Source organism: Erigeron canadensis, chromosome 1, assembly GCF_010389155.1.
Source record: "Erigeron canadensis isolate Cc75 chromosome 1, C_canadensis_v1, whole genome shotgun sequence".
Classification (NCBI taxonomy): domain Eukaryota; kingdom Viridiplantae; phylum Streptophyta; class Magnoliopsida; order Asterales; family Asteraceae; genus Erigeron; species Erigeron canadensis.
Window position 1 is genome coordinate 20,536,936 of NC_057761.1, and position 72,089 is coordinate 20,609,024.

A 72,089-nucleotide genomic window follows, 5' to 3' on the forward strand; every position below is an offset into this window, starting at 1 on the left:
CAAGAAAAGAGGTGAATGAAGGTGATGGGATTCAGGGGGAGTTTGATGATGTTATGAAAGTTGTTGGAGAGATAAGGAAGGAATTTGATGAAGGAGATGAAGCAGAGAAAGGAAAGTCTTCGCAATCTGTCCCTGCACAAGCTGTCCCAGCTTCCAAAGAAGTGGTAGTTGCTGATTCATCTTCCAGTGAAGACACCACCACTTTGAATCAATTTATGATGAAGAAAAGAGAATCTGGTGAAGGCTTAAGTGGTGTGAAGGTCCTAACTGAGGAAGAAAAAGATTAGGAGCTTGCTGCAGAGAAAGCCTTAGAAATGAATGTGACTGTTAAAGCAGCCTACAAGATGATTGTGGAAGACAGATTAGAAAGAATGAAGTTGGCAACTCTTGAGTCTGATCCTGAACTGGCCAAAGCACTTCAAGAACAATTAGATAATGAAGCCGAGGAAAGATTGCCAGTTGTGGGATCAAAGAGAAATGCAGCCGGAAAAGGAAAGAAGAAGGTGGTGGTGCACTCCAAACCATCACAAAAGGTTAAGGATGTGCAATAAAGCTCAAAAACTCAGGCTGGATGGGAAGCTGTGGATATAAAGAATACTAAAGAAAGATTAAATTATAGAAAATATCCACAGACCATCCTTCAAGTTCAACTTAAAAGAAGAAGAAATCAATCCATCCCTAGCATCAGATGTACAATACAAGGTTATGAAAACACTTAGGAAACTTATGATCTAAACAAATTGTTTGATCTAGGTTACACATAGTGGGTTGAGTTGCATGACATTGTTTATAAACAGCCCAACATTCATAGGGAGACTGTCTTGGAAGCACTTGAGAAGAAACTGGCTATAATTGTGAAAAACAAGATTGATGTCTCAAGTCTTCCAAAACCAAGATACTTTGACATGGAAGAAGAAGAGTTTGAAGAGCCACTGAAAAGAAGAAGAAAACATGTCAAGCTTGATGGTCCTGAAAGTGATCATACATATTTCATCAAACAATTAAACCCTTCAGAACTTCTTGAGCAACTGGCACCAGAAGCTCTTGACAAACTTCTTGGTCATTTGAATCTGTCTCTACCTGCTGATGTACAAGATGCAAGGTGTGGATTGCATATAACTGAACCTGAGCATGGGATGTATTTTGCAAATGCAAGAGGGCATCTAGTCTTTCAAAGAACTGCTGAGCTTAAAAAGGTACCAACAATGCACCTATTTAAATTGTACAAATACTGTGTTAATTTTGGTGAACAAGGTAATGGGTATGAGCAGTTTCTTATTGAGGAAGGATTGGATAGGAAAGTTGATGTTACTATTGCCCCTTCATTTAAAGTTAAACAAGAAACTATAGATATCTTAGGAGGATAAGTTACTTGAATGTAGAAAATGTTTAAATTCTCCTTTGTAATGCTCATTGTATATATGCAATCAATGTTTCTTGTTGCAACTTCTAGTTTGATTAAAAAGAACCCAAAAGATTCAAAGGGTCAAAATCTGTTAGTCATATTTTACTTTGATTCTTTGTAAGCTGATAGTTAGAAAAGTGTGTAAGGTTTTGTCATCGTCAAATAGGGGGAGATTGTTGAGTCTCAATGATTGTTGTAAATTTAATGATGACAAATCTGTATATAAACACTTGTAATTCTTTTTGGTTCTTGTATAGTAATCTGGGTCAGCCTAAGCTGACACAGCTCGCAACCCAGATTACGCTTCATATTTTGTAATTGTTATATCTTATGGAAGCAAGTGTTGTTCAAGCTGCATCAAATGATTATAGCATTTAGTCCAAGTCGAAGATAAGGATTGAAGATAGAAGATCAAGCTGCTAGTGGAAGACAGCTTGGGATTAGCAACTTGCAACACTTAGACAGATTTGCTCTTGACAAACAAGCAATCTGTATCCAACAATCAAGTGAAGATTATAACCTGGATTTGTTGATAAAGACGTATGACGTGACTAGAAAGGTTCCTAGAATCTAGGTTGGTGGTTAGATATACATATGCGTGTCCTCACTCTTATTGGAAGATCAAAATGACGTGTTGCAGGTTTTCGAGACCACAAGTACGAGGAAGGCACGTTCTAATATTCCTTTGATCGTCTAACAGAAGAACAATACGTGGCTTATTTGGATGCCAAGAGAAGAATGGCTTTCGCCTATAAAAGCCAGATTCCTTGTTTGCATATGCGTGACATTCCTTTGAATCATTCTTCACATAAGCTTCTCTTTGCTCTTATACACAGCTTAGCCTGTGAGAAGTTAGCTTGGGCTGCTTCTCTTGAGCGAGAACTTATTGATTGTTGTTTGTCATTTCATAGGGTTGTTTAGATATTGTAGGTTATCTTGTTTCCGCAACAACCCTGTAATTCTTTGTATAGATTATTTCTTAATAAAAGATTACATTTGAAAAACGCAATCTGTGTCTAAGAATGTTTATTTTCTGCTTTACTGTTTTATTGGTTCTTATTACATACATTGTTTAATTTACACTTTGAATCAATCAAAACTATATTCTAAAAGATAGTTAAGGAAAAACGAAGAGTTGTATTCACCCCCCTCTACAACTCTTTGGTGTTCTTTATACTTGGGTATAAAGATATACCTTGGGACATCACAACTATAAACCGTTATGACACTAGAGTGGTGTCGCCGCTGCATCGCGCTGACACCACTCTAGTGTGTATATATATATATGAATACTACAGTGATTTTATTAAAAATAATAAAAGGTTAAGTTTTATTTTTTGGAGATTTGCAGGTGGGAGTTTGAAAAAGATGACTGGACTTTACGTAGGTGGGAGTTTAATATTTGTTTTCAATTTAGCCCTATATTTAATATTTGTTTTCAATTTAGCCCCTGGACTTTTATATATATATACAAAATAAAAATTCAAGTTTTGAAAACTTTTATTATAAATGCTACTTTCTTTATTTTTTTACTTTTAATATTTATTTAAAAAAAGTTTTAAGTTTATTATATATAATCTAAATAATATAAATTAAAAATAAACAAAAAAATATACAAAAATAAATAAAAAAAAATTGGGGTAATATGTTAACACCAACGACGATGAATAATTTTTTCACGTATTATGTATGTTTTTTAGTGTGATGTGTTTTTTATTCAAAAAAAGAGTAGTATGTTTTATTTAGTTTATTTATAAATCATAATTTTATATATATATATATATATATATATATATAAAAAAGGAATGTCCGACATTCCTCCACCCCAAGGGAATGAGGGAAATGCCCCTTTTGATTAGGCTATGACACATGTCAAGCAAGGAGTGAGGGAGGGCATTCTCTTAACTCTCCAATCCTCATAGTCTCAGCAACCAAGTATGGAATGATGGTATATATAGAGCAAGTACATGTAGATATGTTAGAACACTGGAACAAGTATGGATGAGGATAAATTATAGAAATGGATGTCGTTAGCTACATCTTAAAGACATTTTTGCTCGTTGAAAATCTATCATTCGGGACAATACAATCGACATATATCCGTTATATAATTAGATTTAGCATGAACCTATCTTTACTTAATAATAATTCATTTTGGTTTTTATATCATCATTAGTAGTGGATAAAAAGATTGCCTTAGTTATTTTAGTTGCTTTAGTTAGTCAGGTATAACTTGCATGCTAACTAATTCTTGAAAGGTTAGATATATGTCTAGTAGAATTATGTAGTTTACCACATGAACCTTTTATAATATACCTGAAGACAAATCATACGAATACAAACAATGTTTTAACGAACTTTTCTTAAAATGTCATAATACGCAACCTATTATCTACTACCAAACACATAATTATAGTACATTAGTACATATAATACTGAAAAATCATAGTAGACCAAATTATAAATACTAAAACTTACTTTTCATTATAAAACACGAAACTTTGCATTTTTGAAGCATAATCTTGTAGAATCTTCACATCAACATAAGGTACCAATATAACCTTGTCGAAGAATAATTTCTGAACCCAAAAATAATACCCCCATTCATTTGATAAACAAACCACAACATGAAACATTAAATTAGAAAAAAAAAATGTTTTTTGTGAATCCAAAAGTATTATACCTCATTAGAAAGACTTCCTTTTAATTCGAGCGAGAGTCACTTAGCCAACTGCAAACATTCTCTATCATTTCAAAGTAAGTTATCCTCCAAATCCTAATAAAGTGCAAGCTACCAATAAGTCCCATAAATCCAATAACGAAACCGAGACCAAACCGGTATAAAACCATGACAAACCATGTAGACTATCTTTACTTTCACCATCACCAACATGAGTGTATAATAAATTGCTTTCTTTGCAATTTCTTGGCAATGGTTTTCCACATAGTCCGTTGTTCCCTTCATACATTGTAGGATCATTAAAAGTATTAAACTGATTTCCAACTGGTATTGGACCAAATAGTTTATTGAATGATAGGTTCAAGTAGCTTAGAAATATCAAGTTTCCCATACTTGGAGGAATTTGACCTGACAACTTGTTGTTCGACAAATCTAAAGATTCCATTGACTTTATATTTCCAATACTTTTTGGAATGTGTCCACTTAACAGGTTTCTTGAAAGATTTAAACATTTCAGTGATATAAGATTCATCAATACATCAGGAATTTCTCCATCAATTTTGTTGTTCGAGAGGTCTAAGGATACAAGAAACCTAGTTGTCTTGGTATACTTTAATTGAAGGCCCTTTATGTATGCCTCGACATTTTCTTCATATCCAAAGCCATTATATGTGAAGTTGAAGTCACTCGTGATCATACCCGTTAAATTACCAAAGCAATGAGGAATATTTCCTGTTATGCTATTATTTGCCAGGTTTAAATGCTGAAGATGATTGATTTGACAAAGTTCGGTTGGAATCTTACCCGTTAACTTATTTGATTGGAGATTCAAAATTCTAAGCTTCGATAGGCTTTTTCCAATCCAAGGAGGGATATTACATGTCAACAAATTGCTCCCTAAATCAAGGGTTTCTAAGTCTATCAAGTTATGTAAAGCCACTGTGATATTGCCCTGAAATTTGTTGTTGTGCAAATGCAAAGACCGGAGTTGTGATAAAGAACCTAATGAGCTTGGAATATCTCCCGTTATAGTGTTATTTGTAAGATCGATCGCCCGTAATTGAATCAACCTTCCTAAGCACATGGGAAGAAATCCAGAGAAGTTATTATTGGACAAATCCAGTATTATTATACTAAGCTTCTCGCATAAGTGTGCTGGAATGCTTCCATTAAAACGGTTGTTTCCAAGATTGACAAGTTGGAGACCTGATTGGATAATCATTAGTCTATTTAAATTTATGGAAAAGAGAAATAGACTTAGGTTGAAATACAATTAAAATTTATATATTAATAGACAAATATTGTCATAGAAACACATTAGTTTTTTTTTTGTTTATGTTTAAAAACATAAACAAAACTTTTTTTTCACACTGCAAAGAAGTAATTTGAACTTGATTTGTGTATTGATGAAGGATTAGCGTTAGTCTGTGTTAGAATGAAGGTGTGTGGGAGGAAAGACAAAGAATAGTATATAAATTTAATATGTGTGATTGCGAGAGGGGGGAGGGGGGGCTTATTACAACATGTAGTCATAAGTAGGGGTGAACATTGGTCGGATTTTTATTTTTTTTTGCCTAAAACCAAAATTCAAACCGAACAGTTTGGTTTTTAGAAAACCAAAACTATTGGATTCGGTTCGGTTTGGACTGGTTTCGGTTTTCTTATAAATTTTTTTTTTTTTTACGTTTTTTGTCTTTTATGTTATAAGTTTAATTTTCAATTCTTAAGAAAAAATATTATATTGAAACTATAATTTGCAAGATGTTTTTTATTAACGAATTATATTTTTTAGGTGTTAAAATCGATTTAATTTTTTATATAACGAATAACGTTGTAATACGTTTTCATCAAAAACATACAATTTATTAATTTCTATACTAAAAAGACAGAAGAGTTTAAAATATATTAACATATTTACTAACTATAGGTAATAAATATAAATGTAATATGATATATTTATAAAATAAATTAAAATATATATGGTTCGGTTCGATTTTTGATCCTTTTTTTACATATGAAACCGAAACCGAACCCGAACCGATCCGTTTGGTTTTTAGAATACGAAAACCAAACCGACCGGTTTTGTTAGATTTTCAGTATTTGCGGTTCGATTTTCTCAGGTTTTTTGGGTTTTTGGTTTATTGGTTCAGTTTTTGCTCACTCCTAGCTATAAGTGGAATCTTCTTATATATACTCCCTCCGTCCCAAATTATATATACTCCCTCCTTCCCAATTTATATATACTCCCTCCGTCCCAATTTAAATCTTCTTTAAATGTCACGTCCCAATTTCGGTTTTTTTATTTTTTATTTCAATTTTGACTTTTACTATTATAAAAAAAATGGGCCCACAAAAACTTTAATTTAAATTACTGAAATCGTACTTGTGGTTTTATCGAAATTATTGCATACCTAAAAGATCGAAATTACACCAATGGTAGCTTTTCTTGTTTATCAATAATTATATTATTAAAAATATATCTCCATAAAAAATTTATAAAACTTATCTACGTTTCAATTGATTACTGTAATCAATATTCACAACCTAAAATACACAAACTGTGTTACTCGGCATATGATAAAAATTTGTTAACATCTACATTAAAACAAGATTCCATGTATATTTATGAATTAATTAAAGTATAATATCCAGCAACTGTATAAAAATTTTATTTGTTACATAAAAAACTAATAAACTATTTATTTACAGTTGAAATATAATTTAAAAACCTTTCTATCATATTTCCTATATTGATTGTAATGAAATCTTACATAAGAGTATAATATATTATTTGAACAAGTTTGCTTTTTGGTAAATATCAAATTAACGGTTTGTGTTTTTTTTTTTTTTATGAATTTGAATTTTTAAGGTTTTTTTTTTTTTTATTTATTTAACAATAAATTTAGTTTTAAAAAATGTTGTTTAACTTTCTGAGTATTTGATACTAGACTAAATCTAACTTATATTAATTAAATAATTTTCTTTTCCTTTTTTCGAACGGCAAATTAAGTTTCATTTAATCTCATTTTTTATATCTCTAACACACCATTTTTAATCTAGATTTTGAAGGTATGAATGGACTAAAAGAAAGTAAAAAAAAATTGTTCGGTGCCATAGGTTTTTTCTCAACGGTGCATGAAAATATTTAAAATGTAGATAGAAAAGTAACTTCGATCTTTAAATTAGATGGAGATCGAACATTTAACCAGTATCTCCAGTTGTCAAAATATTTACTATTGATCTAAACAACACTTTATTTATAAACCCTTATAGTGGAATAAAGAAATTAATCAATTTTTTTTTTACAAAAGTACCCCTGCTCCCAAATAAAATACACAATCCTTATTTCCCTCTATTTGTCTGCCAAACCGAAAGATACACACAAATTCTCACTATCTCACACTATTCAGCCACCGCCTTTCATCACCAGTACCGCCGCCCGCCACCATATACCCACCTCACATATTCTTCATCTCTTTCTGATTTAGTGCATTTATTTATTTCAAATGTCGATCCAATGAAAGTGATTAAACTTTCACCACTCGATTCTTTCGTTTTGAATCCACACAATGGATACGGTATGTATATATTATTATTGTATCTTATCATTATTCCCGTAGTATAAATCTATTATATATTAGTTTAAAATATTATTTACAGATCAATAGCTACAAATTACAATCAAACTGATGCCAATATAAATCTATTATAATTTTATTTATATATTTTTTTTAAATTTTAGATTTTACTATAAATTTATGATTTGTTTTGAATTTGTTCGGCGTTGAATGTGAAAGATTTTACTATAAAGTACAAACTGCTTATAAAAATAATGTTTGGTCATGCACGCAATGTGTTTGATAAAATGACTCAAAGAATCGGGGTTTTGATTGTTTTGGTGCTTTTTATATGGGTCTTGTGAGTTGCCACCACTCCCTATAGTTTCTTGATTGATACTCAATTGTTGCCGGGTTGGGAAGCCAGTTGACATCTTTTTTTGAATGTCCAGGGTTGGGTTGGGAATCCACAGTCACAATGCGCGTTAATGAAAATGTAAAGCTGTTTGATTGATTTAAAGAAGATTGATATTCTAACACATGTGTATTAGGTATTTGGTAGTGATGATAGTTTTAAGGATTTACTTTTGAATCTATTAGGCAAGTCTAGGATTTGAGTTCCATAAAGATATTATTGGAAAAATGTTTGTTTCTAATGTAGTTACCTGTAATAAGATCATGACAATAAAAAGTGTATGTATATATATTTATGTAAGGAGGTGTTATACAATAAAATCTGCATTGGTTCCTTACATAACAAGTTAAAAATTCGGGTTTCATTTTTATGGTTTGGAATCTTTTTCATTTGGAAGGAGAAATTTGAGAAAGGAGACGAGGTGAGTATTGTTCTGTCAAATAAGCTAGCAACAGTAAGTTCTTCATTCTTGAACTACAAGTATCTACAAACCTATTGTACATGCTACATCATTCATTATTAAATGTTTCAATTTGTGCAGGCAAAAATTGATACAGCACGGGTGGTAATAATCATACCTGTTATTGTGTAGTTAGAGCTGTCATAGTAATTGCTTCACTTTGTATTTTAAGCAGAAGCCAACTTTTCGGCCTCTGCGTAAGAAAGTATTCATAGTATGTTCCAAGATTCTAGATGGGTTTGAGTCAAAATAATTTAATTTGCTTTTTTTTATCCATAACTTTTTGTGTAGTGATAATTTTACTTTTGTATGGATATATCTTTAACAATGTTGGTAACCAACGACAATATGTATTACTTTTCCCAAAACCAAACATATACCAAAAGGCTTCCTGTTTAACCTGTGTTTAACAAGTGTGATTATGTATTTTATGAGAAAAAAAGTATGAGAGTGCTGCTGACTCGACAGCCACAAGATGTTTTGTTTAATTGTGTGAGGATCTACTGGTCCACCTACAGTTTACTGTTTTGTTTTGCAATTTATTCAGTTTCCAGCATTATTACTGGTCCATCTAACGCGGTATGCTCATTTTATTCAGATTAGTTTACTGTATTATTATTTATTACTTTAATACTGTATGCTAGGTTCCTTTTAGATTGGACCTAGCCGAAATATTAATAACAATGCTTTATTTTCAGCTTATGATTTTAGTGCTGACCTGCTTGATTTCAGGTCACTCAAACGGCTGGCCTTGGGTTTGTATGAATATTTGAACGTCAGACCTTTGTCGTCGAAGATACCATGTGCTTGAGGTGCTATGTTGTCTTTTCTTTGCACGTATTTATAAGTCGTTGATGAGGCTAGCTTTTTGTTTGTTGCATTAGTGAATTTAGCCTTTTTCTTAGACAATATACTTTGGTCAGTTGGGAAATATGTTATAAAAGCCTGTTTTTTTTTCTATGTTGTTTTAGAATGTCTTTTGTTTCAAATATCTTTTAAACAACTAAATTGTTGGAAATTTTTACTGTTTTTAATAATGAAAGTTTGTTACTATTATAATCTTTAGGTAATAAAAGCGATTCATTTACTCGAACAAAATGATTACAGATCCTCTTTGTGTTTCACCAGCTGATAACTTTAACTAATTTTCCCTTTTTTTTTTGCCACTTTTAATCTGATTATTTTAGATCACCACACCTCAATTTGACCCATTTATAAGGAGTGTGGAAATTACTACCTATTATCATGGTAATTTTTAAAAGATTCACACAAGTGTTTCTTTTGCAATTATCGCCATGGCCTCACCTGGCATGTTTTATATTGTCCTTACCGTTCATTCGCTGCAACGTGCAGGTACCAGACTAATCATTATAATATAAATATTCATTTATCCTTCCTTAAACATTAAGAATACTTCATATACACAACTATATTATTAATTTATACAATTACCAACTTAGTATTTATAAATTCAAGTTTATAATATTTAAATGATGACAATCACATATAAAAACTATGTAATGTAAACAAATTTTTTCATATGGAGAAAGTCGGAGTATTAATTAATTATTAACTTTGTTCAAACAAACAAAGTTATTATCCAGTTTATAAACTCAGATATATAAATGAATGAAAAGATTATTCATGGCAGATTTTGGGAAATAGATCTGATCACAAATCAAGTATCAAAAATAAAAATAAAAAGTTAATTATCCAGTAATTGTATACCTACCTGTGTTGTTGGTATTTATCCGTGGCAGATTTCCTGCGATCTTGTTGTCGGCCAGATCCAATGCCACAAGATGAGAGGAGATGTTGTGAAACCACTGTGGTATTGTTGTATCTCTTATTCCCGAATTTGAAAGATCTAATATTAGTAGATGTGTTTGTGTCTGAAGCCAATTTGGGAATTGGGGTCCCATGTTGCAGCAGGAGCTTGCCTCAAAAATCCTCAATTGGAAGGGAGGAATCCAATGACGGCTCGCATTGAACGTTATCAATGAATTACGAGACAACCCCAACCAGGTTAGATTGTAGAGTTTGGTGAAGTGATCTTAGAAACAACCTCTCTCAATTGGTTATCATAAAGAAAAAGCAATCCGAGGTTTGAAAGCTGACCAAGACTAGTGGGAATGTTCCCACTCAATTGATTATCGGAAAGATCGAGCCATGTTAGAGCTGAAAGGCCACCAACTGAGGGAGGTATTGGACCAGACAATTGATTAATTGAAAGGTCCATGTAAGAAAGAGAGCTCAAGTTTCCAATAGAATCTGGTATTCCCCCATGGAAGCTGTTATTTCCAAGGTTTAGATGTACGAGACCAGTAAGGTTTGATAACCAAACAGGAATGGTGGAGGACAATTGGTTACTAGAAAGATCGAGCTCTGTTAACGATGAAATGCCACCAATTGAGGCAGGTATTCGACCCAACAATTGATTCCATGAAAGGTCCATGTTAGAAAGAGAGCTCAATTTTCCTATAGAATCTGGTATTCTACCATGGAAGCTGTTATTTTCAAGGTTTAGATGTACGAGACCAGTAAGGTTTGATAAACAGGCAGGAATGGTGGAGTTGATACCATTCGAAGAGAGATCAAGTTCGACAATATGACCAGTTCTATTGTCACAAACAACTCCCTGCCACACACAACATTCTAATCCGATCCATCTTGAAAGCCAATTTGATTGGTTTGTGAAGCCTTGTCTGAATAAAAGCAATGTTTGCCGCTCTCTTTGGATACATGTAACGTTTGAGGAAGCTGTGTTGTTGCTACTTGCGCCATATGTTTGAAAGAACAAGAATAATATTGTAAGATTGACAATAAAATTAGTGGTTTCCATTTTGGAGTAATTAAGATAGAGTGGATGTTGTATAATCTTTTAAGGATGTATACTCAGGTTGATGTCGAGTCAAGTACACTAGATAATTAATATTAGACTTGGAGTCAGTCAAGAGATGGTAGCCACATACAAAAAAAAGCTTGTGGGTCACAATGGTCATAATCAAGAATTTAACAGTAGACTTGGAGTTATGAATGGTACAACGTCATGAATGGTACAACGTCTTTCTAGAGCCAGTGGCCACATACATATCAACTTGTTTGGTTATAATAACATGTCAAACATGTAAAATTTTTATCAATAGCAAAAATTGTGATTTCTCTAACCCTTAAAAGTAGGGTGTGTCTTCTTTGATGATTTTCAGCTTCTTTGGAGGTTATAAAGTATTTGGTGTCTTAGCTTTTATTTTGTTTTGGAAGTTATAAGGAGGATGGCAGATCTAATTGAGTCGCAAGTCTAATATATTAAATCAGCCTAATATATTTCATTCCTTTTGCAACTGCTTTTATTAGATAATTATTTTTCACGAGAGTTACAATTTGATCAACCTAATATGTAGCATGTATTCATGCCCATTAGGTTTGTTTATCTAGGTGGTGACAATAGGCCAAAGACCACGGAGAGCCTCGGACCCTGAACTTTAGCATTGTACGACTTTAGTTTTAGTGGGTTTGAAAGCGCACAACATGTAACGTTTGAGGAAGCTATGATCATGGTGTTGCTGTTGCTTGCGCCATATGTTTGAACAAACAGGAACAATAATATACAACTGAAATGAATAGTGGTTTCCATTTTGGTTTGGTTAAGATAGAATACACCTTGTATAATTCAGGAGGAGGGGGAACGGTATCCAAGACCACTATCACAACCGGTGCCCAAACCTCATTGGCCAACAAGTTCAAGTGATCGTGCATCCTAATCAACTCCAAATTGCCGGCCCAAATCAAAACCGGGGAAATCAAGCCCAACAACATTAAGCTCCACAACAACAACAACTCGCTCCTCGTGGAAGAGCTTTTGCCGTGAATGCGGCCGAGGCTCGTGTTGATCCAAACGTCGTGGCAAGTACCTTTCCTCTCAACAATCAATATGCCACCATATTATTTGACTCGGGTTCCGATTTTAGTCTTGTCTCCAATGATTTTATACCGTTGATTGATGCTAGCCTTAGTCCATTGTCTTATTATTTTGAACTTGAAATGGTAAATGGCGGGTTAACTAAAATTGATCAAGTTGTTCGTGATTGTACCATAGAATTGTGTGACCACCCGTTCTTGATAGACTTGATTCCTTTCGACATCGGTAGTTTTGATGTAATTGTGGGAATGGATTGGATGTCGACGATGAATGCGGTTATAGATTGTGGTAGCCGGGTAGTGAGAATTCCATTAGAAGACGGGGAAGAGTTAGTAGTTCAAGGCAAGACAACCGAACCATGGGAAGGAAAGATCTATAATGTTAACGTCACAAGAGTTGAGTTGAAAGCCGTACCCGTGGTAAATAGATTCATGGATGTATTCCCAGATGACCTACCGGGCTTGCCTCCATATCGTGAACTTGATTTCCGTATTGATCTCATTCCAAATGCTTCTCCCATAGCCAAAGCACCTTACCGCTTAGCCCTCACCGAAATGCAAGAGTTGGCCGCCCAACTCAAAGAACTTCAAGAAAAGGGTTTTATCCGCCCTAGCCATTCACCGTGGGGTGCACCGGTCTTATTTGTCAAAAAGAAAGACGGTTCTTTCCGTATGTGCATTGATTATGGTGAACTAAACAAACTCACGGTGAAGAATCGTTATCCTCTCCCAAGAATTGATGATTTATTTGACCGGCTCCAAGGTGCTCGATTCTTTTCTAAGATTGATTTGCGGCCGGGTTACCACCAACTACGCATTCATTAAGATGATATTCCCAAAACGGCTTTTCGTACCCGTTATGGGCACTTTGAATTCACGGTTATGCCTTTTTGGTTGAGAAATACACCGGCAGTGTTCATGGACTTGATGAACCGGGTGTGTCCGCCCTACTTGGATCAATTTGTCATTGTTTTCATTGATGATATCTTTATCTACTCCAAAACCAAAGAAGAGCACGCCGAACATTTGAAACAAGTCTTGGAACTACTACGAAAGAAGAAATTGTATGCCAAGTTCTCCAAGTGTGAATTTTGGCTCGAAGAGGTCCATTTTCTTGGTCACGTGGTGAGCAAGGAAGGAATCCATGTGGACCCAAGTAAAGTTGAAGCGGTGAGAAATTGGAGACGATCCGAGACTCCAACCGAGATTCGCCAATTTCTTGGGTTGGCTGGTTATTATAGATGATTCATTGAAAATTTTTCTAAGATTGCTCAACCCTTAACCTTATTGACTCAACGTGAAAGAAGATTTGATTGGGGCGAAAAACAAGAACAAACATTCCAATTGTTGAAGAACAAGTTGTGTGATGCACCCATTTTAAGCTTGCCCGATGGAGCCGACGATTTTGTGGCGTACTGTGATGCATCCGGGTAAGGGTTGGGTTGTGTCTTAATGCAACGGGGCAAGGTAATTGCGTATGCATCTAGGCAATTGAAGGTTCATGAGAAAAATTACCCGACACATGACTTAGAATTGGGAGCGGTCGTATTTGCTTTGAAATGTTGGAGGCATTACTTGTACGGCACTAAAAGTGTGATCTAGACTGATCACAAAAGCCTTCAACACATTTTCGATCAAAACGAGTTGAATATGAGGCAAAGAAGATGGCTTGAACTTTTTAGTGACTATGATTGTGTTATCCGGTATCACCCGGGTAAGGCAAATGTTGTAGCCGATACCTTGAGCCGGAAAGAACAGATAAAACCAAGACGAGCTAGAGCCATGAGCCTCACCGTGATAAGGAGTGTCCGTGACTCCATCATTAAAGCACAAGGATTGGCAACTAGGCTGGAAAACTTCATCAATGAAGCATTACACGGCTTAGAGGAACAATTTGATAGGAAAGATGATGGCAGGTTGTACTTTGTTGAACGATTATGGATACCCGTTCTTGGCGGGTGGCGGATAAAATTGATGAATGAAGCGCATAAGTCGGCCTACTCGGTTCATCCGAGTTCCGACAAGATGTATTTTGGGTTGAGAGACTTGTATTGGTGGCCGGGGATGAAGAAAGACATTGCTAGGTATGTTAGCGAATGCCTCACTTGCTTGCAAGTAAAAGCCGACCACAGGAAACTGCCCGGGTTGCTTGTTCAACCGGCGATGCCGAAGTGGAAATGGGAAGATATCGTTATGGACTTCATCACGAAGTTACCTAGAACGAGAAATGGTCGGGACACCGTTTGGGTTATAGTTGACCGGTTGACTAAGTCGGCTCACTTCTTAGCCATCCGAGAGAAAGATAAATTTGACACCTTGGCACGCTTGTACGTCAAAAAGATAGTATCCAAACATTAAGTGCCAATCTCCATCTTATCTGATCGGGATGCCCGATATACTTCACAGTTTTGGAAGGCGTTCCAAGAAGCAATGGGTACTCAACTCAATTTGAGTACGGCGTTCCACCCTTAATCCGATGGTCAAACCGAAAGAACGATTCAAACGCTAGAAGATATGTTACGGGCTTGTGCCATCGAATTTGGTGGCAATTGGGATGAGCATTTACCGTTGGTTGAATTCTCCTATGAAAATAGCTATTATGCTAGCATCGGTATGGCGCCGTTTAGAGCTTTGTATGGGAGAGATTGTAGATCACCGGTAGCTTGGGCGGAGGTTGGTGAAAGCCAACTCATTGGGCCCGAAATTGTTATTGAAACAACTAAGGTGATCTCACAAATTAAAGACAAACTGAGAGTGGCCCGTGAGAGACAAAAGAAGTATGCAAATGTTAGACGACGACCCCTTGAATTTAAAGTCAGTGACTACGTTTTGTTGAAGGTGTCCTCGTGGAAAGGCGTGATTCGGTTTGTGAAGCGTGGTAAGTTGGGCCTGAGATACATTGGCCCATTTAAAATCCTTAAACGAATCGGGCCAGTAGCGTATCGATTAGAACTTCCCCCAAACTTGAGTGGAGTTCACAACGTTTTTCATGTTTGCAATCTTAGGAAATGCTTGGTCGACCCAACTCTTCATGTGCTTATGGAAGAGATCCGAGTCCATAGTACGTTGAAATTTGTAGAGGAGCCGATTGAGATCCTAGACCGTCAAACTAGAAAGCTTAATAACACTCGATACACGCTTGTCACGGTTAGATGGCGAGCGAGACGTGGACCCGAGTTTACTTGGGAACTGGAGGACTCAATGAAAGCCAAGTATCGTCATTTATTCGATGAATCTAGTTAGTTTTAGATTTCGGGACAAAATTCCTTTAACAGGGGAATGATGTAACATTCATGATTTTTGATTTAATTGACTTGTAACTAAATGATATTTGAAAATGAGCGAATTTGTTAGTTTACATGAATTATCGAACTTTTTGTTGCATAGTGTGACAACCCTCATTTTCCGACTAAGACAACGTACTTATATTTATCTAGGTATCTATCCCTAGAGGTTTGTTAGGGAAATTGACCTTCTAGACATTTAGGTATATTGAGAATTGCCCTCTAGTACAGTGAAATGCCTTAGAAATGCCATAAACAATAACTAAAATCATTCGAGATAATCTCAGGCAATAAATTAGTTCTAAATGAACTTCAGAAAATACCTTTGAACAAAAATTTTATTGTTAATCAATTAAGTGATATAAACAATAATGTAAGACTCACAAGTTGAGATAACAATCAAAATTCCTATAAATTGTCCAACAAATTAAACACCAAACCAAATTTAAGTAAATATGGTCTTGAAAATAAAAATTTCCATCTCGAAAATATTTGTGAGTTATATGTACATAAAGTGCTTAAATAATGAGTAAGTATATATATGCTTAAAAATAAATACAAGTTTACAACTAATAGCTTATGTAACCAACTAATAATACAAGAATATATCCATACATACATATATACATGGCATATACATACACTTATATATTTGTAACCAAAACAACTAATTACCTATATTTAACTAACATAACACTTACAAAATAAATACCCACTTAACCTATACTTACACTACAATATATACACTATTTTTATACAAAAAAAATAAGAAAACCCTTCATTTACCTCCCCATAGGCCGGCCCCCCTCTCACACATTCACATAACCTCATTTCAAATTTACTAAACACTCATAACTCTCTCTTGAAACTCTCACTTCTCACACACTCTTCACACACATTTTCTCTCAAGAACAACTCCACTACCTCCCTCCCTCTCCATTTTCGGCCACCACTAATCCAAGAAGAAAACATCACCTAAAATCCATTTAAACATACTAATAATAAGGGTTTTTAAGCTAGATTTACTAAAGGGTGGATTCAAGCAAGAATTAAGGGTGGTATTAAGCTTTGAATAAGGGTTATTAGAGGCTTTAAGAGTCATGAAAATTCTGCCATCTTTCTCATCAAGTAACCAAGTTCAAGAGGGTATAGTCTTCATCCTTTTTACTAGATTAAATCTTGTCTTGTTTATATTAAAAGGTTTTATCAAAAACCATGTTTTTCCTTGATTTTCTTCTTCAAAATACACTTAATGAGGGCATGTTGATAGAATCTCTCCTTTCATGCCATTGCATGTCAAGATCTAGAGGAAAGATTCAAGGATTCAACTCATATAAGACCCAAAAGTGATGATTCATGAGAAAGCTTTCAAACTAGTTGATAGGTCTATATAAATATCGATTTGTGTTGAAATAAATGGAACATATCTTCTATGATTTTCATAAATAAACTTATTTTTATGTTGTATGAAAGATTTGTTAAGAGATTTGTTCATAAAATGGTTAGATGGTCACATGCAATCACATTGCTAGATGATTTTTGTAAGAACTAAGTTTATTGATGTTGTTTGGTTAAAGATTCAATTATAAATGATGATAGATGATTTTGAATTAACTTGTAATCTGCAAATTTAATGATAAAATAGTGTAAAACTAAATAACAAGCATGTGAGAGGTGATAAAGAGAATAAAATAAGCAAGAGAAACCATTGGTTGATTGTTTGGACCCAAAATAAATCTGACAGAAATAATCTTTTCACTTGGGACGAACAAACTGGTCATTTGCAGACATTTTCAAGAAACACTTTCAAAATAAAAGTTGTAGACAAATGAGTTAAGATCAACCTACAACTGGAACCACTAAAAAATCCTGAACCAAACAAAAGATATGATTTTTCTACTGAAACTGGTCAAAACTGTAATTTTGTCTGAATATTTTGTGAACTTTGACAATTTTTATCTCCTAAACCAAAATGCTCTAGGAGGTCATACTTGGTGGAAAGTAATTTCAATGTGTCCATGACTTAAAATAAATTTGTGGTATTTTTCTGAAGGTCATATCATTAAGAACTTTTATAAAACATTTCAAGTCGCACAACAGCAACCATTCTGACCAGTTTTAGTTTCGAAATTTTTAGAGGTAGCAAATAATGTCTAAAAATTAAGTAAAAATTTAAAAAATTATAAGACACATATAGGTTGCTACACAAAAATCAGGAAGGTTCAAATAATTCGTCTTGACCCCAAAATAGTAGCTAACATTTCGTAAAAATAAAGTATAAAACAGAAAATTTGTAAGTAATCTTATAAATGGCATAATGGGCTATGTAATGAACTAAGAACCATAATGGGCTAACCCGGCCCAAATAACCAACCCATAAAACCACAAATCAGTAGGCCCACCTAGTCCAATAAGATATATGGCCCAATAAACAATATAACCCATTAAGCACATAACCCAAATAAGGTGAAGCCCAACAACTAATGTAAGCCCAAAACATTTAAAAGCCCATGACACTTGGGCCTAATTGATAATGACCTATAACACTTAAACGAATTTCATGAACCAAGTAATCGCAAGACAAATCGATAAATATACGAGTTGAAGATAAGTGTTATCAAAATAAATCAAAGATAATTAAGTGAGATAAACATAAGTAATTATGTTAGCCAAACTATATATTGACATCACAAATGCTAATTCGTGCTAAAGTTGGTTACACATCAAATGATGAACAAGGATAATATAATAATTTAATATGGCATTTATATATGATAACCTAATATGCCAAGTGAAACCACAAATGAAGCCAAGTTACCGAGAACCTAACAACTTATAACTACGAATGTAATAAAAGTAACCTTTTACACCATCAATCCCTACAACCAAAACGATGTGAGTGTTACCAATATACTTGGATCCCACAATTGATAGCAACATAATGAAAGTGACATTTCTAAGTGATGGCTTAAGATAGGAACTTACGTATATTAGTCCTATCGTAGGGATAGTCTTGGCTTGAAATATGATGGAGGAACATAATGGATATATGGTCAAGGAAGCTATAGATGGAAAATACCCATTTTGGATAGATGAGTATAATATGCGGCATATCAAGGTGAGTCATGGCCCCCTTTCAAACTATTTTATGTGTTTAACTATCGGGGTGAAAAACATGATATATAAATGAAATTGCTTTTATATACATATATGTATATATTGATTTTTGATAACATGATTATGAAATGAAATTGTTTCGTATGTTCAATGTGATAAATGTTTTATGATGAGCTTGAGTTCCGTCAACCCGTTTTCTTTCGGTACACTACTATTTACTCCGAAAGTGGAGGCCTATAGTTAGAGAGTTGCACAACTAGGTTTCGTCCACCCACCCATAAGTGTAACGATGGAAGGTTGGTTGCCTTTGTGACGACCCTCACTTCCAGTCCGACCATAGTGGTGCTCTAGCTACCTTATATTTAAATGGTCGACTCCATGGCATGACCCTATTATTATTATTAATACGGCACTTGATTGACAGCTTGTGCCATGAAATGAATTATATATATTGTTGGACTGGATAAAATGGTAGTAGTAGTGGCTCAAGCATTTACTCATCAAAATGATGTAAATTATGTCTTTGTGGCTAAATGAAATTGATATTGAATTATGCCCTTGTGGCTAAGTGAAATTGATATTAATATTGTTGATAATTGGAAATTGTTTGAACATAGGGATTGGGTATCATCCCTCATATGATATCTTGAAAGACGTTGAAATTGGTGATATTGAAATGATTTTGGTAACCGAATGATTTTGGTATGATATACGATTAATCGATTTATATACTTTTTCTCTCATGATGATTTGACAAATGAGAACCTGAAATTTTACTATGGATTTTCCCAAGTCTTGATACGACATTATGGTATTTGGAAACTTGATAACATGATATGAAAATTTTGTCGGTCATATGGTTTGGATATTTCGAAATGTAATAGTAATCGGTTTTCTAAGTATTAAAACAGTGATGTACCAAGATTTATATAAAAACCTATGCACTCACCAACTACGTTTTCGTAGTTGACACTTTGTCTTCATGCTTTTCATGAAATAAGCTTAAGCATTGAGGATTTATATGCTTCATGATTATTTGCATTGCACTTTTGAGTCAAAGATCAAACCTTGTGATAGGCAATGGAATCTGCCTTGATCATTGTAGTTTACTATTTCATGTGCTTGTTATTTGGTTCGTGGACTTAATATCCAAGTATGGTGGACGCATTTGTACTTGGAAATTGGTTCACATGTTTGTACATTGTAAATTATTTTTATCAAATAAAGCTATGGTGAATGTTATTTATAATCCTTTGTTTTGAATACTCGACTTTCTGTATATCTCATTGTTCCGCCTTAGTTGGGGTGTTACACATAGTAACGTAACGTGAAGTCTAATTGTGTAAACGGTCTCGTTTTAGCGTTTAAATGGTTAACGTTTAGCTATTTATCGAATTTAGCGGAGCGGGAGCCCAAAAATGGACTCCCTAGGCCGGCCCCCATTCCCCTCTCACTCACTCACTCACTTGATTTACTTCCCATATCCATTTACTTCATCTCTCTCTCTCTCTCTCTCTCCCTCATTTACTCTTTCTTTCTCTCTTTCAACCACCACCCCAAAGCATCATAAATTATCCATAAATTCCCCTAAATCTTGTGTTAGTAGTAGTAAATTAACAAAATCAAGTAACCCTAATAATAATAATAATAATAATCACTCTTCAAAGAAATCAAGGTTTATAAGTGTTCATCCAAGTTTTTGCCCTAAACCCGAATTCGGAAGATTTCGACCCTCTTGGTAAGTTAAATTCGTCTTAAAACCTTTCCTTTATGTTTATAACGTCATTACTGGTCATATCTAAGAAACCCTTGGTCAAAATCGGGCTAAAACTTGAAATAGGTCAAATTAGGGTTTCATTAGGGTTAGTTTGGATCAAGAACGATTTGGACATGTATTTGTGTTAAAGGATTGAATTTGCTTGATGAAACATGTTTGTTTATACTCAATGATGTTTGTTTAAGCATAAAAATGAACCTTGAAGCACCACAAATCGATTTGGATGTCAAAAATTGAGTTTGGTTCGTGTTTGGCATGTTTTGGAACTGATCTAGGCATCGGTACGTCGCACCTCCTCCTTGGTGCGCCGCACCAAAGTCTAGTTGAGGTTTCTGGACAAAACTTGCGCCGCACCCCTCACTTGGTGCGCCGCACCTGCATTTTGGTGCGTCGCACCTATCCTCCAGGAACTCGCTTACCTTGTTTCGATCGTAACTTTTGATCCATAAGTCCGTTTTAAGTGTATGACCTATCGTTAGAATCGTATGAGAGTCTAGTTTCTCTTAGTATCATCCTTTTTATGAGAAGCTATCACCATTTTTCCCGAGTCCCTCGTTTCTCCAATCGTGTATCCGACGTCCGACCTTGGGGTGTCTTGTAATGGCCTAGGGTGACTGTGAGTCCCTCGATAGCTATAGATCGCTCTCGAGATCGTCTATGATTATGTCGTGAGTGCGGAATCCTCACGAGATAACTAGTTTGATTAGTAAACTGATATATCGCTAATTATCAAATAAATAATCAGCCGTATAGTGCTATCTTCGTTTCTATAAGCTATAGAACGAACTTAGGTGTCTGGAGTACTTGTATGTCGAACGTATATATTATCTTAGGGTATTCGTTCGTATATATATGTTTCAGGTCGAACTGGGCTTGCTGGGCTTTGTTCTTACGAACTTAGCTGCCAGCCCATCTAACGAAGTTGATCTTCGTTTGTACCAAACGAAGTTTATCTTCGTTTGCCTCTAACGAAGATATACCTTATCTTCGTTAGATGTAATACTTAGTTATATTCCTAAGTGTTTCATCTTAAGGAATCCTAACACATATTATATATTTGTACTTGTATATCACACAACAAACATCATACATAACACACACACATATATATAACTCCAAAACATGTAATCGATCATTACCAAAACATAAAGTCCATAATCTATCAATTACATATATAGATACGACATAAATTAACATAATGTCTCAATCTAAACAACATATTAAATCTAAGTTGATGTTGTCACATCAACGTGCATCAACAAACTCCCCCTTGACAGCAGCACCTTCGATTTCTTAGTCTTCAAAATCTGATCATTCATCAAACAACAATCTTTTGCTATTTGCATGAATATCTTCATGTAAGCAAAGCTGAAGTATCTTACGATATCTACTTTCTTCATGCTTCCAAAATGGCATAAACGAGCACTCCGTATCGTATAACTTCCTCAGATCATTTCTTGAGAAGTTCACCAGCTGCATCGGATCATAAACTCTTCTCAACAAAATCTGCTTCTTTGAATCTGCATACATTTTGGCTTCACCAGAATTTCGATCAATTTCCCAATTATCCATCTTGTCCAAGACATCTTGTGCCCATTTCTTGGCAGGAACCTTGATCATGCATTTAATATCATGTTGAACAAACTCAACTATTTTATCTGGTTTAACCACTCTTTTCTTCGATCTTGGCTCAATCTTAAATTTTGGTTTATCAGAATCTTTCATGTTCTTCCTTAACCAAAAATCTTTTCTAAGATTCTTACCAACAACGTCAGCTAAGCCATCATCACTTGGATCGATAATCCAGTTATTTCCAAGCTCATGTAAATCTTCTTCACACAAACTTCTGAAATGTCTCTCACACTATGCTAAGTACTGAAAACCTTCTGGTCTTTTAAGCACAAACAACTTCAATTCATCATCATAAAACCAACTCCAGATGATTGTCTTGTACTTTGCAGCATCTTTATTTGAGATATGAGTCCAATACAAATTCGATTTCCACGTTTCCCTATGTATTATCCAATCATTTACTCTTTTCTCGGGAACACGTCGATCAACAATATGTAATGAATCATCATCTCTGAAAGGAACTGGAAAATCATTTGAATTGAATGGTATCGTCACATTAATCTCATATTCAGATGGAATCGACACATCACCATTCTTAGCATACACAACAAAATGTAGAACTTGAGTTAGGCTGCTGAATGGGACTTGAAGCATTCTTTCTCTAACATCTGATCTCTGCTGATCCAACACTCTATTTTCTTCAATCAACGGATCTTCAGGAATTGAGTCCCACACTTCATCAAACCCATAAGGCCTCTTGAATATATCTAGATTTGGTTCAGGGACAAATTCGCCTTCCTCGAGCTCATCACCATCAAAGAATAAATCTGTATAATCTGGATCATCTATTTAAATTTACACAAAATGAACACCAGAATAAAAGAATAAACATAATAATTATAATAAAGATGAAATGTACTTGTATTAAAATAAGATAAATTACATTTTCATTACATAAAATGTCATAACTTATTACACACAATCAAGTATACATTCTATCTATCAATCTTTATAATAGACAAAATTAGAAACCTGAATCACGAGGAGAACCAGAAGGACCAGCACCAGAACCAGAAGCACCTTGCTGAGAAGTATCACCTCCTGTCTCCCCCTCGATCGCTGCACCCTTTCCTCTATCTTCAACTGGGCGAGAAACATTCCTTGCAACAGCATTATCAGCATCATCATCGTCATTCTGACGTCGTGGTTGAACCGCTGACAATCTGCATACCTCTTCCGGAACTTCTCCCCCTTGATTCTTGACCCAGTTGATCAAAAAGGTTAAGGCAGCACGAGTAGCAGTGAGATCTGACTCCAAAGTGCGAACTTTGGTCTCCAAAAGATCAACTCGATGACCAAGAACAGGAACAACAGCAGTAGTCGGGCTTGGAGAATCAGGCATTGCTACAGAAGAAGCTTCAACAACACGTCGACGCTTAATTCTGGTATACTGAAGATCAATACTCCCTTGCCTCTTTGCTGGACTAACCGGACTTGCTCTGTTCACAGGGTCTTCCATATCTTCAAAGATCTCTCGCAATTCAGAATCATGCTGAGCTGCAACATCGGGATCGATCTTAGCAGCAGAAATTGAGTTAGCAGAATCTGAAATTGCTGGAGTTGCGTGACAAGCTTTGCTTCTGCATTCTCTATGAAACAAAACACCCGCTTGATCAAACGACTGATGCGAATGATCGCTTTCAGAAGCAGCCGTAATATCATGTATCATCTTAGTTCGACGTTCAGCAGCAGTAGAATCATCTGTGTCTGTCGCAGTTGTAGCAGCAGAACCGTCGAAACTATCAACATCATCTCCATCATTTCCAACATCCAAACCAGCAGACGCATCCCCGGAGTCATCATCAGAACCATCAACAGAATCATCCGAACTTTCAGAATCACCAGACTCAGAATCGTCATCAACATCATCCATAAACATATCATTCTCAAGACGAGATCGATAGTTTGGATTAATCAGGTGACCAAAAAGTGGTGGATCATGGAGACCAGCCACATTACCCGTATTTGCCTCTAGATCAGCAAAAAGACGCGAAGGCCAAGCATGAAGAACGTAGCGAGGACCTTGGTCATATTCTAAGTCGGGACAAAAATGTCTAACTATAGCCATCACAAATCGAGGATACAGAAGAAATCGCTTTCTCCCCCTAGCATTAATCTGATCAACAAACTCTTGATAAAAATATCGGGAGAAAGGATAAGGGCGATTATATACCAAAGCAACCATCTGCGACGCAATCTGTGCAGATAGTTGATCAAAGCCAGCCTTGCGATTGCTCAAACAGACAAGCAATGCATACGCCAGATACCTCCATCTGCCCTGAAAACCACTCTTGTCAAAAGGAAGTTTGACCTGTCCAACAAACCCCATTCTCTGAAAGCAGCGAAGAAGGAGTTCGAACTCGTAAGTCATTTCAACATCTTCCTCTTCTTGTACGTCTGGTTCTGCTCCTAGATGCAAAATAGTGCGAAGCGACTCAGCATTGAAATCAAATGTGGTGCCTTCAACAATTGCTCGTACAAAACTTTGGCCATCAACCATAACTTCATGAGCAGTAGACCAGAAAGAATCAATATACAGCTTAATCAGTCTCGGCGAATCACAAAAAGCAAAGGATAATCACGAGCGAGCAATGTAGTTGAACATTTCATGAAAATGTTCGCAATTATGCTGATCTGGATCTAGGTTCAGTGCAAGATTGTGCTTTTTCACAAATTGACGTGGAGCGAAAGCCATTTCTGCAAAACCAACCAAAATATCGAAACAACTATAAATAATCACGATAAATGAATTGCCGAGTTGAAAAACCCTAATATGAAAAACCCTAATCCAGAATTTCGCAAAACAAGTCTGAACGAAGATAACCAATAAATTCGTTAAGTAGATAGAACGAAGATAGAAGCTAAATTCGTAAGCAATAACTAAACGAAAATAGATCTTAAGTTCGTAAGAATTAAATCTAAATTTACACCTAACGAAGTTTAAGTTCATAAAGACTAAACTGTACATGCAAGTTCGTAAGTTACAAAACTTATCTTCTAAGTTCGTAACCTATAAACGAAGCCTAAGTTGCTTCAATAATGGATCACCTTCACAGTGAGCTTCAATAGCATCGAACAGTTGCTTTGAAGTCTTGTACTCCTGTTTAGGAAACAAGTGCACTAATTCTTGAGGAATGCACATTCTAAGAGTAGAAAGAGCCTTAACTTCAACAGCATACAAGGATTTTTCTTCACCTTTTAATTCTCCTACTTTGTAATTAGTTGTAACACCGTTTACAGTAAGAGTTGGCCATTCATATCCTTCAGTGATCATAATCCACATATTCAAATCTTCTCGTTGAATATAATCTTTAAATCGACCTTTCCACGCCCAGAAGTCAGCCAATGAAACTAACTTCGGTGGAGAATTAGTACGTCCAACGAGATAATCATGACAGACAAGAGAATTCAGGTATTGAGCAACAGCAGTGTTGGTTGACGAGGAAGCCATTTCGGAATTTTTTTTTTGCACTGAACGAAGATAGATCTTAAATTCGTTTGAATGAGAGAAACGAAGATAGGATTAACTTCGTTTGCAGGAGGAAACGAAGATAGAATTATCTTCGTTTGAAGGAAAGAACGAAGATAAAGCAAAAATCCGTAAGGTGAGAGTAACGAAGATAACTTGAAATTCGTTTGAAGAAACTTAACGAAAATAAAGCTAAAAACGTTGGAAGAACTCGAAACGAAGATGAGGTTAATTTCGTTTGCTAAATTCGTTTGAGAAAACGAAGTTAGCGACAGTAAGGGTGTCGGGAGGTGGATTTTCAGAGAAAAGAATCAAACAAAATGATCTCGAACCTTCGATAAGAAATCGATTGGCTCTGATACCACTTGTGAGTCCCTCGATAGCTATAGATCGCTCTCGAGATCATCTATGATTATGTCGTGAGTGCGGAATCCTCACGAGATAACTAGTTTGATTAGTAAACTGATATATCGCTAATTATCAAATAAATAATCAGCCGTATAGTGCTATCTTCGTTTCTATAAGCTATAGAACGAACTTAGGTGTCTGGAGTACTTGTATGTCGAACGTATATTATCTTAGGGTATTCGTTCGTATATATATGTTTCAGGTCGAACTGGGCTTGCTGGGCTTTGTTCTTACGAACTTAGCTGCCAGCCCATCTAACGAAGTTAATCTTCGTTTGTACCAAACGAAGTTTATCTTCGTTTGCCTCTAACGAAGATATACCTTATCTTCGTTAGATGTAATACTTAGTTATATTCCTAAGTGTTTCATCTTAAGGAATCCTAACACATATTATGTTTGTACTTGTATATCACACAACAAACATCATACATAACACATATATATATAACTCCAAAACATGTAATCGATCATTACCAAAACATAAAGTCCATAATCTATCAATTACATATATAGATACGACATAAATTAACATAATGTCTCAATCTAAACAACATATTAAATCTAAGTTGCTGTTGTCACATCAACGTGCATCAACAGTGACTTATATTGTAATGTAATCCATAATGTGATGATTTAATATGATATAATAGGTTTGTGACCGTTGTGCTCCCCGCTTATCCGCTTAGTCACCTTCTACCAACGCTTAAAGCAAAGGTGAGTTTCGTAGCCCCTACGTTTACGTTATTTGGGGTGGAAAGTGTACTCGTTTGTTAAATGCTTGTTAGTTGATATGATTGATTATGATATTGAACGAGATGATGATTACTTACTTGTTTTGCTTGTTTCACGTGATTGCATGTGTTATGATTACGCATTGTTCATCATGTAAGTCGTGCCGGTTTATTACGCATTATTTATTATGTAAGTCGTGCCAGGAACGTATTTTTACGCATTGTTTATCATGTAAGTCGTGCCGGTTACTACGCATTATTCATTATGTAAGTCGTGTCAGGAAACGTATTTTATGCATTGTTCATCATGTAAGTCGTGCCGATTATCAATATTGTTAAACGTTGACTTGTGTTGATTTGTGTGGACATGATTAGGTATACTAATCCTCGTGTAACGTTAACGGTTGCTATCCCGACACATTTGATCTCTTTATCTAAACCTGCGAACTCACCAACTTTATGTTGACACGTTTTAGTACACTTTTCAAGTGATCAGGTAATTGGAAGACGTGTCGGTTGATGATTGATGGTTTGCATGCTAGGATTAGACTTGGACTTACTGTGGATCTGTGATTCATTATCCCCGCTTATGGGTTATGCTTAGGATCATATGCCATCTTTTGTACTCTCTTTTGTAAACGTTTGATGGTCGTGCTCCTTATGAATTTTTGAATGGTCATGGACTTGTATTTGATTAAATTGTATGGATTACCAATCCTTTTAATGCATCTAGATTTGTCTCTACTTAATTTCCATGTCATGCTGTGCTTTTCTTGTGATATCCCATTATTCCGCCTTGTTGGGGTGTTACAAAGAACAAAGTGCAAGCTGATTCTCAACTTAATTCTTTTATTGATGAATAAAAGGAATTACAAGTAGTTGTATAACAGATTAGCCTACAAATCTAACTACTTGGCTGAATAGCAAGTTACAACTTTGTTAATAAACCTTACTAGCTCAAGCTGAGTAAAACACGGATCCAAGCTGATAATCTTTAATCGTTGTGAGAGTTAACGAACGGATGCACACATTCTTGAGACACAAAGGTTGGTTTATATAGGCATCAACACTGCCTTGGATGTCGCCCATTTCTTTTCACGCGTCTTGATCTAATGGCCTTTGCATGATCAGTACTTGGTGATAGTGACATCATTTTTTTTGTTCCCTTCTTGCTTACCAAGGTTGATCGTGCAGCAACAATACGATGGACACCTCATAGAATATTTACAATCAACAACTGGCACTTCTAGAATGTCCTTTCGGATGCTTATCCAGCTGATTGATGATATATACAAAGTTATAACAACTCTGGAGCACTTGCAATACTCCAGGCTAACAATGTACCTTCTAAGCTGATTGTAAGACCCAAGCTGACCCATCAGCTTGGTCTTCTATCCTTGTTCTTCATCTTTAATTTAGACCAAGTGCTTGTTCTTTTCTCTTGATGCAGCTTGAAAGATACCATCTTCTTATGAAGATATTTAGGCTAACTTAGCTTGGACCCATCTAAGCTGACTCGTCTCTAGACCAAGGTCTTTAAGTATTCTTGAACTGTTGTCATCTTCAAATCTTCTTTGTGAAATATAAGAGTTACTTGACTCCAACAATGCTTGACATATTATTGGGTATCCTAATAGCAGTTACGCACGACTAATCTTAACTACTTGATATTGGTTTTCTTCCCATGGGTAATCAGAAGCAGTTGCATCACTAAACTCTACTCGCACACTAGTTTTATATACACAAATCCACAAACGCGAAGTTAATACCGCTAAAAACCAAAGTAGTTGATCTCAAAGATGTTCATGTGTCAAACTTCAAAATCTAATTACACCACTTCAAGTCATAAAAAATTTTGAGAAAGAAAACAAACTTTTAAATAAAATTTCGAAAGGGGTAAATTCAAAATTTAGAAATATTCAAAATCCTAATATTTTTCTAAAAGGTTTAATTTGAAAATGGTTTTCCAAACACATGCATTGTTGGTCTAGTAACTTGCACATGTTTTGTTTAATTTAAGCAATAAAGTAAATATACAGAAGCACAAAATATAAAGAAATCTAATTTTAACTTTGTTAATGATGTCAGAGTTATAATTTAAAACTAGACTAACTAGTTTTGGGAATCTAGAATACACTAAACATTCTAACTATTACTCGTTTAATATACTAACGGCGAATATGAGTGAAGAAACAACTTCTAACCGTTGCCTATGACTTCATGTATTGCGATGACTCAAGGAATTACACACTTACAAGTTACATCAATGAACAAAAGCTTTGGTCTTCACCATCTATTGACTTTTGTAGACGCACTTGCAAAAGTCTTCAAGGTATTGAATATTATTCTAAAAGTGCATTGTCAACATTCCATTGGTTAATGGTTAAATACATTTGACTTCTAATACTTCTAATTATCCTTTTGTTTTTGGCCATTTTAGATTAATGAAAAATCATGTAGAGTAGTTATACAATATATCCATTCTTTTAATGGATATGAAATAGTCACGTGATTGGTTGACTTTTTCTGAAAGACAAATATGTGACTATTTTGTTGGGCAATTTTCTTCTTTCATATATGTAACATCCGGGTTTTCATCGGTCAACATAACGGGACTAGTAGTTTTAAAACGTCAACTTTGATAAAGTAAACTTTTGTAGTGAAAAGGTAGGCCTATAAATAGTCATTAGAAACGTAATTTTGAAATAGATAATAACATGTCAACGAAGTATTTGAATGAGTCTCGGGTTAAAAGTTTTAACTAAACGAATCATTGCCCGGGGGATACCGGAACTAGTTGTGCGAGTGCTAGTGGGGAACAAAACCCAACTCCTCCTCCTTTTCCTTCTCATTCTTGCACTTGACTTTCTCTCTCACACTTTCCCTCTCTTCTTTTTCTCTCTAAAAGCAAGACCAAACACCCTTCCATTATTTTCTTCATCATCTTCTTTTTCTTCTCTTCATAAATTCGGATTTAGGTTGGTGATAATAACAAAAGTGTTAGAAAATTGTTGTATAATAATAATTTCTTGCAAAACTTTTAGATTTTTGGTTTATGTAAGTGTTCATCTTCTCCGAGTGCTCCAAAACCGGATTTTTAGCTTCGGGTCGAATTGGTAAGTGTTCTATAGCTCAAAATGTTCCTCTTAACTAGTAGAATACTTCCTTGTTGTAGATCTAAACGATGGGAGGTCGATTTGAGTGTAAAATGTGTGTGTTTAGCTTAAAAACGGGTTTTGAGTTAAAGCTTGAGGAATCAGAAGTGGGTTTGTGAAATGATTTGATTTTCACATTTGTTTATACTTGTATTAAGCTGTGTTAGAGTTTAAAGCTTTGATCTTTATGTTTGATGGGTCAATTTGTGTCGAAAATGAGGTTTTTGCTCGAAAACATACGTTATGCACCGCACAAAAGTTTTATGCTCCACATATTTTGAGTTGAAAATTTTCTGACCTCAAAAATGCTGAAATATGCGCCACATATTTCTTGCATGCGCCGCATATTTCCGAGTTCAGCCAACAACCTGAATTTTTGAAGCTATCGTAACTTTTGAACCGTAACTCCGTTTTTGACGTTCAAGATATCGATGGAAGCGTAAATGAGTCTAGTTTACAATGGTATAAGCCTCTGACTCCAAAACATAATTAGAACAAATCAAAAGTTTCGATGAAGCAACAGTGGTCAAGTCCCGACTAGTCATTGTGAAACAAAACGTAACGAGTCTACCTTGGTTGGATCAAAGACTTATAAAAAGGATATAATAAAGCATTTATAGTAGTATTAGGTCAATATTTAGGAGACCTTGACTTTTGAGATGCTTTAGGATTAATGTGATACGTGTATGATAGGTTTCGGCTCTCGTGGACATCAGTTCTTCGGCTCTCGTGGACATCAGTTCTCTTTCCTTTCATCTTGGGATTGTATTGTGCGCGTCGGGTGAGTTTTGTAGCCCCTACTATATGTTGTATGCTTAAGGGGTGGAAAGATACTCGCTATGTGTTTACATGTAATGCTGTGGATTAAGCTTATGTTTATTTTACGTGCATACATTTTTGTGCTAGTACAAGTCATAGGTAGACATGTATCGTGATTGGTATCTTTGTTGACGTAGTTGAACATATAAGATTGTTTTATCCTATACAAGAATGATATTTTGATATGGTATATGATATTTGATGTATTTATATGGTTAGAAATTGGTAGGTTTTCGATATGCTTAATGGGTGTTGGTCGGGTGGAGGGAAAGCCGATGGTATCACCTGTATACAAACCCTACCAATACCTAAATGGCATATTGGAAACCTAGATCCATTTGGTGATTTAGTTAATTGGAAAGCGTTACTCTTTGCTAAACGTGAACGTGTTGTTATGTGGATACATCATTGTTGATTAGACGTCGTATTGTTATATTGATATCGTGTTGTATTATACGTGTGTAAGACCTGACGTTATGGATTGTTTAATCTTTATTATTTATATGTTATGAGACAAAAGACTTATATTATATTTATAGTAAAACGTGACAGTGGATTGAAGAATCCACACCTGGTATGATTATGGCCACATTATGACAATATTATATGTAAGACGATTGACGTATATTATATATATTATGTAAGACGTGATGGTGGATTGACGAATCCACACTCGACATGATCATACTCAGGATACGGGTTGTTGAACCCATAATTTGACGTTATTATTTATATATGACGGAAGACATTATACGTTACGGATTGTTGAATCCACGTTATATATATACATATATGTACTTGTATCGAGGAAATCATTGTTGTTAACCGTTGAACGTTGAACATGTTATGTGATCCTACGAACTCACCAACCTATTGTTGACGTTTTTGTGTATCTTTTCAGGTATAAGAGAAATCGCTTGCAAGCTAGGAGTTGATGCCTATAGATGGACCTAAGGATCGTTTGATTTCATTCTAGATCTTTAGACTCGGGCACAATGCCTTAGTTTGTTTTCCCTTTCATGAGATTTATATGTTGTATTTTGATTCATGTATGACAGTCTCTTGTGTTATATGAACATTATATAGTTTTTCTGAGTAATATCCATTTGCAAGCTCGTTTGAGTTGCATCTCATGTTTTCGCCACTGGTGGGTGTTACAATATACACTTAATTTAGAGATACAAAATTGGAATTAAAATACTTAGACAAACATACATAACACTGACTTGATGTTCATCAAAGAATGACATTAGCAACCAAGTATGGAATGATGGTATATATAGAGCAAGTACGTGTAGTAATATTAAAACACTAAAACAAGTATAGATGAAGGTAAATTATAAAAAAAGGATGTCGTTAGCTACATCTTAAAGACATTTTTGAAAATTTATCATCCGAGACAATACAACCCACATACATGTGTCATATAATTAGATTTAGCATCAACTTATTTTTGATTAATAATAATTCATTTTGGATTTTATATCATCATTAGTAATGGATAAAAAGACTGCCTTTGTTATTTTAGTTGTTTTAGTTAGCCAGGTATAACTTGCATGCTCACTAATTCTTCAAAGGTTAGATAGAATTATGTAGTTTACTACATGAACCTTTTATAATATACCTGAAGACAAATCATACGAATACAAAGAGTGTTTTAACGAACTTTTCTTAAAATGTCATAATACACAACCTATTATCTACTACCAAACACATAATTATAGTACATTAGTACATATAATACTGAAAAATCATAGTAGACTAAATTATATATGCTAAAACTTACTTTTCATTATAATAAAACACAAAACTTTTGATTCTTGAAGCATAATCTTGTAGAATCTTCACATCAACGTAAGGTACCAATATAACCTTGTCGAAGATTAATTTTTGAACCCAAAAATAATACCCCCATTCATTTGATAAACAAACCACAACATAAAACATTAAATTAGAAAAAAAAATGTTTTTTGTGAATCCAAAAGTATTATACCTCATTAGAAAGACTTCCTTTTAATTCGAGCGAGAGTCACTAGAATTGAAATAGTTAGCCAACTGCAAACATTCTCTATCATTTCAAAGTAAGTTATCCTCCAAATCCTAATAAAGTGCAAGCTACCAATAAGTCCCATAAATCCAATAACGAAACCCGAGACCATACCGGTATAAAACCATGACAAACCATGTAAACTATCTTTACTTTCACCATCACCAACATGAGTGTATAATAAATTGCTTTCTTTGCAATTTCTTGGCAGTGGTTTTCCACATAGTCCGTTGTTCCCTTCATACATTGTAGGATCATTAAAAGTATTAAACTGATTTCCAACTGGTATTGGACCAAATAGTTTATTAAATGATAGGTTCAAGTAGCTTAGAAATATCAAGTTGCCCATACTTGGAGGAATTTGACCTGACAACTTGTTGCTCGACAAATCTAAAGATTCCATTGACTTCATATTTCCAATACTTTTTGGAATGTGTCCACTTAACAGGTTTCTTGAAAGATTTAAAGATTTCAGTGATATAAGATTCATCAATACATCAGGAATTTCTCCATCAATTTTGTTGTTCGAGAGATCTAAGGATACAAGAAACCTAATTGTCTTGGTATACTTCAATTGAAGGCCCTTTATGTATGCCTCGACATTTTCTTCATATATAAAGGGATTATCTGTGGTGTCGAAGTCAATCGTCATCGTCATCATACCCGTTATATTACCAAAGCAATGAGGGATACTTCCTGTTATGCTATTATTTGCCAGGTTTAAATATTGAAGATGCTTGATTTGACAAAGTTCGGTTGAAATCTTACCCATTAACTTATTTGATTGGAGATTCAAGATTCTAAGCTTTGATAGTTTTTTTCCAATCCAAGAAGGGATATTACATGTTAGCAAATTGTTCCCTAGATCAAGGGTTTCCAAGCCTATCATGTTATGTAAAGCCACCGTGATAGTGCCCTGAAATTTGTTGTTGTGCAAATGCAAAGACCGAAGCTGTGATAAAGAACCTAATGAGCTTGGAATATCTCCCGTTATAGTGTTATTTGTAAGATCGATCGTCTGTAGTTGAATCAAGTTTCCTAAGCACATCGGAAGAACTCCAGAAAAGTTATTATTGGATAAATCCAATATCACTAATCTAAGTTTCTCGCATAAGTGAGCTTGAATGCTTCCATTAAAACAGTTGTTTCCAATATTGAAAACTAGGAGACCTGATTAGGTAATCATTAGTCTATTTAAATATATAAGAAAAGAGAAATTGTCTTAGGTTGAACTATAGTTAAATTGAACTACAGTTAAAATTTATATATTAGTAGACAAATATTGGCATAGAAACACATTAGTCTTTTTTAAACATAAACAAAACTTTTTTTCACACTGCAATGAAGTAATTTGAACTTGATTTGTGTAATCAAGAAGGATTAACATTAGTGTGTGTTAGAATGAAAGTGTGTGGAAGGAAAGACAGAGAAAAATATATCTTTTTAATATGTGTGATTAACCGGGGGAAGGGGGGGGGGCTTATTACAATATGTAGTTATAAGTAAGGGTGAACATGGGTCGATTTGAGTCGGCTTTTTCCCTAAAACCTAAACCCAAAGTGATCTATTCGCTTTTTAGGAAACCAAAACCGTTGGATTTGGTTTTGGTTCGGTTCGGTTTGTCAGCTTTTCGGTTCGGTTTGGATCTGTTTCGTTTTTATACGCTTTTTGTTTATTATGCTATAAATTTAACTTTCAATTCTTAAGGAAAAAATATTATATCAAAACTATAATATACGAGCAATGGTTTTAATTAACTAATTATACTTTTTTTGTGTTAAAATTGATATAATATTTTTATAAAATGAATTGACGTTGTATTACGTTTTCATCAAAAACATAGAATTTGTTAATTTGTATACTAAAAAGGCAAAAAAAAATTAAAATATATTAACATATTTACTAACTATAGGTAATAAATATAAATGTAATATGATATATTTATAAAATAAATTAAAATGTATTTGGTTCGGTTTGGTTCAGTTTTTGATCGGGTTTTTGCATATGAAACCAAAACTCGAACCGATCCGTTCCATTTTAGAAAACAAAAACCAAACCGACCGGTTTCGTTCGGTTTTCGTGGTTCGGTTTTCTCATTTTTTTTTTGTTTTTGGTTTTCTTGTTCGGTTTTTGCTCACTCCTAGCTATAAGTGGAATCTTCTTATATGCTAATAGACCATTGTTTAAATGAATTATCGCCCAATCAGAGTTATTGATTTTTTCAAATTGATTTTTGTTTTCAATTTTGACTTTTACTATTATAAAAAATATGGGCCGACAAAAACTTTAATTTAAATTACTGAAATGATACTTGTGGTTTTATCGAAATTACTGCATATCTGTAAGATACACCAATGGTACCTATTTTTATATAAATTCACATTCAGACCATACCTTACATTGACGGTCGTTAGTTTTCTTAAAGTAGGCCTACTCGTGAAATATGAAACACGTTATACACCATCCATGTAATTTATTCTTATTATCTATCAAGGAATTCGTTTTTTTATAATAAATTTATTAATACTAGTATTATATAATAAACCATTATCATTTTATGAAAAATGTTTTATTTTTTAAAAACTATATATTGTTATTTTACAAATTTTATTATTATTTTCTAAAGATTTTATGTATAAAAACTTTTAAAAAATATGTATCAAAATTCTAAGAGATTTATATTAAAAAATATTAGTATTTATTTATTTATTATTGTCAATGAATTGATGATTCATTGGTAATGTATTGTCGAATTTCATCTCTTTACATATTATTATTATTCTTATCATTATTTTTGATGACTTAAAATTGAGTTACTTTTTCTAATGTATTAAAATACTACTACTTGAAGTATTTTATAGTCTTTATTAAACTTCCAATGCGATTTTTATAGAAAATAGTAATAATATATCAATTATTACCAATTTTACAAAATATTTAATTATGTTTTTATTGGTTTGGGAAAGGATTTTGGTCTTTTATCAATTCATTCATAATACAAAAGATAAAAAAATTTATGGAAAAAGTAAATATCTAATGTATTAGATATACGCAAAGAGTGAAATCTAATCGGTTCTTTTAATAATAAAATTAAAAGTACGAGTATTAATTAATTATTAAATTTGTTCAAACAAACAAAGTTATTATCTACTAGTTTATAAACTCAAATATAAATGAAAAGATTATTCATGAGATCGTTATTCATGGCAGATTTTGGGAAATAGATCTGATCACAAGTCAAGTGTCAAAAATAAAAAAAGTTAATTATCCAGTAATTGTATACCTACCTGTGTTGTTGGTATTTATCCGTGGTAAATTTCCACGGATCTGATTGTCGGACAGATCCAAGCACTGAAGATGAGAGGAGATGTTATGAAACCACTCTGGTATGCTTTCTCTTATACTCGAATTTCTAAGAGATAACCATCGAAGATGTGTTTGTGTTTGAAGCCAGTTTGGGAATTGGGGTCCCATGTTGCAGCAGGATCTTAAAAGCAAATACTCCAATTGGAAGGGAGGAATCCAATGACGGCTGACATTAAAGTGAATTTCAGACAAGAACAATTGGGTTAGATTGTAGAGTTTGGCGAAGTGAATTTCAGAAACAACCCCACTCAATCGATTATTATGAAGACCAAGGGAATAGAGGTTTGAAAGCTGACCAAGACTAGTGGGAATGCTCCCACTCAATTTGTTATTGTTAAGATAGAGTTCTTGTAGGCTGGTGAGTAGTCCAATGCTTTCCGGTATGCTCCCACTTAACTGGTTATACGAAAGACCAAGGGATTGGAGGTTTGAAAGCTGACCAAGACTAGTGGGAATGTTCCCACTCAATTGATTAAAACCAAGATCGAGAGTTTGTAGGCTGGTGAGTAGTCCAATGCTTTCAGGTATGCTCCCACTCAATTGATTAAGCAAAAGAGAGAGGTATGTTAGAGATGATAGGCCACCAAGTGAGGGAGGTATCCGACCAGACAATTGATTCCATGAAAGGTCCATGTGAGAAAGAGAGCTCAAGTTTCCAATTGAATCAGGTATCCCCCCATGGAAGCTGTTACCTCCAAGGTTTAGATGCACGAGTCCAGTAAGGTTTGATAACCAAACGGGGATGGTGGAGTTAAGGTAATTGAGAGAGAGATCAAGTGAATTAAGAGAAGTGAAATTGATGACTTTTATAGAGGCGATATTGATATCACACATGCGCAAGTTGAGTGTAAGCAAAGAAGGTAACATGTTAACTGGATGCAACCAATCAATATGGTTACCGATTGTTATCCTTGACAAATCCAAGTGCTTTAACGACGACAATAAAGACACCCACAGCATATCATTATTCAACATCAAATGGTTATTATTACTAAGATCAAGATTTTGTAACCTTGAGAGATTTCCTAGATGAGGAGGGACCGCACCACTAAATCCTGAGTCTGATAGGTTAAGGTATTCCAAATACTTGAATGACCCTAAGAATCCAGGAATATTTGGTCCAATGAAATAGTTCATGCTCAGGTCCAAGTAACGCAAATGCGTCAAGTTGAGTAAGAAAGGACTTACCTTACTTCCATGCCAGAAAGACAATGTAGATCGAAGATCAAGTTTGACAACATGACCAGTTCTCCTGTCACACCCAACTCCCCGCCATTCACAACATTCTAGTCCTGTCCATGTGGACAGCTGATTTGATTTGTCCAAGAGGCCTTGTCTGATTACAATCAGTGATTGCCGCTCTCTTTGGATACATGTAACGTTTGAGGAAGCGGTGATCATGGTGTTGCTGTTGCTTGCGCCATACGTTTGAACAAACAGGAATAATAATATAAAACTGAAATGAAAAGTGGTTTCCATTTTTGTGTAGTTAAGGTAGAATGTAAGTTGTATAATTCAGGAGGGGGAATGGGGCACATATATAACACAGCATGTCTTAAAATCTGTTATGAACGTATAGTTAGGTTGATATCGACTTGAGTCCCCAAGTCATTTTTAGTAGACTTGGAGTCAGTCAAGGATCACACAAAGTCTTTCAAGAGATAGTGGCCACATGCAGAGATAGATTGTGGGTCAATAACGTGTTACTCCTATTGTTGTCAGCCAATGCTTGTTGGTAAATCGCACAATTGTCATGGTCAAGAATTTAACAGTAGACTTGGGAGTTATGAATGGTTCAAAGTCTTTCAAGTGCTGGTGGCCACATACATAGCAACTTGGTTGGGTGATAATAACATGTTAATGTCAGTCAACGGTTGTTGACTGTAGTTTTAAACACAAACGTTCTATCAACAGCAAATATTGTGATCTCTCTTAATTTCACTTAAAGTAGGATGTGTCTTCTTAGGTGATTTTTTGCTAGTTCACTTCTCAATTGAATTCTAAGTATTGGGTTAGTGGTGGAATTTTTTTCTACTGGTTTTCTTTGCCGTCATGTCCTCTTTCAAGCTATCTGTCATTTGGCGTCTTAGTCGTTATATTTTTGGGAGTTATAAGAATGATGACTGATGTTATTGAGTTGCAGGTCTAAGTCTTGGTGTCTTAAATCAAGTTAACGTATTTCATTCTTTGTGCAGCTGCGTTTAGTTTTGATGATTATTTTTCACGAGAAGTACAATTTGATCAATTCTAACTTTGCTAATGATTATTTACTTAATGGTCATGTTATGTAGCATGCATTCAAGCGCGTCAGCATCAGGTTTGTTTATCTAGGCAGTAACATTGTTGTATTTCACATTATGGTGACCAGTACCTATGGTAGTGGTGATTCCTTGTCATTATATTGCAACTTGTTGGTCTTCATGACAGGCTTATATCATGTGTATAGAACCAGATAGTAAGATCGTGCTTGTTGATACATTGGATTATATCAATTTTTTATTTATTTTTTATTTTTTATTTTTTTGGAAAGGTTGGATTATATCATCTGATGCATCTTTATTAAGGTTTATATTCTCTTCACATTGCTTATTACAACATTTGTATTCAAACACCATTGTTTTCATTTGGTTGTTCTATATCTGATTTACATGCTTGAAACTGATCATTTTAATAGTCTGAACATAAAATGCAGGTCAATCATAACTGAAGTCATGGAAATTTTATGAGTTGAAAAACGTTTTTGATCAAAGCTTAAGATTTGATGAGATCATGGCTAGTTAATATTAGGAAGTACTGTAAGACTTGAATGATGAGAATGACCACTTACAGATATAAAGAAAAATTGTGGCACTTACGGCATTCAGAAACTTGCTTTCTTGACTTATAGTGATTATTATGGGACAATTCAGGTACGGTGATAGCATATTCCTTGTGCTGTTTGTGGATTGCTCTAAATAGCCTTGGTGCAAAGGTAACATCGAAACAGTATGTTATATGGATTATCTTTAAGTGCTGATTTGTGCTTCACTTGACTAAATTGTATGAGTCATATGCTAGACTGCTGAAAACTCATGTAAACAACTCAAGAAGCTAGTGACTTGTTGGAATAATGTGAAGACTCGGGTAAATATACGTGTGAACTCCTAAAAGAGTCCAACCCTACATGCTGCAACATGAATATACGTGTTATAATGTTTATGCCCAGTAATGACAAACTTTTTTATTGGACAGAAAACTGATGAGGCGAGGAAAAAGATCCGTTCCAGGTCAAATGAGCCGTGGCAACTGGAACCAATTCCTTTTGTATTTTTCTGCATGAAGAGGTAGCAATACTTCGTGTTTTTGTTTCATATTCATCTTCACCACCGTGCACTCTAATTTGATAGCATTACATGTATATGCGTTTCAAGTATATACTTCTCTTAACTAGCTAACACACACTTTATATTGCAGAAAGGAAAGAAAGGTGTTGTTTTATTATCATGTGATATACCATACTGGATAAGTCGTACGCGTAAAGATGGAAGCATTGTGAATGGACTAGTTGCGGAAGTTATGGTATGTATTTCTGTTATTCTCTATCAAAATGGCTGGGTTGGGTCAGTCTGGGTAATGGGTCTTAAAGGTTTCACCTCAAACAGGGCACATATCAGATGGGCATGGTTTATAAAAAAAATTCGTTTAATGCACTGACTTTCTTGTGTTTATGGTTGTTTTTCTAATTAAATACTGATACCTTTTAATCATCACATGATTTCAGGTTGCTAATGATTCATGTATGCTCTTTCTCTATCTGTCGCTTTCTCTCTCTCCCTCTATCTCACTTCCAAGAATGTAGCTAGATTGCTGTAATGTAGTTAGGCTAATGTGGCTTTTATATTCTATTTTTATAGCAATAGATAGATTTGGGTTAATGGGTTGTATTTTACTGATAACAGGTCCAAATGGTCAAATGGGTCTCTAAAATGCTCATTTAGATGCTTAAAACTTTTGTATATGTTTTATTTTTAATAAGATGACTGAAACGGAAACAGGCCTAACGGGTCAAAGTAAAGTACGGGTTAAAACTTTAGTGTATGTTGTATGCTTTCCACATGAACCATGCCCTCTTAGTGTGATAGTTTTGTTTAACAGAATGTTAAATGCTTTCACATGAACCATGCCCACATGCCCTCATAGGTAAACTACATGTATTGATCAGTGATGAGGTATAGTATTTGGTCGATCGATATGTGGAATGAAGTCCAGGAAACCAATAATAAAATGAAATCAAAGTTGAATTTTTGAATTCACTTTTAGTTTGGTTTTGGACCTAGTCAACGTTGTAATATGGTTTATCGATTGATTTATGTTGATTTTCAAACCAAATCAAAAACCGAATTATATATTACTGGAACAATAGAAGCCATTAGGATAGGTAGCAGAAATTGGTACCCAGATTATGTCATACTCATACACAATTATGACTCATACACAATTATACTTGACAATGTGCGAACCTAATTAGTTGAACTCAACAATGTTCATCCGCACTTCAAAGTCAAGAGTATGCATGTGCAAAACTTCAAAATCTAATGTCGCCACTTTAGGTTATAGGGAATTTGAGAAAGAAAACAAAGAAATTTCCAAATTTGGTAAAAAGAAGATTTTCAAATCTTCAAAAGCCTATTCTTTTTAAAAGCTTTTAATTTGAAAACCGTTTTTCGAACACATATATTGTTGGTCCAGTAACTTGCACAAGTCTATCTTAATTTAAAGCAACAAAGTAATTAAGTAAATAATACAAAAAAAAAACACAAAGTACAAAGAAGTTGAATGTTCACTTTATTAATGACGACAGAGTTACATCTCTTAGTTAAACTAGTCACATGCCCGCACGATATAACGATACAGTGGTGGAGACGACGGGTGGAGGTGGTGGCGGAGACAGGTGGTGGTGGTGGGGTGGGCGGTGGCTAATGCGTGATTATTAATGTAAAAGTAATTGATATAAAAGTAGCATGGTTGGGATAATTAGTAAGCATCCTGGCCTGTGGAGACAGAGGTCATGGGTTCGATCCTCATCCAATGCAAGGTTGAAGAGTCTTTTTTACTATCTAGGTAGAAAATGAAAGCATCCTCTCTACTTAAGTAGAGGTAAGGTTTACCTACAACTGTTAGTTAAACTAGTCACATGCCCGCACGATGCAACAATATAGTGGTGGAGACGACAGGTGGAGATGGTGGCGGTAACAGGTGGTGGTGGTGGTGGTGGGGTGGGTGGTGGCGCTAATGCGTGGTTATTAATATAAAGGTTATTAATACAAAAGTAGCATGGTTGTATCAGTTTAAACATCTTGGCCTGTGAAGACAGAGGTCATGGGGTTCGATCCTCATCCCATGCAAGGTTGGAGGGCTTTTATACTATTTAGGCAAAAAATGAAAGCAGTCTCTCTACTTAAGTAGAGGTAAGGTCTGTCTACATCTTAACCTCCCCCACACACCGTCAAGGTATTGAGGCTCAAAACCCGCGAAAGGCGGCACTAAGCAGTTTCTTTCTTTCTTTTTTTAATTGATATAAAAGGAGGTATAATAGTTATTTTGAGAGTTGGGAAATTTATGTCATAAATAATATTACTAAGGGTATCATAGGTATATTGGGTGGAGATATTTAAATTAGTGAATAAATAAAATGAATAGTTTGAGTAAATCAAGTTCTTTCAAAAAGTTATTATATATTCAACCTAAAGTTTTATTAATAATTCCCATCATTCTTCTCATTTTTATCTTTAAAAAAAAAATCATGGTCATGTAATTTCTCAATAAAGAAACATACGTTTCACTTTAATTTAATTTTTGAAATTTTGTTCATGTTTATTCATTGTTTGATATTGAATTATTATGATAGTGTTATTAATTTCCAACTCTTTTAATTTATTTTGTTGTCAATAGTAGGTTCACCATGACTTCTTCTATAAAAAATTTTCTTCGTTTAAATTTATTTTGCTCATTAACTTATTTTGCTCATTATTTACATTTTTTTGTAATTTAAAATATGACATATATTTTGTTATTTTTTATTAGATGAAAAGAGGATAACGTTGGTTCAAATTGAAGTTTTAAACCTAACCCATGTTAATCATCATCTCACGCTTGATAACAAGAATAGTACGGGATTATAAGAAATAATAATACTAACAGAAACCATCATGCCAAACGGTGAGCATGAAAGTCAACTACGGGATTTTATTGAAAACGTGGGTAGCAATAGTTAACAAACGAATCCTCATTATTCTTTCTGGTAGGCAACTAAAGTTGGATTGTACATATTGTTATATACATTACATAGAAGTATGTATATAATTAACTGGCCATATATGTTATAACTCATCACAAGCATTTTAACATGTTTATAGAGAAAGATCAAAAAATGAAAGAGCACGATATATTTGCTCGCAGCTTTAATCAACAAGACCAAAAAAGATTTGGATATGGTGCATTATTTGGATGTTTCGTGGTCACATGGTACTTGTGTACGGTATTCAAGCCTTACTTCGCCCCCCTACGTAAGTACATACAACTTCTTAGACTAAAGGGAGTGGACCAAAAATTGGCCGACCCTCGCCCTCTCTCGCCCGAAGTCGCCCCCCACACCACCCCCCTTCGCCGACTTCGCTTTTACCCGACGCACAAAGCTCGCCCCTTTGTGCTACGGAGTCGGCCAAAGTTGCCCCCCACACCACCCCCCTTGCCCGACTTCTCCTAAATCCACATATTTTTACCTTTTTTACATAGAACACCCCCTACCCCACATGCCACATGGCACAAGTCGCCCACCCCTTAAAAACCCACCCATTTCCATCTTTTTTGAGAGGCAACTCTTTTTATCCCAAATGCCACATGATACAAGTCGCCCCCTCTTCCCCCGACACCACTCCTCTTAGTCTTACATGTTAACTCGCAAGACCGATAAATTTTTGGCCCAATATGGGTCCAACACGGGGAATATTTAATGTGTGTAGGTTTGTTTATCTAATTGTTTTATTTGATCTGATTTTTATGGTTTTTTCAGTGAATTTAAGGTTAATGATGGTTGATGAACTAAAATTGGCGATGGTTACCGATATCACTAGCAACCCCAAGCGGCCATGTAAGTTAATTTGATCATGTTAAATAAAGTATGTTTACACATGCAACAAATCTCTTTACTTCTAACACAAGTAGGCAACATAAAAATATGTGTAAGTACATTATTGATGATTTTCATCTCCATATAAAAGCAAAATGATTTACAAGCAACAAAATTTCTAACACGCCTGGATGACTTGATACACTAATTGTAAAACAAAATACGAGTAATACAAATAAGGTTTTTAAAGTTGAATATATATACATGATGGTAATAAAACTATTAAAGTGTGTTGCATTTCATGCACTAATCTCAATGATTTTCTGTAATTGTTTGTTAGTGAATCTTTCTGCATCAGTTTTGTTCATCTTATTCAAGATCTAGTAGTCAAGATCTTATTTGATGTGTTTTTTTTTTTTATCTATTACTTGTTTTACAACAACTAGATGTTGAAACAACGGAAACAAAGCTAATCTGCAAAACATGGAAAAGGAGATCTTATCAGATGTGTTTTTTAAAGTACTAATCTGAATGATTTTTTTCACTTGTAATTTGTGAATATTCCTGCATCAGTTTTATTTATCTTGTTCAAGATTTAATAGTCAAGATCTTATCAGATGTGTTTTTTAATCTAATACTTGTTTTGCAACAACTAGATGTTGAAACAATGGAAACGAAGCTAATCTGCAAGACATGGAAAGCTAATCTGCAAGACATGGAAAAGGAGATCAGATACCTGCAAGATGAAGGGCGATATAAGAATTCATGGGAATTCTTCAACTATTTTCGTTTCTACAAAAAATGTCACAAATGCTTTGGTGACAATAAAACCTTATGCACGCAAAGGCGATGCAAGTGCAATGGAACATATTACAAATTTCACCATCAAGGCGGTCAAAGAACAAGCTGAAGCAATGCCTAAATGCAGCGAAAAACATGATGTACCAGCTATCGTTTTTTCGGTTGGTGGTTATAGCGGAAACAACTTTCATGCCTTCTCAGATATTATCATCCCTCTCTATGCAATTTCTCGGAAACTCAATGGAGAAGTGAAGTTTCTCACGACGAATAGAAATTCTCGATGGACTAGCAAGTTTCAAAATATATTAGATAAGTTATCAAGGTATGAAATCATTGATATTGATGTTGAAAATAAGGTACATTGCTTTCCAAGTATGATAGTAGGTCTAATACAGGACGACCGAAAAGAGCTAAACATGGATGCAATGAAAGATTTCTCAAATTTCTTGAGAAGTGCCTACTCGTTGGATCGTTCAAAAGCCATAAAGTTAACCAATGGCACGACTAAAATGCCCCGACTCTTGATAGTTTCAAGGAAAAATTCAAGAAGTTTTACAAATGTGAAAGATATGGTTGGTGTAGCAAGAGATATAGGATTTGAGGTGATTGTGAGTGAGATGAATTCGAACTTGACTCAAACATCGAAGCTCGTAAACTCATGTGATGTGATGATGGGAGTTCATGGTGCAGGGTTAACAAATGTCGCACCCCGTTGTAGCGGAAATACAGGGTTAACAAACTAATTGCGTACTAACCAAAGGCTAATAGAAATTACATCCATTTAATACCAAATACAAGTCTAATACATGTACAATCATTCAAATGTGGACCCCAGAATACGGATACAAGTCATCCATATATGGAATTGGGCCCACTTAATACAAGATAAATATTTGGACCATTTGGTACAATTAGAACTAAGAACATAATAGTCCTACAATGTCTTACGCTAATTATACGTCCAAAGTCAAAAGCATGGCCTTATAATGCCAAGATGATCACTTACTGTTGGTTACCTGAAAAGCATGAAATTTGAGAGGATCAACTATCGAAATAGTTGGTGAGTTTACAGTGTGTTTGACTAAAAGATCAGTCATCATTGTGAGCACACAATGATATGTAGTTATAAAAGACAAGACTGTACAGACCGAAGTCCAACAAGGATATAATGACTGTACAAACCGAGGTCTGACAAAGATATAATGACTGTACAGACCAAAGTCCGACAAATGTATAATGACTATATAGACCGAAGTCCGACAATAAGACCAATATGCCTCGTACAGGATTTCCCGTTTACAGCGGGGTACGGACCAAAACCAAGACAGTGAGATACAAAAACTGACAAGACTGCCATTAAAATCTCATAATGGTAAAACTACATAAGGGGGATCATTTTAGTTCGTCAAACACAAAGAACAATTTAGTCTGCCGATAACTGACAAGACATATAGATAAAAATTTCATAAGACATGTATACACATTTTCAGATAGCCGTCGACATGGCAAACATAAGGCAAATGATTTAAGTAGCCAAATCACATGACATAGACAAAGACAAATCATTTATAAAGTAGTCGTGTATACAACAATACATGCTCTTCAGGCCCAAAGTAAAGGAAAAAGGGCGCCATAAACTCACCTTAGCGATCAAAGAGCTAAAAGTATGAGTAGTCCGAGAAAGTGAGCAGTCTAGTCTCCACGTCTATCCAAAACCTAGGATATGAGTACCAATAGTGAGGATCAAATCTCACGACGACAAGTATCCTACGTACAACTACTTAGCTATAGACCCTAGAATGCCATGACCAAGAATGTGATTTAATGTTCAATATATAATTGACTCAAGTTACTAACGTCATTGACATTGTCATTACCAAGTGTCCATAATATACACCTTACTAGTTAGTCTATATCATAACTCAAGTTCATCTTTTTGTCACTAAATTTGGATGGAAAATCAAAGTGTTTAAATGTGTGTTTTAACAAGTTTGATATTCTTTTTTATGATGATATAAGACTAGTAAATAAGTTTTGGATCATTAGAAGTCAACGGCTAACCAAACGGAAAAGTTACAAAAAATTCCAGGAGGAGGACGGCCTTTGCTGATGAGGACGGCTCTTGTCAAAGGCCGTGCTCCCAACAAGGGCCGTACACAAGGGCCGTGCTCTTGCTGTTCGTGAAAACGGGTTTTAAGTGCAGTGTTTGACCATTTGCCGTAACCAAATCGTTTTCAACTCAATTCCTTTCATTGCAATGACTATAAACATGTCTAAAAAGACCTGAACAACTATGGACTTCTCTAACCATTTCACAAATTCCAATTCTTTTGATTTCAAAGACTAATTTTTATAGCAATCAATCTCACTTCATAAGCCAAAACTCATTTCACTTCCAAGTCTATCTAATTCGATTAACAAAACTGAAATCAAACTTGAGATGGAATCTAATCAAATCCAAAAGTTTATAGAAAAGTTAACTTACCAAAATTTGTGTTCTTGAAGGAAAATGATGAAGATGATGATGATAAACCCTAATTATTATAGTTATAAAACCCTTTCCTTTAATCTCCCTTTTGATTTCTTTTTTTTTTTTTTGTATGTGTGTCTTGTGGGTGTGTTCGATCCAGGCAAAAAAAAGAAAAAAGGGACTGCTTTGGTGGTCATTTTCCTGCCACAAACAAAAATGAGCGGCCCATGTGGCTATATTGGTATATTAATACCCTTAGTTCGGTAAAATGCTTACGATTAAATATCGTATGACTAAAAGGTTATAATTTAAAGTAAAGGTATTTTCCACAGTCTCATTTTAGTTAAGACAAGCCAATAAAACTTCGTCAAACTAAACTTAAAAAAAATATTAAGTCTAGACAGTCTATTTATTTTGTACAAGACATAACCTTTAAATACTTATTTAAAGTTATATTTAAGACTCGGCATTCGTCTAGATAGCTAATAGTCTACGTCATCGGGATACGTCTAATTTGACTAAGTCTAAAGTCCAAAAGTCTAATAATCTCCACGTCAAAGACAGTATAATTAGTGGTTTTCATTTTGGAGTAATTAAGATAGTGTAACACCCCGCTAAAACGGAATATACGGGATGTACAGATAAGCACAAGCACGCACAGTACAAGTTCAAACACAGCTTATAACATTAAGGAATAAGAAGTATGATAAGTTATTACAACATTTGGGATAAACCCTGAATTGGATAATATTCAAAAGACAGAACAATTATCTTAAGTACTCCTTGAACTCAGAACAGGAACAAGCAAAAGGAGGTCTTCACAGCCACTAATCTTGAATGCACGAACAATCTCCATAGAAGTAAGCTGGAAATAGGAAGACTCCTATGCTAAGAGAACTAAGAACCTAGCATGAAAAGCATGTAAGTTCAAAAGGGTCAACTACAAAAGTAGTTGGTGAGATTCACATAATGTACTTATTATTTATACATAATATTAGTATGTATATTAAGAACGAGTCATAAGATCTGTACGTCTGTCATAAGTACTTTGTAAAATTAAGGATAGTTTTGGAATATGTAATGTACTCAATATGTATGTGTATAATTACTGCTAACCCGATTGGTCAATGATGAACGATAGTGAATCAGTAAGCTCACAATAAACAAGTAAGCTACAAGCATGATCTAGATCAAATGAGTACAGATAATATGCATCCTCCAGAACTGTAGAGAATGAGGGTGGACCTACCCTAACAGCGCTGTCCATAATTACCTACGGTTCATTCCCTGAACTGTGGGATATGAATTGATAGCAGTAAAAATAGAACTCATACATAGAACAATAAGTTCATACAACGAACATATAACTGATACCAATGTATTCAAGATCTTGCCCATTCAAGATCTAGAATACAGTTTCAGAGAATAAGTATGATGATAGGAATGTATTCAGATCCTGCCCATTCAAGATCCCAACACACCACAGAAGATAAGAATAGTAATAAGGATGTATTTCAGAATCATTTTATAAATAGTCTGTATGTTCATAAAATAGTACATAGAACAGTTTTTGATCATATGTATATATATTTATATATATACATTTAAGTACGAAATACTTTTCATAGGATCATATAATAGTACGTAGAACAGTTCAAGAACATATATATATTTATATATATATATATATAATTTAAGTACAAAAATAGTTTTCATGCTTTTCAGTCCCCGATAAAGAACTTTGAATAGAATGTACGAAAAGGGGATAAGTGAACTCACAGTGATCTGGTACAGTACCGTTATCGAGCAGAAAGGATAAGCACAAAGATAGATATTATTATATCTATCGAAGTCTAAGCACGTCTTGTTTGAGGCCTAAGTACACGTCGTAATTCATATAATAGGTACATATATTAGACTTGGTGATTGATTAATCACGAAAATGTTCTTGATGATCCGGTGATTTGGTCTTTAATGAACTGAAAATGTTTTGACTCGAACTGAACTTTAAGTCCTTGGATTGAACTCGTTTTGTACGCCTTGGAACACACACAATCATGATTATAACTAATTAATTGTTCACAACTTTGTTAGAGAGCTCAATTAGGGTTTGCACATTTGAGCGTTTAGTTTTGGTTCGTTTTATGAACTAGCTTGGGTACCAAAATGTAGCCTTGGATATACTTAATCAAGTGTGCAACTTGATTGAATTAGGGTTTAAGAACTAAGATTATTTTAGAGAGATTAGGAACAAGGTCGACTAGGGTTTTATGTAAGCAAATTAATTCAAGTCCAATGCACAAAATCGTCTCACATTTGTTATTTAGATCGTCCCACTGTTGCACAACTTTAGATCGTCTCTTTGTTGTTCACCTTTGGATCGTTTTTATGTTGTTCAAGTTTGGATCGTTTTAGGTTCATGTCCTAAGAAATCGTTTCATGTTCATAGTCAAAAGAGATCGTTTCATGTTCATAGTCAAAAGAGATCGTTTCTTGTTCATAGTCAAAAGAGATCGTTTCTTGTTCATAGTCAAAAGAGATCGTTTCTTGTTCATAGTCAAAAGAGATCGTTTCTTGTTCATAGTCAAAAGAGATCGTTTCTTGTTTATAGTCAAAAGAGATCGTTTCTTGTTCATAGTCAAAAGAGATCGTTTCTTGTTGAGGTTGTTTAGATCGTTCCAGCTCAAAGCATTTAGGTCGTTTCATCAATTGTGACATTAAGATCGTTTCACTTTCATAGTGATTTAGATCGTTTTAGCTCACCAGTTTAGATCGTTTTAGCTCACAAGTTTAGGTCGTTTTAGACTTCTTCTTCAAAAGAGATCGTCTTACTGCTTCATCATTTAGATCGTTCTACTGCTTCACGAAGATACCATATTCATGACTAATTTGAATCAAGATTCGTTTAAGCAAACCGATCATTGATCAGTTACCCTTATGTGAACCAAGACCGAATCATACTTCAAACACAACAACAGCGAGCAGCAGCAGTAGCAGTTCAAGAACACGAACACTTGGCGGTTTCAAGAACAAATTATGTTCATATTTGAAAAATGTGTTTTGCGATTTAATCACGTTATGACCCAAATTTGTTCACCAAAATGATGTTAAACACAAACCCATTGCTTATAAACATGATTTCTTAACAAAAATCGGACCAAATCATCAAGAACAAGAACATAAAAAGTACACTTTTGTTTTGATCAAATTCTCAAAAGAGGTTGTTATTACCTGTGATTTGATGCCAGAAACGTGTTTTGATCGTCACAAGGAACCCGAAAGTACAAATGATTTCACTTAACCAACCCAAAATCAAGATGGTGATTTTTAGTGTGTGAAAATGGTGGTGGAGAGGTTTCCTGACTATGTGTTTTTAGAGAGAGAGTGAGAAATGAAGGTGATGAATGAATAGTGAATTTTCTCACACTACAACATTCTATTTATACCTTTTCCAAACGAATGCACTAGGTATTCCAAGGGACTATTTGTGAATATTTTGCACTAGAACACTCATGGACACGAACATTTATGAACTGAACCTTCATGTTTTATCGAATTAATTCATAATCCGTCACATAAATCAAGATTTAAGATCTAATTGACCTTCAAATAAGCACATATTTTGAGTCTAAAGTACATCAAGAACTTAAGTAGATTGGACTGTCTAGCCGTTCAGATGGCGAGAGTATGATCTAAGAACTTAATTAGAATATTCGTAAGGCGGTTGTAATTAGAATATTCGTAAGACGGTTGTTACAGATAGAGTAGATGTTGTATAATTAAGATACAGGAGGGATGGGGCATATATATAACACCGCATGCCTTATAATCTTTTATAAATGTATACTCAGGTTGATGTCGAGTCCAGTAGCACAAGATAATTAATAGTAGACTTGGAGTCAGTCAAGGATCACACACAGTCTTTCAAGAGATAGTGGAAATGCTTGTGGGTCACAATGGTCATGATCAAGAATTTAACAGTAGACTTGGATTTATGAATTGTATGTCATCTTTCTAAAGCCAGTGCCCACATACATATCAACTTGTGTGGGTCATAATAGCATGTTAATATTGGTCAACGGTAGTTGACTACAGTGTTAAACATGTAAACTTTCTATCAATAGCAAAAATTGTGATCTCTCTAACCTTTTAAAGTAGGATGTGTCTTCTTTGGTGGTTTTCAGCTTCTTCGGAGGTTAAGTATTGGGTATTTCTTTGCTATTCTGTCGTCTTTCAAGCTATCTGTCATTTGATGTCTTAGTTGTTATTTTGTTTTGGTGGTGAACTTATTGGAGTCAGTTATAGTGATCCTGTAACTGTAAAAAAATATGCGACACATGATTGAGTCGCCGGTCAGCTTGGTGTAACTGCTTTTACTTGATAATTAAGCTAACATATTTCATCCGTTGTGCAGCTGCTTTTACTTGATATTTAGTTCCTCTAATGATTACTATACTTAATGGTCATATTATGTAGCATGTATTCAAGCCCATCAGGTTTGAATATCTAGGTGGTGACAATAGGACAAAGACCACAGAAAGCCCTGAATACCGAAATTTAGCATTATCAGACGACTTTTGCTTTCGTGCGTTTGAAAGGGCACAACTTGTTGGGTTATATAACTAATTATCACAACAAATCACAAAGCACGCAACGGAAGACAAGATCTATGTAGTTTAATTAATTAACCAAAGTATAGAATTTGTACCTTATAATGGAGAGATTGAAGATAAGAACAAGGTTTAACTTAACCTCTCTACGATTGCACACTCAACGTTGAAACGTATGTATGCTAGTACTTGATCACGAACTCACAAACCCGTTGTGTATCTCCCTTAATATGAAAACCCATGAACCAAAGCATATGTAGTCGACAAAACTAGATCCATAATTAATGTGAACATTAATTAATGTATATATACATTGTTGCATGTGTTTTCGAACGGCACAAAACCAAAACCCTTTAAGGGTTTTGGTCGAATCAAATAAGGAGAAGAGAGAGGAGGGAATTTCTTGTGTGTATTGATTTCAAAACCCTTTGAATTAAGCCCTCGATATATAAGGAATAATTAGGGTTTTTATTCTTGGTGACCAAGTAATCTCAAGGCCAAAAAGCCTTGTAATTTTCAGCCCCCATGTTTAGGGAATTAGAGTCCAACACTAATTTCCTAATTCCACATTTAATCCTCCTTCTAATTAATTTAAATACAATTAATCCTTTAACTTATTTAAATTAATTATTTCGTGATCAAATTAATTAATAAATTACATTTAATATATTAATTAATTTATAGTTACATTCACGTTGAGGTGTGACCCCGTATGCTTAAATAGTTTTTGGACATACGTTCATTTTATGTGATTATATTCCAACAGCTCCCACTTGAGCTCATAACGAATGAAGGTAATAACATTGGTAGGCGTCTAGCAACATCCCAATGCTCCCGAAAACATTTAAGTTCTGTTTAAATGGTTAAGGCATTTATTATTCCTTTGTTCTGATACCTTTGTTAAATATGAATATGGATCGAGATCATTTCATAATTTAACGATTATGTTTCTCATTCTATAACTAATTAATGATTACCAAATATATTCGAGAACAATCTGGATTTATTTGGGCATGGCCATGCAAACATCTAAATTAGTCCTAATGAGGGCGCCAAACGGTATCACACTTCAATTTCAAATTGAAGGAACAAATCCTATATTGACTACACATGTCAGTCATCATATTTCACGACGCTTTTTGAAAATAGCCCTTTATGTACCCCTTTATTCAGGTGAGTTAGAACTATATCAAGTGCGATTCATATATGTTGACCTACTTGTATCTCAAGTCAAAGGATCAATCAAAGTAACCATTAGCGAATTTCACTTAATGACGTCGATCCATAAGGTGATAATTCGTTAGTGGGGTAGTCCGATATGCATCCGCTATGGATATCATGTGAGTTTGGTGGGATCCATCCATTACATATTCCAAGAATATAACCAATCACTCACAATTGTTTTCGTTTAATTATATTCCCATATAATTAATTGACAATGGACAATTTAGAATATTTAATAATATATGAAATACTATATGAAATATTCAAAGAATAAACATGCAAATATATGACACAATTTAATATTAAATGAAATCAAACATATCAAGTACTTTATTTCATTATGGAAAATATAAATTGTTTAACATCCTTTATCCAAATACCGAAGCAACAGATTTACATGAAATAACTAGCTAATTTAAGTCCTATGCCCTCGGCATGCCTTTCAAGCTTGGGCCTAGATAAAGCTTTTGTGAAAGGATTAGCTAAGTTAAAATCTGTGTGAACTTTGAGTAATAATGTCTGGCACCTTTTTGAACTCCGGGTTCGTTGGCAATGATTAATGCACCGTTATTATCACAGTACAAATCAGTGGGTAATTCATTTGAGGGGATCACGTCAAGCCCGCTAATGAACTTCCTTATCCAGACTGCTTCCATTGCGGCTTCTGAGGCGGCAATGTACTCGGACTCTGTTGTAGACACGACAACTGTGGTTTTTAGCTAATAGCATTCTACCGTGCCTTCATTTAAATAATGAAGACATATCCCGACTGATATTTTGAATCACAATTATCAGTCTGAAATCCAACATCACAGTATCTATTCACTTTGAATTCTGGATCAGGATTTCTTCCATACACCAAGAATAACTCTTTAGTAGCACACATGTACTTAAGAATATTCTTTACAGCAATTCAATGATCCTATCCAGGATTTTGCTGATAGTGACTAACTATATTTTGCGCAAATGCAATATCAGGTTTAGTGCATCTTATCGCATACATAACAGATCCCACAGCCAAAACATAAGGGATTTTTTGCATACGCTCCACCTCATTAGGTGTAGAAGCACTGTTCTTGCTAGATAAGTTAAGTCTTTCTTGCATGAGTGTAAACCCACACTTAGAATTTTCTATCTTGAAATGCTTCAAGATCTTATCAATATAAGCACTTTGACTTAATCTAAACAACCGTTTTAATCTAACTCGGTAGATCTTGATTCCAAGAATAAATGCCGCTTCTCCTAAATCTTTCATGGCAAAACACTTTCCAAGATGGGATTTAACATCTTGCAACATTGGAATGTGTTTTTCTATGATCAATATGTCATCAACATACAAGACAAGGAAAGTAACATTACTCCCACTAGCTTTGCGATATACACATGGCTCATCGGGATTTTGAACAAAACCAAACTTTTGATTTCTTCATCAAACCGCTTATTCCAACTTCTTGATGCTTGCTTTAGTCCATAAATGGACCTTTGAAGCTTGCATACTTTGTTAGGATGTTTTGGATCAATAAAACCTTCCGGTTGATCCATATAGACTTTTTCATCCAAGTAACCATTTAAGAAGGCAGTCTTAACATCCATTTGCCATATCTCAAAGTCATAGTGCGCAGCTATGGCTAAGAGAATCCTAATAGCTCTAATGTCCGCAACTGGAGAAAAGGTTTCTTCATAATCAACGCCGAAACGTTGAGTATAACCTTTCTCCACGAGACGAGCTTTATAGGTGTGTACATTTCCATCCATGTCCGTCTTCTTCTTGAAGATCCACTTACACCCAACAGTCTGAGCATTTTGTGGAAGATCAACCAAGCTCCAGACTTGATTGTCTTTCATGGATTTCATTTCCACTTTCGTAGCTTCAAGCCATTTGTCAGATTCCGGATCTGATAATGCAGCTTTGAAATTCGGAGGCTCATCGAGATCTCCAACAACGTCTTCTTCTACCATCAGACATAGTCTTTCGGTAGGACGTCTAGTCCTTTCGGACCTACGAAGTGGAATTGCTTCATTATCATCGACTTGAGGTTCATCACTTTGAACATTTTCCCCCCCAAGTTGATGATTGCTAGTATCTTCAGAAGGTGACACATCGTTCTCTTGAATCTCATCAAGTTCTACAATCCTCCCACTGTTCTCTTGAACTAACTTCTTTTCAAAGAACTCATCATATCGAGCAACACGAACAGTGTTTTTGGCGGGATCATAGAAGTCGTAACCCATCGTTTCCTTAGGGTATCCGACAAAGATGCACTTAGTACTTCTGGGTTCAAGTTTGTCATGCGTATCACGCTTCACAAGTGCCTCACATCCCCAGACTCTTAAGTAAGACAAATTAGGGACATCACCATGCCATAATTCGTACGGTGTCTTGTCAACCTTCTTGGTTGGAACCATATTGAGAATGCGTACAGGAGTCTCTAGAGCATAATCTCAAAACGAAAATGGGAGAGTTGTACGGATCATCATAGATCTCACCATGTCTAGCAAGGTTCGATTTCTCCTTTCAGACACTCCATTATGCTGAGGAGTGTATGGAGGAGAAAGCTGTTGGACAATTCCACATGCTTTAAGATAATCCTTAAACTCTTGGCTTAAGTATTCACCACCTCGATCCGAACGAAGAATGGTTTTACTGAGTTGATTTTCTACTTCATTTTTAAATTCTTTGAATGTTTCAAAGACTTCATGTTTATGTTTAAGCAAGTAAACATAACCATAATGACTGAAATCATCTGTAGAATAATGAAGTAGCTAGCATTTTTCCTTGACATATGTCTAAAAGGGCTACATACATCGATATGTATTAGTCCAAGTAGTTCCTTAGCCCTCTCCGGTTTTATGCGGAAAGGGTATTCTTGTTATATTGCCGAAAATACAAGATATGCATTTGTCAAATGATTCATCATTTGATTGTAAGATCCCTTCACGTTGAAGTTTTTCAATGCTTTTCTTGCTAACGGTAATTCATAAGACACGCATTTATCAAACGATTCATCATTTAATTTGTAAGATCTCTTCACATTGAAGACTTTTAATGCGTTTCTTGCTACTTATAATGCCGAAGACACGCATTTATCAAATGATTCATCATTTGATTTCTAAGATATCTTCACATTGAAGTCTTTAAATGCGTTTCTTGACAAAAATTAAACAAGATGACCATGTCAAAGATAGAGTCCAAGTTAACTTGACTCTTTTGCTATTGAATTATCATTTGAATCTCATCAACACTTATAATTCAGTTAAAAAGATACTTGAAGAACTGGTTAAACCAACTTGCTTCTTCTTCTTGTTCAACTCAGCTAGATACTTAGGACAATTCCTCTTCCAGTGTCTCACTATAGCATAATGATGACAAGCCTGGTCTTTAGCCGTATGCTCCTTTTTCTAAAGGGTCTTTTAAGGTTTTGAGACTAAACACTTTGTTTCCTCTTACCTAAGTTCTTGCCTTTAGCTTTACGGTTGTTTTGCTTTCTAAACCATTCCCCCCTTGATCATAAGAACTTGGGGTATCTCAGATTTCTTGGAAGGTTTTCTTCATACTCAATCAACTTGATATGAAATCCAACTATGCAACTCTGCAGTTATTTCTTATACCAATAACTTGATACGCATGTTTTAATCCTTTCCAGAATGCTCAAAGTGACTCTTCATCTTGAGTACATGAGCATTTACCGGTTTCCCATACTCGTGTTCAAGTTATGGAGTGACTCAATTAGCTAAAGTTATTCAACTCCAACTTGTTTTCCGTACATAGACTTGAGTTATTTGATTATATCACATGGATTTTGCAATCCGAATTGCCTTTTGAAGCTCAGGAGACATGCTTCTAGCATCAAATAAGCAACCTCAATATGTCTATTGTACCGAGTATTTTATGCTTCCAACTGCAATGCAGTGGCATTCGCATTAGGAATAGCGGTATCTGAGTTTCAATGACATCGGTTTTCTTTTCAACTCTTAGAACAATTCTCTATTGACAAAAACAGTCATTGAAATTGGTTTTAGAAAGTTTTCTCTTTCTAGCATCGACCTGAAAGCCGATTGGTGTATGTTTTGTGAAGGATTTGTTGCCATTTACAAAACAGATTCAAGTTCAAATATCGGTATTTTCGATAATAAATGCTTAAGAAATTAATTACCCAATGTTTATAAAATAAACAATTAATTTCATTAAGGCTAGGATCCAATTGACATACAACCATTTCATCAGTTGATCTGTTAGAAATAATTGCACTCAAAAGGTAAGTGATGATCAGTAATTGTATTACAAGTGAAATTCCTAGAAAGTATGGGACCTACGTAAGACACTTGATTCATCAAGCGATCTTTTGTAGTCATGTTTTGTCCCATCTTTTGCCACGGGTCAAGGTCTCACCGCTTAACTCGCTTTAAGTCGTCCAACTAAGAACGTGCAAAATTGACCACCACTGTGTACCAGTGAATGGGTTTCGCCATGCAATCGCCATTTCACCACTATGTACCAGTGAGTAAAACAATGACCCCATGTGTCCTTGACAAATTGGATGGCAAATGACTTAAGTTTATTGGGTCATTCAATTTGATATGTGATCAAAAAGTTATGTTTAGAAGACTCATGCATATCTTCTAAACATAATATTTAATAAAATCATTTGTATAATCTTAGCAACACAAGAGAGCTCCGTAGCTCCATTTGAACGCACAAAGAAGCGCAAGGGCAAAGGTATGCGATGAACGCGATTTAAAAACCCGCCCTTTTAGAAGGCTAACGCACTCCGACTTATACCTCTCTTAGAGTTTGTTCAAATGGGTGAGCCGGTGTATCTCAAGATTGTAGGACTCCAATTTTATTAAAAAAAAATCTCTTATTTCGATATTGCTTGTTCAAATTTATCTTTTCTCAAAACAATTTTACATCACAATTTATATCTCAATAAATATGCAAAATTATAAACTATAACTATTTAAGCATGCAACGAGTTATGTTAGACACCTAAACATGTCACTATAGTTTATTTATGTCTAATCCGGCCCCCCCCTTCAAAGAAGAGGACCACATACATCAAGTTGCCTTGATTGCATAAGACTTAAACATATACATCATAAACAATTATCATATAATCACATAGTTAGCTTTCTGAAAATTCCAGTAGCTTCACGACCTGTTTAGACCTGTTTCTGGTCCGATTCAGATTTCGACCAGAACTACAAAGTTTTAGCCCTATGTGTTGAGAATCTACAGTTCAAAGAACGACCTCGAACTCATTATGGATTAAAAGATATAAAGTTTTTAGTAAACTGTCGCAAAACAGAAAGTTTATACGAAAAATTCACATTGTCACACAATTAATTATACAATTATCTAGCATAATTAACCCTAATGATCAAGATTTCATATCAATATATCTAAGTAAGAATCATGAATGATTTGCATGAAAAATTCATGATTTTTACTTCTTTTTAACAATTAAAATTAAAGGTATAACACATAATTACATACAATTTATCACATATATGTAATTAATCAAAACTTCGATTAGGAACCTTAAAAAAACATTTTTTTTTATTTTCTGGGAAAATCTCGAACCATATATAATAAAACTTTTTTCATATTTAAATAATGTAATTAAAGTACAAAATCAATTTAAATATATACATATATATATAGCCGGAAAATTCAATAATCAAGAACCCTAACCCCCCTTCAAGTTTTGATCTTTTGTTAATCAAAAAACATACATAGTAGGCTCGTGATACCACTGTTGGGTTATATAACTAATTATCACAACAAATCACAAAGCACGCAACGGAAGACAAGATCTATGTAGTTTAATTAATTAACCAAAGTATAGAATTTGTACCTTATAATGGAGAGATTGAAGATAAGAACAAGGTTTAACTTAACCTCTCTACGATTGCACACTCAACGTTGGAACGTATGTATGCTAGTACTTGATCACGAACTCACAAACCCGTTGTGTATCTCCCTTAATATGAAAACCCATGAACCAAAGCATATGTAGTCGACAAAACTAGATCCATAATTAATATGAACATTAATTAATGTATATATACATTGTTGCATGTGTTTTGGTCGAACCAAAACCCTTTAAGGGTTTGGTCGAACGGCACAAAACCAAAACCCTTTAAGGGTTTTGGTCGAACCAAATAAGGAGAAGAGAGAGGAGAGAATTTCTTGTGTGTATTGATTTCAAAACCCTTTGAACTAAGCCCTCTATATATAGGGAATAATTAGGGTTTTTAATCATGGTGACCAAGTAATCTCAAGGCCAAAAAGCCTTGTAATTTTCGGCCCCAATGTTTAAGGAATTAGAGTCCAACACTAATTTCCTAATTCCACATTTACTCCTCCTTCTAATTAATTTAAATACAATTAATCCTTTAACTTATTTAAATTAATTATTTCGTGATCAAATTAATTAATAAATTACATTTAATATATTAATTAATTTATAGTTACATTCACGTTGAGGTGTGACCCCGTAGGCTTAAATAGTTTTCGGATATACATTCATTTTACGTGATCATATTCCAACACAACCTGTACTTGAAGCTGTGTCATTTTTGACTGCAATTATAGCTCATGAAAGTGGTCATCTTTTAGCTGCTTCACTTCAAGGAATTCATGTAAGTAAATTTGCTATTAGTTTTGGGCCTATTTTTATCTATATTTAATGCTAATAATGTTGAGTATTCTTTAAGAGCATTTCTTTTGGGTGGTTTTGTTAGTTTTCTAATATCACAATTGATGATTTTTCTTTAATTCTAAAAAAGGCCTATTTTGGATATAATGTTTGTTATTTCAGCTTTGTATTGCCAATATAGTTTTTGTATACTTTATTATCTTTGGTCTAGTTGTATTTATTGGATTGGCTGTACAAGAAGCTTTCCCTAGTGTGATTGTACACGAGTTTTGACCCTTTTTGGCTGCTTCCCTAGACGGGTTGTTAGCCAATGATTAATTCATTTTCTCAATTTGGTTGATGTCATTAAGAAAAATCCAAAATCGACGTTGTGGTTTAAGGTAGATAGGGGTGGGAAAGAGTTTTTAGTTAAGGTTACCTCACATAAAAACCTTGATGGTAGTAAAAGCTATACCAGTAATATTGTTTGAGGTTGATAATATTTGACTAATGCATATGGTGACTACCAACCCATATGACATGCTTCATCAGTTTAGTTAGTTTCTGTTCCTAAAATTGACCCTTTGTCAAGTAAATGGGTTGAAATGCTCATCAATGATGGTGTGATTTCCCCCTTCAGTTGTGATAGACATGGGTTTTTGCGGGATATACCACACCGTTGAAAATAAAAGCGAACAAAATAATGTTGTCGGAGTGCTTTAATTTATAAAGATATTGCGTGACGTATTTATAATATATTTCCAGGGCAAAACGATGGTGTTGACTCAAATATTCTGGATGTGCATCTCGGAACGATCCTAGAATATGTAAAATTATCTTGCCTTTTTGAAAGGGAAGGAAGCTGTGAGTCTTCTCTTGGGGAATAACAAGATGTGTTTATGATATATTTCCAGGGGAAAGTTGGGAAGATCTCTTCGGGGACAACAGAGATCCGGCATTGTGAGCTTCTATTTTAGACCCTTGATCACAACATCTTTATATAAGATTAATAACCGATCTATATGTTCAGCTTTCTAATTTTTTTCATTTATTGAAGGCCCGATTATTCTTTCACAAGCCTTGGTTTTGTGTCCTTGATGAGTGCACCAAGTAAGCAAACATATTTCCACACATAAAAAGAGTTCATTATCCATTTTTGTTTTTATGTATTAATATTCCTGTTTTAATCATTCTAGTGCTACAAATATTGAAGAGTACCTGTACCGGCTTGCACGTGATCTAGGCATCACGTTTATTACACATCACAGGTACATAGGGGGTGTTTGGCCTAGCTTTTGAATCTTGGCTTATGCTTTTTTGCTTATGCTTTTGTTTCATAAGCTTATAAGTTTTTTTTCCTGTTTGGATTAGCTTATGTTGTCTAAGCTAATAAGACATTTTAAAGTGTTTGGCCTAGTTTTTTTTGAGTTAGCTTATGTTGACAAAATGACCAAAAAAGTAGACATGCTTATATATTAGCACATAACTTACATATTCATGAGTTAAGGAAATGAGGAGCTAGTTAAAACAGTTGTAAACAAAAAGAACAAATGAAAACAAGCAGCTAATTAACATGCAATTCCATAACTTGTTTGTTTGTTTAGTGAAAAGATCGATATATGCAATCATACAGAAACACTTTTTAAAGATTTGTTTGTTGTTTAATAAGTGAAAAGAGAAATTGAATTACTATATCGATATTATGAAAAGATCTACTTTTTTGTTGTTGTTTAAAGAATACGAAGAAACATGAATTTGAGTTTGCTCTGTAGAAAAAAAAAAGAGATTGAGAGGGAGAAGAAGAAACACATTGGGCAGACAAAAAAGATATATGAAGGATAAATGAGTCTTTTAAAACATCTTTATAAAAAAAGCCATTAGCTTTTGTTTGAAAACCAATGTTACAATGGCTTATGTAAAATGGCTTTTATAAGCTAAAAGCCTTGTAAACATGTCACTATGGTTTATTTATGTCTAATCCGGCTCCCCCTTCAAAGAAGAGGACCACATACATCAAGTTGCCTTGATTGTGTAAGACTTAAACATATACATCACAAACAATTATCATATGATCACATAGTTAGCTTTCTGGAAACTCCAGTAGCTTCACGACCTGTTTAGACCTGTTTCTGGTCCGATTCAGATTTCGACCAGAACTACAAAGTTTTAGCCCTATGTGTTGAGAATCTACAGTTCAAAGCACGACCTCTAACTCATTACGATTAAAAGATATGAATTGTTTAGTAAACTGTCGAAAAACAGAAAGTTTATACGAAAAATTCACATTGTCACACAATTAATTATACAATTATCTAGCATAATTAACCCTAATGATCAATATTTCATATCAATATATCTAAGTAAGAATCATGAATGATTTGCATGAAAAATTCATGATTTTTACTTCTTTTTAACAATTAAAATTAAAGATACAACACATAATTACATACAATTTATCACATAAACATGTAATTAATCAAAACTTGGATTAGGAACCCTAAAATTTTTTTTTTTTTTTTATTTTCTGGAAAATCTTGATCCATATATATATATATATTTTAAATAAAACTTTTTTCATATTTAAATAATGTAATTAAATTACAAAATCAATTTAAATATATACATATATATATATAGCCGGAAAATTCAATAATCAAGAACCCTAACCCCCCTTCAAGTTTTGATCTTTTGGTAATCAAAAAACATACATAGTAGGCTCGTGATACCACTATTGGGTTATATAACTAATTATCACAACAAGTCACAAAGCACGCAACAGAAGACAAGATCTATGTAGTTTAATTAATTAACCAAAGTATAGAATTTATACCTTATAATGGAGAGATTGAAGATAAGAACAAGGTTTAACTTAACTTCTCTACGATTACACACTCAACGTTGGAACGTATGTATGCTAGTACTTGATCACGAAATCACAAACCCGTTGTGTATCTCCCTTAATATGAAAACCCATGAACCAAAGCATATGTAGTCGACAAAACTAGATCCATAATTAATGTGAACATTAATTAATGTATATATACATTGTTGCATGTGTTTTCGAACGGCACAAAACCAAAACCCTTTAAGGGTTTTGGTCGAACCAAATAAGGAGAAGAGAGAGGAGAGAGTTTCTTGTGTGTATTGATTTCAAAACTCTTTGAACTAAGCCTTCTATATATAGGGAATAATTAGGGTTTTTAATCATGGTGACCAAGTAATCTCAAGGCCAAAAAGCCTTGTAATTTTCGGCCCCAATGTTCATGTTCTTGAGCTGCTACTGCTGCTCGTTGCTGTTTTGATTGAAGTGTGGTTCGGTCTTGGTTCACATAGGGGTAACTGATCAGTGATCGGTTTAGCTCAAATGGAATTCTGATTCGAATCATGGCTTGAGTCTGATGTGTTAATCGATCAAGAACCTAGTTGCTGTCTATGTGGTTTTGAAACGATCTTAAACAGATCGTTTTACTTCCCTCAAAGTTCCTAAAACGATCTAATTAGAGCTTGCACGAAACGATCTAAATAGAGCTTGCACGAAACGATCTAAATGGAGCTGAACCCTAAAACGATCTAAATGGAGCTGAACCCTAAAACGATCTAAACGGAGCTGAACCCTAAAACGATCTAAATGGAGCTGAACCCTAAAACGATCTAAATGAAGCTGAACCAGAACGATCTAAATAGGCTATGCAAGCAAAACGACCTAAACTGATGAAGACTTGGAACGATCTGTTTTGATCAACACCTTGAAACGATCTAAATACTATACAGACGATCTAAAATGCTAGGCTAGGACAATCAGAACATCACATCTACAAGACGACCTTCATTTCAAATATGAAACGATCTCCTGCAAGGTATTAAACGATGTAAATAATGAAACGGGAATGATCTAAATATAGAGTTTATATATAATGATCTGAAACCTTGAACTCTGAAGCGATTTCTTGAAACTGAACATCAAAACGACCTAATTGATCTTGACATAAGGAACGACCTAAATCGATCCAAGATAGAACAATCTCTTTTTGCTATGAAACCAGAATGACCTAAGTTCTCCTAGACTTCTAATGACGATCTAAAGTCCCTAGTCAATTTTATACATCTAAATTAACTTGGGTACGAATGTTATGAACATCTTAAGCGAATTCGTAAACTAAAGTTCACAAGAAAGACATGTACAATCTGATAACATTGCAATTATATATGTTCAAAAGACGTACAAGACAAGTTCAGTTCGGGTACTTAAAGTCCATTTTGTGTCAAAACGTTCTAAGTTCATCAAGGACCAAATTATCAGATCATCAAGAACATTTTCGTGCTAAATTAATCACTGAGTCTAATATATGTGCCTATCATGTGTACAACAACGTGTACTTAGGCTTATGTCAAGGTGTGCTTGGATTTTGATAGATATAATCTATCTATCTTTGTGCTCGTTCTCTGTGCTCAATACCTGTACTGTACCAGATCACTGTGAGTTCACTTATCCCCTTTTCGTACATTTTGTTCAAAGCTCTTTATCGGGGACCGAAAAGCATGAAAACTATTTTTGTACTTAAATTATATATATATATATATAAATACATATATATGTTCTTGAACTGTTCTACGTACTATTACATGATCGCATGAAAAGTATTTCGTACTTAAATGTATATACATAAATATATATACATATGTTCTAAAACTATTCTATAAACTATTTTATGAACATACAGACTATTTATAAAATAATTCTAAAATACATCCTTATTATTATTCTTATCATCATATATACTCTCTTGAGTGTATTTAGATCTTGAATGGGCAGGATCTGAATACATTCCTATCATCATACTTATTCTCTGAAATTGTATTCTAGATCTTGAATGGGCAGGATCTTGAATACATTTGAATCACTTATAGGTTCTCTATATGTGCTTATTGCTCTATGTATGAGTTCTATTTTTACTGCTATCAATTCATATCCCACAGTTCAGGGAATGAACCGTAGGTAATTATGGACAGCGCTGTTAGGGTAGGTCCACCCTCATTCTCTACAGTTCTGGATGATGCATATTATCTGTACTCATTTGATCTAGATCATGCTTGTAGCTTACTTGCTTATTATGAGCTTACTAATTCACTATCGTTCATCATTGACCAATCGGGTTAGCAGTAATTATATACATACATATTGAGTACATTACATATTCCAAAACTATCCTTAATTTTACAAAGTACTTATGACAGACGTACAAATCTTATGACTTGTTCTTAATATACATACTAATATTATGTATAAATAATAAGTACTTTATGTAAATCTCACCAACTACTGTTGTAGTTGACCCTTTTGAACTTACATGCTTTTCAGGCTAGGTTCTTAGTTCTCTTAGCATAGGAATCTTCCTATTTCCAGCTTACTTCTATGGAGATTGTTCGTGCGTTCAAGATTAGTGGCTGTGAAGACCTCCTTTTGCTTGTTCCTGTTCTGAGTTCAAGGAGTACTTAAGATAATTGTTCTGTCTTTTGAATATTATCCAATTCAGGGTTTATCCCAAATGTTGTAATAACTTATGATACTTCTTATTCCTTAATGTTATAAGCTGTGTTTGAACTTGTACTGTGCGTGCTTATGCTTATCTGTACATCCCGTATATTCCGTTTTAGCGGGGTGTTACATTTGACCCTTTTTGGCTGCTTCCCTAGACGGGTGGTTAGCCAATGATTTATTCATTTTCTCAATTTGGTCGATGTCATTAAGAAAAATCCAAAATCGACGGTGTAGTTTAAGGTAGATAGGGGTGGGAAAGAGTTTTTAGTTAAGGTTACCTGACATAAAAACCTTGATGGTAGTAAAGGCTATACCAGTAATATTGTTTGAGGTTGATAATATTTGACTAATGAATATGGTGACTACCAACCCATATGACATGCTCCATCAGTTTAGTTAGTTTCTGTTCCCAAAATTGACCCTTTGTCAAGTAAATGGGTTGAAATGCTCATCTATGATGGTGTGATTTCCCCCTTCAGTTGTGATAGACATGGGTTTTTGCGGGATATACCACACCGTTGAAAATAAAAGCGAACAAAATAATGTTGTCGGAGTGCTTTAATTTATAAAGATCTTGCGTGACGTATTTATAATATATTTCCAAGGTAAAACGATGGTGTTGACTCAAATATTCTGGATGCGCATCTCGGAACGATCCTAGAATATGTAAAATTATCTTGCCTTTTTGAAAGGGAAGGAAGCTGTGAGTCTTCTCTTGGGGAACAACAAGATGTGTTTATGATATATTTCCAGGGGAAAGTTGGGAAGATCTCTTCGGGGACAACAGAGATCCGGCATTGTGAGCTTCTCTTTTAGACCCTTGATCACAACATCTTTATATAAGATTAATAACCGATCTATATGTTGAGCTTTCTAATTTTTTCATTTATTGAAGGCCCGATTATTCTTTCACAAGCCTTGGTTTTGTGTCCTTGATGAGTGCACCAAGTAAGGAAACATAATTTCCTCACATAAAAAGAGTTCATTACCCATTTTTGTTTTTATGTATTAATATTCCTGTTTTAATCATTCTAGTGCTACAAATATTGAAGAGTACCTGTACCGGCTTGCACGTGATCTAGGCATCACGTTTATTACACATCACAGGTATGGGGGTGTTTGGCCTAGCTTTTGAATCTTGGCTTATTATTTTTTGCTTATGCTTTTGTTTCATAAGCTTATAAGCTTTTTTTTCCTGTTTGGATTAGCTTATGTTGTCTAAGCTAATAAGACATTTTAAAGTGTTTGGCCTAGTTTTTTTTTAGTTAGCTTATGTTGACAAAATGACCAAAAAAGTAGACATGCTTATATATTAGCACATAACTTACATATTCATGAGTTAAGGAAATGAGGAGCTAGTTAAAACAGTTGTAAACAAAAAGAACAAATGAAAACAAGCAGCTAATTAACATGCAATTCCATAACTTGTTTGTTTGTTTAGTGAAAAGATCGATATATGCAATCATACAGAAACACTTTTTAAAGATTTGTTTGTTGTTTAATAAGTGAAAAGAGAAATTGAATTACTATATCGATATTATGAAAAGATCTACTTTTTTGTTGTTGTTTAAAGAATACGAAGAAACATGAATTTGAGTTTGCTCTGTAGAAAAAAAAACAAATTGAGAGGGAGAAGAAGAAACACATAGGGCAGACAAAAAAGATATATGAAGGATAAATGAGTCTTTTAAAACATCTTTATAGAAAAAGCCATTAACTTTTGTTTGAGAACCAATGTTACAATGGCTTATGTAAAATGGCTTTTATAAGCTCAAAAGCTATAAGCCCATAAGCCAAACTAAACACTAAAACAACTTTTATTTTTCGACAAAAGCAAATAAGCTAAAAGCCTTGTAAAAAAGGCTAGGCCAAACACCCCTCTACTACTGTTCTTTTGCAACAAGAAAATTTATGTATTAATAGCTGATGCCAAAACTTACAGCTTATAATGGGTTTAGGTCAAATGGGTAAATCTTATTTGCGGGTTGAAACCGATTGCGTTGGTTGCTGAGCCAACCGAAAAGCACCTTTTAATTTATAAATATGGGTGTATAGTTATTGATTACAAAAACTCTGCCTCATATCAATAATCTGAACTTCTTTCATAGAGTAATGTATAAGCTTTTATGCTTTTTAATACATCATTGCGAATGACTTTTGACCTCTTGATCCATTTAAGTTGTATCCAAATTTGGCTTAACCAATTTGACCAGAAAATAATCGGAAGCATATCTATATCTGTTTTGCCCTAAAAAAAACAGTTTCTATCTGGTCAATCTGATTAAATTGAATTAGCAGTAACTAGTTATAGTACCCGCGGCGTTGCCGCGGGATACGCTTTCTACCCAAAAAAGTAAAATCGTAACTATGTGAAAGTTATTTAATAAAAACATGAGAAGCCAAAAATTCAATTTAAAACAAAATAATTCGAAAACTTTGATGTGGGGCAAATTTAAAAACGATGTGTATATAACCTCTTGATCCATTTAAGTTGTATCCAAATTTGGCTTAACCAATTTGACCAGAAAATAATCGGAATCTGAACAAATCTATATAAATTGGTCGAACATGCTACTTGCTAGTAAAACCAGAAGTTAATCGGAATCTTATCAATTTATCATATGTCTGTCTATTTCTTGTATAATACGAAGCATATCTATATCTGTTTTGCCCTAAAAAAAACAGTTTCTATCTGGTCAATCTGATTAAATTGAATTAGCAGTAACTAGTTATAGTACCCGCGGCGTTGCCGCGGGATACGCTTTCTACCCAAAAAAGTAAAATCGTAACTATGTGAAAGTTATTTAATAAAAACATGAGAAGCCAAAAATTCAATTTAAAACAAAATAATTCGAAAACTTTGATGTGGGGCAAATTTAAAAACGATGTGTATATAAAATGACGAATAAAAATAGTCAAAACCTGTCTAAAAGTAAAATCCTAACCAGGCGAAAGTTATTTGATGAAAATATGAGAACCCAAAAATTTAGTGTCTAGAAAAAAAAATCAAAAACTCTAATGTGGGGTAAAAGTTAAAAAATAGAAAACTTGTACATTCCACGCATAACGTATATGTACATTCATATAGCTTTTTAGTATATTACAAATGAGAATCCAAACATTTAACGTCAACAATATAAAAATGAAAACTTTGATGTGGGACAAATTTAAAAACGTTATATATAAAAAAAAATGGATGAAAATAGTCAAAATTAAATGTTTAAAAAGTAAAAGCGTTACCATGTGAAGTTATTTGATAAAAACATGAGAACTGAAAAATTCAATATCAAGAAAATAAAAACAAAAACTTTGATGTAGGGCAAATTTAAAAACGTTATGTATATCAAAAGACGAATAAAAATAGTCAAAACCAAATGGTGAAGGTTATTTGATGAAAACATGAGAACCCAAAAATTTAGTGTCAAGAAAATAAGAACGAAAACTTTAATATGGGGCAAAAGTTTAAAGAGAGAAAGTTTAGGAGGTTAAAATGAAAAATGGCAAAAAATATTATGTGCTATAAGAACTTGTACATTCTACGCATAACGTTAAAGCTTGTACATTGCATGCATAAAGCATTTAAATGAAAATAATCAAAGACCAAATGTTTAAAAGTAAACCCGTAACTGTGTGAAAGTTGTTTTATGAAAACATGAAAACCTAAAAGTTTAGTGTCACGGAAATGAAAGCGAAAACTTTGATGTGGGTTAAAAGTTAAAAAATTGAAATTTTAGGGGTTAGAAAGAAATTTTTGGTTAAATTTGAGGGGGTTAAAACGAAATTTGGTTAAATTTAGTATGTGATTTAAATCCTTGTACATATCACGCATAAAGTACTTGTACATTTGCATAGGTTTTTAGTATATATATAATATTGATTGTATTTTTTCTGATCATGGTCCTGCTGCTCCTTGCACCATATGGGTGAAAGAACATAAATAATAATGTAAAAATTAATGACTAGAAAATGGTTTCTGTTTTGGACTAATTAAGATAAGAGTACTGGTATAATTCAGAAGCAGGGGCAATCGGTGCACATATAACTCAGCAGGCCTAGAAATCTTTTAAGAACTTATACTTAGGTTGATATCTACTAGAGTCCACTAGATATTTAATATAGTAGATTTGGGATCACACAAAGTCTTTTAAGTGATAGTTGCCGCACAGAAAAAGCCTGTTTGGGTCCGTAAAGTGTTGCTCCTATTATTGTCAGCCTACACTTGTGGTCCAGAGTGTTTTGGAAAACTTGTTTGTTTTCATGAATCACACATTTATCATGATCAAGAACTTAACAGTAGACTTGGAGTCATGAGTGGTACAAAGTCTTTCAAGAGTTGGTAGCCACATACATATAAACTTGTTTGGGTCATAGTAACATGTAAATGTCGGTCAACCATTGTTAAATGTAGTGTTAAATACGTAAACTTTCTTTCAATAACTACAATTTTGATCTCTCTTAATTTCACTTAAAATAGGATTTGTCTTTGCTGAATGTTGACTTAGGTTGATTTTGAATGAGTCCACAAGACATTTGAAAGTAGACTTGGAAGTCTTTCAATAGATAGTGGCTACCCAGAAAAAGCTTGTTTGTCCATACCGTGTCACTTTTATTATTCTCAGCTATTGCTTTTTGACTACAGTGTCATGATCAAGAATTCAACAGTATACTTGGAGTCATGAATGGTACAAAGTCTTTCAAGAATTTAACATGTTAATGTCAGTCAAGGACTGAAGGGTCGGTAACTGTAATTGTGTTTTGCTGATAACAGGTCCAAATGGTCAATTGGTCTCCAAAAGGCAGTTAGATACTGAAAGTTTCACTGTATGTTTTATCTTTAATAAGATGACTGAAACGGAAACGGGCCTAACGGGCTAAAGTAAAATACGGGTTAAAGTAAAGTGGGTTGCTCTCGTTTTCAACTATTTGAGTTTGTATACATATAATATCATAAATTAAAACCATTTAAATTCAGAAGCAGGGAGGGGGAACACAACATGCCTTAAAATCTTTTAAGATATTTATGGTAGACTTGGAGTCTGTCAAAGGATCACACCAAGTCTTTCACATACCAAAAAGCTGGTGTGGGTCCACAACGTGTTACTCTAATAGTCTAATGGTTGTTGACTGCAAGAAATAGTTGGGCCACATAGACTTCGAGTCAAGAGTTACTTCGCTTGTTTATAAATATCAAGTGTGTTAAAAAAGTTCCAAAGCTAGTTAAATCAAAAGTCGACCAAAGTTAATCAAATACTTACAACCTTCTAAAATATTCAATGAATAAATAGTTGGGTTATGGTTAAGAGTGTAAATTAAAAAAAAAAAAAAAAAGGAAAAAGAAAGAAAGAAAAAAAAAAGACAATAACTAAATTTTAAAAAATGGGTTTTGTTAGTTTTGTCTAGCGAATGTTAAAAGCTTTCATATGAACCATGCATGCCCTCATAGGTAACTCTACATGTTTGTTTATGACATATGTTTTACTTATTTGGTGTTAAGCTTACACCGGTAATTTCTGTTTTGCTTATTAGTTTTTTATGAGGAACTTTGTAATAACTTCCTTAGGCTTAAGTGCTTAATACAAAATGCTATAATCGCTTACTCGTAAAAGACTTAACATCATTAATACGTTTTATGGCTAAATTAATAGTTTTCTTTTTGGATTTTGATTGGTTTTGATGAGAGTTCTTAGACGTGATGTGCAATTAATGGTATGCATATTTTAGGCAACTGATTCTTTTATTTGTATTTTATGAAACAGTTCTTGAAGACGTCATTTCCACTTATACGGTAATTAGGTATGTCATGTCTTAGTTGTTTAAGGTTCGTATGTGTGTGCTTGTGTCAATTTTATTGAACATGTTCATGGTTGTGAATTATATCCCATATATATAGTTCCAAATTTGATTTAAAACACTCATAGTATGATGTATGTAGTACCTTTTCATCGAAACATGTGCTTTCAACAACTCGACTCCTTTAATTTTAACTTAGCCAACTGCCCGGCAAACATTTCAACGCCTCCTGCCGCAGCAAATATGAACATGTTTGATTCGGATAAACAGTGATTTAATTCGATATATGCTTCATATGTGCATGTTAAAGATCTTTAATCTTTATATCCAGAGCTTAATTCATGCTACACTTTATGAAAGTTGATATATAGAGTATACTTCCCTTGTTCCATTCATCATACTTCCCTTGCATCAAAATATATGATTACAAAGGAATTAAATACAATACTGTGAAAGTATATTTTACGGATATGTGTAATTATTATGTCATAAAAGTTGGGGATATATAAAGGCGCCTGGTGACCCGACCACATTTTTAGTAAAATGACCACACTTTTTGCAGCGAGGGTCGCTGCAAAAAGCCAGTGTACGAAAACGTACACTCTGGTCTTAATGGTCTACAGTGTAATTTGTTTTTATCGACTTTTTGCAGCGAGGGTCGCTGCAAAAAGTCGATAAAAACAAATTACACTGTAGACCATCAAGTCAACAGTGAACCCACGGTTCTATATATGTAAACGATTAGTAACTATCGTTTTCAATATCTACTTGTTCTTTCTATTTCTTTTCGTTTTCAATATCTACTTGTTCTTTCTATTTCTTTCCGTCTTTCTTTCTGAAGTTTAACACATTCTTCATTTCTTTTCTTTCTGAAGTTTAACACATTCTATTTCATTTATTATCATACAACAAACGCTCTCTTTAACCATAGTAGTGTATCATTATTATTTTTAGTATTATTATTATTAGTATTATTATCATTATTATTATTAGTATTATTATTATTAGTATTATTATTATTATTATAGTGTATCATTGTTTCAGATGGATTTTGAAAGTATATGGGGCGAAATGGGTGCGGAAGGTTTTGAGCTTCACTTAGAAGAACCTGATGAAGAATTTGACATACCAGAGGCGGCCCCTCATTTTGACTACGACGCTAGGGTTTTTCACACCGATCAGGTATCCTTGTTAACTTTAAAAAAAACTAATTTAGGCAAATATCATTAAAATATTTATATTTTAGTACTATTTAATTTGTGTTTAGTTGTTAAATTTATTGCAATCTTAAAATGTTAGATATTGCATATTTGAAATGTTAGATATTTATTATTATACAAATTAATGATAATTTGTTAAAAAAAACTAATTTAGGCAACTATCATTAAAATATTTATATTTTAGTACTATTTAATTTGTGTTTCGTTGTTAAATTTATTGCAATTTTAAAATGTTAGATATTGCATATTTAAAATGTTAGATATTTATTATTATACAAATTAATGATAATTTGTTAAAAAAACTAATTTAGGCAATATCATTAGAATATTTATATTTTAGTACTATTTAATTTGTGTTTCGTTGTTAAATTTATTGCAATCTTAAAATGTTAGATATTGCATATTTTAAATGTTAGATATTTATTATTATACAAATTAATGATAATTTG

The 72,089-nt window shown here is 34.2% G+C and overlaps 4 protein-coding genes and 4 long non-coding RNA genes across 8 annotated transcripts; 3 read left to right on the forward strand and 5 right to left on the reverse strand.

The window, feature by feature from the left end:
• Nucleotides 1–4,167: 4,167 nt before the first annotated feature.
• Nucleotides 4,168–5,307, reverse strand: LOC122586617 (receptor-like protein 33). The gene has a single exon (XM_043758597.1). The coding sequence runs from the start codon at nt 5,305–5,307 to the stop codon at nt 4,168–4,170; it is 1,140 nt and encodes a 379-aa protein (XP_043614532.1).
• A 2,098-nt stretch (nt 5,308–7,405) lies between these two features.
• On the forward strand, nt 7,406–8,954 carry LOC122597531. The gene is made up of 3 exons (XR_006323440.1): nt 7,406–7,663; nt 8,455–8,511; nt 8,599–8,954. It is a non-coding gene; the product is annotated as an uncharacterized LOC122597531 (long non-coding RNA).
• Nucleotides 8,955–10,072: 1,118 nt separating this feature from the next.
• On the reverse strand, nt 10,073–11,374 carry LOC122597516 (LRR receptor-like serine/threonine-protein kinase ER1). The gene has a single exon (XM_043770107.1). The coding sequence runs from the start codon at nt 11,357–11,359 to the stop codon at nt 10,544–10,546; it is 816 nt and encodes a 271-aa protein (XP_043626042.1). The 5' UTR covers nt 11,360–11,374; the 3' UTR covers nt 10,073–10,543.
• Nucleotides 11,375–32,778: 21,404 nt separating this feature from the next.
• LOC122597523 lies at nt 32,779–36,502 on the reverse strand. Its single transcript, XR_006323439.1, has 2 exons — nt 36,162–36,502; nt 32,779–33,111 (listed from the first exon to the last, which is right to left on the reverse strand). It is a non-coding gene; the product is annotated as an uncharacterized LOC122597523 (long non-coding RNA).
• Nucleotides 36,503–36,546: 44 nt separating this feature from the next.
• On the reverse strand, nt 36,547–37,719 carry LOC122586640 (receptor-like protein EIX1; the record flags this gene model as incomplete). Its single annotated transcript, XM_043758625.1, has 1 exon — nt 36,547–37,719. A coding segment is annotated over exon 1 (1,173 nt), but the record flags the coding sequence as incomplete, so codon positions are not given.
• A 1,755-nt stretch (nt 37,720–39,474) lies between these two features.
• LOC122586166 lies at nt 39,475–40,294 on the forward strand. Its single transcript, XR_006321887.1, has 3 exons — nt 39,475–39,563; nt 39,694–39,798; nt 40,001–40,294. It is a non-coding gene; the product is annotated as an uncharacterized LOC122586166 (long non-coding RNA).
• Nucleotides 40,295–43,831: 3,537 nt separating this feature from the next.
• Nucleotides 43,832–44,892, forward strand: LOC122586648 (alpha-1,3-arabinosyltransferase XAT3-like). Its single transcript, XM_043758631.1, has 2 exons — nt 43,832–43,867; nt 44,062–44,892. Exons 1-2 carry the CDS (start codon nt 43,832–43,834, stop codon nt 44,890–44,892), a joined length of 867 nt encoding a protein of 288 aa, XP_043614566.1.
• A 205-nt stretch (nt 44,893–45,097) lies between these two features.
• Nucleotides 45,098–46,726, reverse strand: LOC122586069. Its single transcript, XR_006321865.1, has 3 exons — nt 46,635–46,726; nt 45,792–45,865; nt 45,098–45,165 (listed from the first exon to the last, which is right to left on the reverse strand). It is a non-coding gene; the product is annotated as an uncharacterized LOC122586069 (long non-coding RNA).
• Between the last annotated feature and the right edge of the window lie 25,363 nt (nt 46,727–72,089).

Bases quoted from the DNA above. Each gene is read 5' to 3' on its own strand.
- LOC122586617 (XM_043758597.1), bottom strand. From the start codon at position 5,307: ATGATTATCCAATCAGGTCTCCAACTTGTCAATCTTGGAAACAACCGT.
- LOC122597516 (XM_043770107.1), bottom strand. From the start codon at position 11,359: ATGGAAACCACTAATTTTATTGTCAATCTTACAATATTATTCTTGTTC.
- LOC122586648 (XM_043758631.1), top strand. From the start codon at position 43,832: ATGGAAAAGGAGATCTTATCAGATGTGTTTTTTAAA. The intron at 43,868-44,061 runs GTACTAATCTGA...CTAATCTGCAAG, and splicing joins TATCAGATGTGTTTTTTAAA to ACATGGAAAAGGAGATCAGA.